Genomic DNA, 72,089 nt, shown 5'->3' with positions numbered 1-72,089 from the left:
GTTCCTGCTGAATTGTGCTTAGTACAGGGAATACCTATGCTGCCATAGTTTTATGGGATCTCTCTGTACAGACTATGAGCAAACTTAGGGACTGTTCCTGCTGAATTGTGCTTAGTACAGGGAATACCTATGCTGCCATAGTTTTATGGGATCTCTCTGTACAGACTATGAGCAAACTTAGGGGACTGTTCCTGCTGAATTGTGCTTAGTACAGGGAATACCTATGCTGCCATAGTTTTATGGGATCTCTCTGTACAGACTATGAGCAAACTTAGGGGACTGTTCCTGCTGAATTGTGCTTAGTACAGGGAATACCTATGCTGCCATAGTTTTATGGGATCTCTCTGTACAGACTATGAGCAAACTTAGGGGACTGTTCCTGCTGAATTGTGCTTAGTACAGGGAATACCTATGCTGCCATAGTTTTATGGGATCTCTCTGTACAGACTATGAGCAAACTTAGGGGACTGTTCCTGCTGAATTGTGCTTAGTACAGGGAATACCTATGCTGCCATAGTTTTATGGGATCTCTCTGTACAGACTATGAGCAAACTTAGGGGACTGTTCCTGCTGAATTGTGCTTAGTACAGGGAATACCTATGCTGCCATAGTTTTATGGGATCTCTCTGTACAGACTATGAGCAAACTTAGGGGACTGTTCCTGCTGAATTGTGCTTAGTACAGGGAATACCTATGCTGCCATAGTTTTATGGGATCTCTCTGTACAGACTATGAGCAAACTTAGGGACTGTTCCTGCTGAATTGTGCTTAGTACAGGGAATACCTATGCTGCCATAGTTTTATGGGATCTCTCTGTACAGACTATGAGCAAACTTAGGGACTGTTCCTGCTGAATTGTGCTTAGTACAGGGAATACCTATGCTGCCATAGTTTTATGGGATCTCTCTGTACAGACTATGAGCAAACTTAGGGACTGTTCCTGCTGAATTGTGCTTAGTACAGGGAATACCTATGCTGCCATAGTTTTATGGGATCTCTCTGTACAGACTATGAGCAAACTTAGGGGACTGTTCCTGCTGAATTGTGCTTAGTACAGGGAATACCTATGCTGCCATAGTTTTATGGGATCTCTCTGTACAGACTATGAGCAAACTTAGGGACTGTTCCTGCTGAATTGTGCTTAGTACAGGGAATACCTATGCTGCCATAGTTTTATGGGATCTCTCTGTACAGACTATGAGCAAACTTAGGGACTGTTCCTGCTGAATTGTGCTTAGTACAGGGAATACCTATGCTGCCATAGTTTTATGGGATCTCTCTGTACAGACTATGAGCAAACTTAGGGGACTGTTCCTGCTGAATTGTGCTTAGTACAGGGAATACCTATGCTGCCATAGTTTTATGGGATCTCTCTGTACAGACTATGAGCAAACTTAGGGGACTGTTCCTGCTGAATTGTGCTTAGTACAGGGAATACCTATGCTGCCATAGTTTTATGGGATCTCTCTGTACAGACTATGAGCAAACTTAGGGACTGTTCCTGCTGAATTGTGCTTAGTACAGGGAATACCTATGCTGCCATAGTTTTATGGGATCTCTCTGTACAGACTATGAGCAAACTTAGGGACTGTTCCTGCTGAATTGTGCTTAGTACAGGGAATACCTATGCTGCCATAGTTTTATGGGATCTCTCTGTACAGACTATGAGCAAACTTAGGGGACTGTTCCTGCTGAATTGTGCTTAGTACAGGGAATACCTATGCTGCCATAGTTTTATGGGATCTCTCTGTACAGACTATGAGCAAACTTAGGGGACTGTTCCTGCTGAATTGTGCTTAGTACAGGGAATACCTATGCTGCCATAGTTTTATGGGATCTCTCTGTACAGACTATGAGCAAACTTAGGGGACTGTTCCTGCTGAATTGTGCTTAGTACAGGGAATACCTATGCTGCCATAGTTTTATGGGATCTCTCTGTACAGACTATGAGCAAACTTAGGGACTGTTCCTGCTGAATTGTGCTTAGTACAGGGAATACCTATGCTGCCATAGTTTTATGGGATCTCTCTGTACAGACTATGAGCAAACTTAGGGACTGTTCCTGCTGAATTGTGCTTAGTACAGGGAATACCTATGCTGCCATAGTTTTATGGGATCTCTCTGTACAGACTATGAGCAAACTTAGGGACTGTTCCTGCTGAATTGTGCTTAGTACAGGGAATACCTATGCTGCCATAGTTTTATGGGATCTCTCTGTACAGACTATGAGCAAACTTAGGGGACTGTTCCTGCTGAATTGTGCTTAGTACAGGGAATACCTATGCTGCCATAGTTTTATGGGATCTCTCTGTACAGACTATGAGCAAACTTAGGGGACTGTTCCTGCTGAATTGTGCTTAGTACAGGGAATACCTATGCTGCCATAGTTTTATGGGATCTCTCTGTACAGACTATGAGCAAACTTAGGGGACTGTTCCTGCTGAATTGTGCTTAGTACAGGGAATACCTATGCTGCCATAGTTTTATGGGATCTCTCTGTACAGACTATGAGCAAACTTAGGGGACTGTTCCTGCTGAATTGTGCTTAGTACAGGGAATACCTATGCTGCCATAGTTTTATGGGATCTCTCTGTACAGACTATGAGCAAACTTAGGGGACTGTTCCTGCTGAATTGTGCTTAGTACAGGGAATACCTATGCTGCCATAGTTTTATGGGATCTCTCTGTACAGACTATGAGCAAACTTAGGGGACTGTTCCTGCTGAATTGTGCTTAGTACAGGGAATACCTATGCTGCCATAGTTTTATGGGATCTCTCTGTACAGACTATGAGCAAACTTAGGGGACTGTTCCTGCTGAATTGTGCTTAGTACAGGGAATACCTATGCTGCCATAGTTTTATGGGATCTCTCTGTACAGACTATGAGCAAACTTAGGGACTGTTCCTGCTGAATTGTGCTTAGTACAGGGAATACCTATGCTGCCATAGTTTTATGGGATCTCTCTGTACAGACTATGAGCAAACTTAGGGGACTGTTCCTGCTGAATTGTGCTTAGTACAGGGAATACCTATGCTGCCATAGTTTTATGGGATCTCTCTGTACAGACTATGAGCAAACTTAGGGGACTGTTCCTGCTGAATTGTGCTTAGTACAGGGAATACCTATGCTGCCATAGTTTTATGGGATCTCTCTGTACAGACTATGAGCAAACTTAGGGGACTGTTCCTGCTGAATTGTGCTTAGTACAGGGAATACCTATGCTGCCATAGTTTTATGGGATCTCTCTGTACAGACTATGAGCAAACTTAGGGGACTGTTCCTGCTGAATTGTGCTTAGTACAGGGAATACCTATGCTGCCATAGTTTTATGGGATCTCTCTGTACAGACTATGAGCAAACTTAGGGACTGTTCCTGCTGAATTGTGCTTAGTACAGGGAATACCTATGCTGCCATAGTTTTATGGGATCTCTCTGTACAGACTATGAGCAAACTTAGGGACTGTTCCTGCTGAATTGTGCTTAGTACAGGGAATACCTATGCTGCCATAGTTTTATGGGATCTCTCTGTACAGACTATGAGCAAACTTAGGGGACTGTTCCTGCTGAATTGTGCTTAGTACAGGGAATACCTATGCTGCCATAGTTTTATGGGATCTCTCTGTACAGACTATGAGCAAACTTAGGGGACTGTTCCTGCTGAATTGTGCTTAGTACAGGGAATACCTATGCTGCCATAGTTTTATGGGATCTCTCTGTACAGACTATGAGCAAACTTAGGGGACTGTTCCTGCTGAATTGTGCTTAGTACAGGGAATACCTATGCTGCCATAGTTTTATGGGATCTCTCTGTACAGACTATGAGCAAACTTAGGGGACTGTTCCTGCTGAATTGTGCTTAGTACAGGGAATACCTATGCTGCCATAGTTTTATGGGATCTCTCTGTACAGACTATGAGCAAACTTAGGGGACTGTTCCTGCTGAATTGTGCTTAGTACAGGGAATACCTATGCTGCCATAGTTTTATGGGATCTCTCTGTACAGACTATGAGCAAACTTAGGGACTGTTCCTGCTGAATTGTGCTTAGTACAGGGAATACCTATGCTGCCATAGTTTTATGGGATCTCTCTGTACAGACTATGAGCAAACTTAGGGGACTGTTCCTGCTGAATTGTGCTTAGTACAGGGAATACCTATGCTGCCATAGTTTTATGGGATCTCTCTGTACAGACTATGAGCAAACTTAGGGGACTGTTCCTGCTGAATTGTGCTTAGTACAGGGAATACCTATGCTGCCATAGTTTTATGGGATCTCTCTGTACAGACTATGAGCAAACTTAGGGACTGTTCCTGCTGAATTGTGCTTAGTACAGGGAATACCTATGCTGCCATAGTTTTATGGGATCTCTCTGTACAGACTATGAGCAAACTTAGGGGACTGTTCCTGCTGAATTGTGCTTAGTACAGGGAATACCTATGCTGCCATAGTTTTATGGGATCTCTCTGTACAGACTATGAGCAAACTTAGGGGACTGTTCCTGCTGAATTGTGCTTAGTACAGGGAATACCTATGCTGCCATAGTTTTATGGGATCTCTCTGTACAGACTATGAGCAAACTTAGGGACTGTTCCTGCTGAATTGTGCTTAGTACAGGGAATACCTATGCTGCCATAGTTTTATGGGATCTCTCTGTACAGACTATGAGCAAACTTAGGGGACTGTTCCTGCTGAATTGTGCTTAGTACAGGGAATACCTATGCTGCCATAGTTTTATGGGATCTCTCTGTACAGACTATGAGCAAACTTAGGGGACTGTTCCTGCTGAATTGTGCTTAGTACAGGGAATACCTATGCTGCCATAGTTTTATGGGATCTCTCTGTACAGACTATGAGCAAACTTAGGGGACTGTTCCTGCTGAATTGTGCTTAGTACAGGGAATACCTATGCTGCCATAGTTTTATGGGATCTCTCTGTACAGACTATGAGCAAACTTAGGGGACTGTTCCTGCTGAATTGTGCTTAGTACAGGGAATACCTATGCTGCCATAGTTTTATGGGATCTCTCTGTACAGACTATGAGCAAACTTAGGGACTGTTCCTGCTGAATTGTGCTTAGTACAGGGAATACCTATGCTGCCATAGTTTTATGGGATCTCTCTGTACAGACTATGAGCAAACTTAGGGGACTGTTCCTGCTGAATTGTGCTTAGTACAGGGAATACCTATGCTGCCATAGTTTTATGGGATCTCTCTGTACAGACTATGAGCAAACTTAGGGACTGTTCCTGCTGAATTGTGCTTAGTACAGGGAATACCTATGCTGCCATAGTTTTATGGGATCTCTCTGTACAGACTATGAGCAAACTTAGGGGACTGTTCCTGCTGAATTGTGCTTAGTACAGGGAATACCTATGCTGCCATAGTTTTATGGGATCTCTCTGTACAGACTATGAGCAAACTTAGGGGACTGTTCCTGCTGAATTGTGCTTAGTACAGGGAATACCTATGCTGCCATAGTTTTATGGGATCTCTCTGTACAGACTATGAGCAAACTTAGGGGACTGTTCCTGCTGAATTGTGCTTAGTACAGGGAATACCTATGCTGCCATAGTTTTATGGGATCTCTCTGTACAGACTATGAGCAAACTTAGGGACTGTTCCTGCTGAATTGTGCTTAGTACAGGGAATACCTATGCTGCCATAGTTTTATGGGATCTCTCTGTACAGACTATGAGCAAACTTAGGGGACTGTTCCTGCTGAATTGTGCTTAGTACAGGGAATACCTATGCTGCCATAGTTTTATGGGATCTCTCTGTACAGACTATGAGCAAACTTAGGGGACTGTTCCTGCTGAATTGTGCTTAGTACAGGGAATACCTATGCTGCCATAGTTTTATGGGATCTCTCTGTACAGACTATGAGCAAACTTAGGGGACTGTTCCTGCTGAATTGTGCTTAGTACAGGGAATACCTATGCTGCCATAGTTTTATGGGATCTCTCTGTACAGACTATGAGCAAACTTAGGGGACTGTTCCTGCTGAATTGTGCTTAGTACAGGGAATACCTATGCTGCCATAGTTTTATGGGATCTCTCTGTACAGACTATGAGCAAACTTAGGGGACTGTTCCTGCTGAATTGTGCTTAGTACAGGGAATACCTATGCTGCCATAGTTTTATGGGATCTCTCTGTACAGACTATGAGCAAACTTAGGGGACTGTTCCTGCTGAATTGTGCTTAGTACAGGGAATACCTATGCTGCCATAGTTTTATGGGATCTCTCTGTACAGACTATGAGCAAACTTAGGGGACTGTTCCTGCTGAATTGTGCTTAGTACAGGGAATACCTATGCTGCCATAGTTTTATGGGATCTCTCTGTACAGACTATGAGCAAACTTAGGGACTGTTCCTGCTGAATTGTGCTTAGTACAGGGAATACCTATGCTGCCATAGTTTTATGGGATCTCTCTGTACAGACTATGAGCAAACTTAGGGACTGTTCCTGCTGAATTGTGCTTAGTACAGGGAATACCTATGCTGCCATAGTTTTATGGGATCTCTCTGTACAGACTATGAGCAAACTTAGGGGACTGTTCCTGCTGAATTGTGCTTAGTACAGGGAATACCTATGCTGCCATAGTTTTATGGGATCTCTCTGTACAGACTATGAGCAAACTTAGGGGACTGTTCCTGCTGAATTGTGCTTAGTACAGGGAATACCTATGCTGCCATAGTTTTATGGGATCTCTCTGTACAGACTATGAGCAAACTTAGGGGACTGTTCCTGCTGAATTGTGCTTAGTACAGGGAATACCTATGCTGCCATAGTTTTATGGGATCTCTCTGTACAGACTATGAGCAAACTTAGGGGACTGTTCCTGCTGAATTGTGCTTAGTACAGGGAATACCTATGCTGCCATAGTTTTATGGGATCTCTCTGTACAGACTATGAGCAAACTTAGGGACTGTTCCTGCTGAATTGTGCTTAGTACAGGGAATACCTATGCTGCCATAGTTTTATGGGATCTCTCTGTACAGACTATGAGCAAACTTAGGGACTGTTCCTGCTGAATTGTGCTTAGTACAGGGAATACCTATGCTGCCATAGTTTTATGGGATCTCTCTGTACAGACTATGAGCAAACTTAGGGACTGTTCCTGCTGAATTGTGCTTAGTACAGGGAATACCTATGCTGCCATAGTTTTATGGGATCTCTCTGTACAGACTATGAGCAAACTTAGGGGACTGTTCCTGCTGAATTGTGCTTAGTACAGGGAATACCTATGCTGCCATAGTTTTATGGGATCTCTCTGTACAGACTATGAGCAAACTTAGGGGACTGTTCCTGCTGAATTGTGCTTAGTACAGGGAATACCTATGCTGCCATAGTTTTATGGGATCTCTCTGTACAGACTATGAGCAAACTTAGGGGACTGTTCCTGCTGAATTGTGCTTAGTACAGGGAATACCTATGCTGCCATAGTTTTATGGGATCTCTCTGTACAGACTATGAGCAAACTTAGGGGACTGTTCCTGCTGAATTGTGCTTAGTACAGGGAATACCTATGCTGCCATAGTTTTATGGGATCTCTCTGTACAGACTATGAGCAAACTTAGGGACTGTTCCTGCTGAATTGTGCTTAGTACAGGGAATACCTATGCTGCCATAGTTTTATGGGATCTCTCTGTACAGACTATGAGCAAACTTAGGGGACTGTTCCTGCTGAATTGTGCTTAGTACAGGGAATACCTATGCTGCCATAGTTTTATGGGATCTCTCTGTACAGACTATGAGCAAACTTAGGGACTGTTCCTGCTGAATTGTGCTTAGTACAGGGAATACCTATGCTGCCATAGTTTTATGGGATCTCTCTGTACAGACTATGAGCAAACTTAGGGACTGTTCCTGCTGAATTGTGCTTAGTACAGGGAATACCTATGCTGCCATAGTTTTATGGGATCTCTCTGTACAGACTATGAGCAAACTTAGGGGACTGTTCCTGCTGAATTGTGCTTAGTACAGGGAATACCTATGCTGCCATAGTTTTATGGGATCTCTCTGTACAGACTATGAGCAAACTTAGGGACTGTTCCTGCTGAATTGTGCTTAGTACAGGGAATACCTATGCTGCCATAGTTTTATGGGATCTCTCTGTACAGACTATGAGCAAACTTAGGGGACTGTTCCTGCTGAATTGTGCTTAGTACAGGGAATACCTATGCTGCCATAGTTTTATGGGATCTCTCTGTACAGACTATGAGCAAACTTAGGGACTGTTCCTGCTGAATTGTGCTTAGTACAGGGAATACCTATGCTGCCATAGTTTTATGGGATCTCTCTGTACAGACTATGAGCAAACTTAGGGGACTGTTCCTGCTGAATTGTGCTTAGTACAGGGAATACCTATGCTGCCATAGTTTTATGGGATCTCTCTGTACAGACTATGAGCAAACTTAGGGGACTGTTCCTGCTGAATTGTGCTTAGTACAGGGAATACCTATGCTGCCATAGTTTTATGGGATCTCTCTGTACAGACTATGAGCAAACTTAGGGGACTGTTCCTGCTGAATTGTGCTTAGTACAGGGAATACCTATGCTGCCATAGTTTTATGGGATCTCTCTGTACAGACTATGAGCAAACTTAGGGGACTGTTCCTGCTGAATTGTGCTTAGTACAGGGAATACCTATGCTGCCATAGTTTTATGGGATCTCTCTGTACAGACTATGAGCAAACTTAGGGGACTGTTCCTGCTGAATTGTGCTTAGTACAGGGAATACCTATGCTGCCATAGTTTTATGGGATCTCTCTGTACAGACTATGAGCAAACTTAGGGGACTGTTCCTGCTGAATTGTGCTTAGTACAGGGAATACCTATGCTGCCATAGTTTTATGGGATCTCTCTGTACAGACTATGAGCAAACTTAGGGGACTGTTCCTGCTGAATTGTGCTTAGTACAGGGAATACCTATGCTGCCATAGTTTTATGGGATCTCTCTGTACAGACTATGAGCAAACTTAGGGACTGTTCCTGCTGAATTGTGCTTAGTACAGGGAATACCTATGCTGCCATAGTTTTATGGGATCTCTCTGTACAGACTATGAGCAAACTTAGGGGACTGTTCCTGCTGAATTGTGCTTAGTACAGGGAATACCTATGCTGCCATAGTTTTATGGGATCTCTCTGTACAGACTATGAGCAAACTTAGGGGACTGTTCCTGCTGAATTGTGCTTAGTACAGGGAATACCTATGCTGCCATAGTTTTATGGGATCTCTCTGTACAGACTATGAGCAAACTTAGGGACTGTTCCTGCTGAATTGTGCTTAGTACAGGGAATACCTATGCTGCCATAGTTTTATGGGATCTCTCTGTACAGACTATGAGCAAACTTAGGGGACTGTTCCTGCTGAATTGTGCTTAGTACAGGGAATACCTATGCTGCCATAGTTTTATGGGATCTCTCTGTACAGACTATGAGCAAACTTAGGGGACTGTTCCTGCTGAATTGTGCTTAGTACAGGGAATACCTATGCTGCCATAGTTTTATGGGATCTCTCTGTACAGACTATGAGCAAACTTAGGGGACTGTTCCTGCTGAATTGTGCTTAGTACAGGGAATACCTATGCTGCCATAGTTTTATGGGATCTCTCTGTACAGACTATGAGCAAACTTAGGGGACTGTTCCTGCTGAATTGTGCTTAGTACAGGGAATACCTATGCTGCCATAGTTTTATGGGATCTCTCTGTACAGACTATGAGCAAACTTAGGGACTGTTCCTGCTGAATTGTGCTTAGTACAGGGAATACCTATGCTGCCATAGTTTTATGGGATCTCTCTGTACAGACTATGAGCAAACTTAGGGACTGTTCCTGCTGAATTGTGCTTAGTACAGGGAATACCTATGCTGCCATAGTTTTATGGGATCTCTCTGTACAGACTATGAGCAAACTTAGGGGACTGTTCCTGCTGAATTGTGCTTAGTACAGGGAATACCTATGCTGCCATAGTTTTATGGGATCTCTCTGTACAGACTATGAGCAAACTTAGGGGACTGTTCCTGCTGAATTGTGCTTAGTACAGGGAATACCTATGCTGCCATAGTTTTATGGGATCTCTCTGTACAGACTATGAGCAAACTTAGGGGACTGTTCCTGCTGAATTGTGCTTAGTACAGGGAATACCTATGCTGCCATAGTTTTATGGGATCTCTCTGTACAGACTATGAGCAAACTTAGGGGACTGTTCCTGCTGAATTGTGCTTAGTACAGGGAATACCTATGCTGCCATAGTTTTATGGGATCTCTCTGTACAGACTATGAGCAAACTTAGGGGACTGTTCCTGCTGAATTGTGCTTAGTACAGGGAATACCTATGCTGCCATAGTTTTATGGGATCTCTCTGTACAGACTATGAGCAAACTTAGGGACTGTTCCTGCTGAATTGTGCTTAGTACAGGGAATACCTATGCTGCCATAGTTTTATGGGATCTCTCTGTACAGACTATGAGCAAACTTAGGGGACTGTTCCTGCTGAATTGTGCTTAGTACAGGGAATACCTATGCTGCCATAGTTTTATGGGATCTCTCTGTACAGACTATGAGCAAACTTAGGGGACTGTTCCTGCTGAATTGTGCTTAGTACAGGGAATACCTATGCTGCCATAGTTTTATGGGATCTCTCTGTACAGACTATGAGCAAACTTAGGGGACTGTTCCTGCTGAATTGTGCTTAGTACAGGGAATACCTATGCTGCCATAGTTTTATGGGATCTCTCTGTACAGACTATGAGCAAACTTAGGGGACTGTTCCTGCTGAATTGTGCTTAGTACAGGGAATACCTATGCTGCCATAGTTTTATGGGATCTCTCTGTACAGACTATGAGCAAACTTAGGGGACTGTTCCTGCTGAATTGTGCTTAGTACAGGGAATACCTATGCTGCCATAGTTTTATGGGATCTCTCTGTACAGACTATGAGCAAACTTAGGGGACTGTTCCTGCTGAATTGTGCTTAGTACAGGGAATACCTATGCTGCCATAGTTTTATGGGATCTCTCTGTACAGACTATGAGCAAACTTAGGGACTGTTCCTGCTGAATTGTGCTTAGTACAGGGAATACCTATGCTGCCATAGTTTTATGGGATCTCTCTGTACAGACTATGAGCAAACTTAGGGGACTGTTCCTGCTGAATTGTGCTTAGTACAGGGAATACCTATGCTGCCATAGTTTTATGGGATCTCTCTGTACAGACTATGAGCAAACTTAGGGGACTGTTCCTGCTGAATTGTGCTTAGTACAGGGAATACCTATGCTGCCATAGTTTTATGGGATCTCTCTGTACAGACTATGAGCAAACTTAGGGACTGTTCCTGCTGAATTGTGCTTAGTACAGGGAATACCTATGCTGCCATAGTTTTATGGGATCTCTCTGTACAGACTATGAGCAAACTTAGGGGACTGTTCCTGCTGAATTGTGCTTAGTACAGGGAATACCTATGCTGCCATAGTTTTATGGGATCTCTCTGTACAGACTATGAGCAAACTTAGGGGACTGTTCCTGCTGAATTGTGCTTAGTACAGGGAATACCTATGCTGCCATAGTTTTATGGGATCTCTCTGTACAGACTATGAGCAAACTTAGGGGACTGTTCCTGCTGAATTGTGCTTAGTACAGGGAATACCTATGCTGCCATAGTTTTATGGGATCTCTCTGTACAGACTATGAGCAAACTTAGGGACTGTTCCTGCTGAATTGTGCTTAGTACAGGGAATACCTATGCTGCCATAGTTTTATGGGATCTCTCTGTACAGACTATGAGCAAACTTAGGGGACTGTTCCTGCTGAATTGTGCTTAGTACAGGGAATACCTATGCTGCCATAGTTTTATGGGATCTCTCTGTACAGACTATGAGCAAACTTAGGGGACTGTTCCTGCTGAATTGTGCTTAGTACAGGGAATACCTATGCTGCCATAGTTTTATGGGATCTCTCTGTACAGACTATGAGCAAACTTAGGGGACTGTTCCTGCTGAATTGTGCTTAGTACAGGGAATACCTATGCTGCCATAGTTTTATGGGATCTCTCTGTACAGACTATGAGCAAACTTAGGGGACTGTTCCTGCTGAATTGTGCTTAGTACAGGGAATACCTATGCTGCCATAGTTTTATGGGATCTCTCTGTACAGACTATGAGCAAACTTAGGGGACTGTTCCTGCTGAATTGTGCTTAGTACAGGGAATACCTATGCTGCCATAGTTTTATGGGATCTCTCTGTACAGACTATGAGCAAACTTAGGGACTGTTCCTGCTGAATTGTGCTTAGTACAGGGAATACCTATGCTGCCATAGTTTTATGGGATCTCTCTGTACAGACTATGAGCAAACTTAGGGGACTGTTCCTGCTGAATTGTGCTTAGTACAGGGAATACCTATGCTGCCATAGTTTTATGGGATCTCTCTGTACAGACTATGAGCAAACTTAGGGGACTGTTCCTGCTGAATTGTGCTTAGTACAGGGAATACCTATGCTGCCATAGTTTTATGGGATCTCTCTGTACAGACTATGAGCAAACTTAGGGGACTGTTCCTGCTGAATTGTGCTTAGTACAGGGAATACCTATGCTGCCATAGTTTTATGGGATCTCTCTGTACAGACTATGAGCAAACTTAGGGGACTGTTCCTGCTGAATTGTGCTTAGTACAGGGAATACCTATGCTGCCATAGTTTTATGGGATCTCTCTGTACAGACTATGAGCAAACTTAGGGGACTGTTCCTGCTGAATTGTGCTTAGTACAGGGAATACCTATGCTGCCATAGTTTTATGGGATCTCTCTGTACAGACTATGAGCAAACTTAGGGGACTGTTCCTGCTGAATTGTGCTTAGTACAGGGAATACCTATGCTGCCATAGTTTTATGGGATCTCTCTGTACAGACTATGAGCAAACTTAGGGGACTGTTCCTGCTGAATTGTGCTTAGTACAGGGAATACCTATGCTGCCATAGTTTTATGGGATCTCTCTGTACAGACTATGAGCAAACTTAGGGGACTGTTCCTGCTGAATTGTGCTTAGTACAGGGAATACCTATGCTGCCATAGTTTTATGGGATCTCTCTGTACAGACTATGAGCAAACTTAGGGGACTGTTCCTGCTGAATTGTGCTTAGTACAGGGAATACCTATGCTGCCATAGTTTTATGGGATCTCTCTGTACAGACTATGAGCAAACTTAGGGGACTGTTCCTGCTGAATTGTGCTTAGTACAGGGAATACCTATGCTGCCATAGTTTTATGGGATCTCTCTGTACAGACTATGAGCAAACTTAGGGGACTGTTCCTGCTGAATTGTGCTTAGTACAGGGAATACCTATGCTGCCATAGTTTTATGGGATCTCTCTGTACAGACTATGAGCAAACTTAGGGACTGTTCCTGCTGAATTGTGCTTAGTACAGGGAATACCTATGCTGCCATAGTTTTATGGGATCTCTCTGTACAGACTATGAGCAAACTTAGGGGACTGTTCCTGCTGAATTGTGCTTAGTACAGGGAATACCTATGCTGCCATAGTTTTATGGGATCTCTCTGTACAGACTATGAGCAAACTTAGGGACTGTTCCTGCTGAATTGTGCTTAGTACAGGGAATACCTATGCTGCCATAGTTTTATGGGATCTCTCTGTACAGACTATGAGCAAACTTAGGGGACTGTTCCTGCTGAATTGTGCTTAGTACAGGGAATACCTATGCTGCCATAGTTTTATGGGATCTCTCTGTACAGACTATGAGCAAACTTAGGGGACTGTTCCTGCTGAATTGTGCTTAGTACAGGGAATACCTATGCTGCCATAGTTTTATGGGATCTCTCTGTACAGACTATGAGCAAACTTAGGGACTGTTCCTGCTGAATTGTGCTTAGTACAGGGAATACCTATGCTGCCATAGTTTTATGGGATCTCTCTGTACAGACTATGAGCAAACTTAGGGACTGTTCCTGCTGAATTGTGCTTAGTACAGGGAATACCTATGCTGCCATAGTTTTATGGGATCTCTCTGTACAGACTATGAGCAAACTTAGGGACTGTTCCTGCTGAATTGTGCTTAGTACAGGGAATACCTATGCTGCCATAGTTTTATGGGATCTCTCTGTACAGACTATGAGCAAACTTAGGGGACTGTTCCTGCTGAATTGTGCTTAGTACAGGGAATACCTATGCTGCCATAGTTTTATGGGATCTCTCTGTACAGACTATGAGCAAACTTAGGGGACTGTTCCTGCTGAATTGTGCTTAGTACAGGGAATACCTATGCTGCCATAGTTTTATGGGATCTCTCTGTACAGACTATGAGCAAACTTAGGGGACTGTTCCTGCTGAATTGTGCTTAGTACAGGGAATACCTATGCTGCCATAGTTTTATGGGATCTCTCTGTACAGACTATGAGCAAACTTAGGGGACTGTTCCTGCTGAATTGTGCTTAGTACAGGGAATACCTATGCTGCCATAGTTTTATGGGATCTCTCTGTACAGACTATGAGCAAACTTAGGGGACTGTTCCTGCTGAATTGTGCTTAGTACAGGGAATACCTATGCTGCCATAGTTTTATGGGATCTCTCTGTACAGACTATGAGCAAACTTAGGGGACTGTTCCTGCTGAATTGTGCTTAGTACAGGGAATACCTATGCTGCCATAGTTTTATGGGATCTCTCTGTACAGACTATGAGCAAACTTAGGGGACTGTTCCTGCTGAATTGTGCTTAGTACAGGGAATACCTATGCTGCCATAGTTTTATGGGATCTCTCTGTACAGACTATGAGCAAACTTAGGGGACTGTTCCTGCTGAATTGTGCTTAGTACAGGGAATACCTATGCTGCCATAGTTTTATGGGATCTCTCTGTACAGACTATGAGCAAACTTAGGGGACTGTTCCTGCTGAATTGTGCTTAGTACAGGGAATACCTATGCTGCCATAGTTTTATGGGATCTCTCTGTACAGACTATGAGCAAACTTAGGGGACTGTTCCTGCTGAATTGTGCTTAGTACAGGGAATACCTATGCTGCCATAGTTTTATGGGATCTCTCTGTACAGACTATGAGCAAACTTAGGGGACTGTTCCTGCTGAATTGTGCTTAGTACAGGGAATACCTATGCTGCCATAGTTTTATGGGATCTCTCTGTACAGACTATGAGCAAACTTAGGGACTGTTCCTGCTGAATTGTGCTTAGTACAGGGAATACCTATGCTGCCATAGTTTTATGGGATCTCTCTGTACAGACTATGAGCAAACTTAGGGACTGTTCCTGCTGAATTGTGCTTAGTACAGGGAATACCTATGCTGCCATAGTTTTATGGGATCTCTCTGTACAGACTATGAGCAAACTTAGGGGACTGTTCCTGCTGAATTGTGCTTAGTACAGGGAATACCTATGCTGCCATAGTTTTATGGGATCTCTCTGTACAGACTATGAGCAAACTTAGGGGACTGTTCCTGCTGAATTGTGCTTAGTACAGGGAATACCTATGCTGCCATAGTTTTATGGGATCTCTCTGTACAGACTATGAGCAAACTTAGGGGACTGTTCCTGCTGAATTGTGCTTAGTACAGGGAATACCTATGCTGCCATAGTTTTATGGGATCTCTCTGTACAGACTATGAGCAAACTTAGGGGACTGTTCCTGCTGAATTGTGCTTAGTACAGGGAATACCTATGCTGCCATAGTTTTATGGGATCTCTCTGTACAGACTATGAGCAAACTTAGGGGACTGTTCCTGCTGAATTGTGCTTAGTACAGGGAATACCTATGCTGCCATAGTTTTATGGGATCTCTCTGTACAGACTATGAGCAAACTTAGGGGACTGTTCCTGCTGAATTGTGCTTAGTACAGGGAATACCTATGCTGCCATAGTTTTATGGGATCTCTCTGTACAGACTATGAGCAAACTTAGGGGACTGTTCCTGCTGAATTGTGCTTAGTACAGGGAATACCTATGCTGCCATAGTTTTATGGGATCTCTCTGTACAGACTATGAGCAAACTTAGGGGACTGTTCCTGCTGAATTGTGCTTAGTACAGGGAATACCTATGCTGCCATAGTTTTATGGGATCTCTCTGTACAGACTATGAGCAAACTTAGGGGACTGTTCCTGCTGAATTGTGCTTAGTACAGGGAATACCTATGCTGCCATAGTTTTATGGGATCTCTCTGTACAGACTATGAGCAAACTTAGGGGACTGTTCCTGCTGAATTGTGCTTAGTACAGGGAATACCTATGCTGCCATAGTTTTATGGGATCTCTCTGTACAGACTATGAGCAAACTTAGGGGACTGTTCCTGCTGAATTGTGCTTAGTACAGGGAATACCTATGCTGCCATAGTTTTATGGGATCTCTCTGTACAGACTATGAGCAAACTTAGGGGACTGTTCCTGCTGAATTGTGCTTAGTACAGGGAATACCTATGCTGCCATAGTTTTATGGGATCTCTCTGTACAGACTATGAGCAAACTTAGGGACTGTTCCTGCTGAATTGTGCTTAGTACAGGGAATACCTATGCTGCCATAGTTTTATGGGATCTCTCTGTACAGACTATGAGCAAACTTAGGGGACTGTTCCTGCTGAATTGTGCTTAGTACAGGGAATACCTATGCTGCCATAGTTTTATGGGATCTCTCTGTACAGACTATGAGCAAACTTAGGGGACTGTTCCTGCTGAATTGTGCTTAGTACAGGGAATACCTATGCTGCCATAGTTTTATGGGATCTCTCTGTACAGACTATGAGCAAACTTAGGGGACTGTTCCTGCTGAATTGTGCTTAGTACAGGGAATACCTATGCTGCCATAGTTTTATGGGATCTCTCTGTACAGACTATGAGCAAACTTAGGGGACTGTTCCTGCTGAATTGTGCTTAGTACAGGGAATACCTATGCTGCCATAGTTTTATGGGATCTCTCTGTACAGACTATGAGCAAACTTAGGGACTGTTCCTGCTGAATTGTGCTTAGTACAGGGAATACCTATGCTGCCATAGTTTTATGGGATCTCTCTGTACAGACTATGAGCAAACTTAGGGGACTGTTCCTGCTGAATTGTGCTTAGTACAGGGAATACCTATGCTGCCATAGTTTTATGGGATCTCTCTGTACAGACTATGAGCAAACTTAGGGACTGTTCCTGCTGAATTGTGCTTAGTACAGGGAATACCTATGCTGCCATAGTTTTATGGGATCTCTCTGTACAGACTATGAGCAAACTTAGGGACTGTTCCTGCTGAATTGTGCTTAGTACAGGGAATACCTATGCTGCCATAGTTTTATGGGATCTCTCTGTACAGACTATGAGCAAACTTAGGGACTGTTCCTGCTGAATTGTGCTTAGTACAGGGAATACCTATGCTGCCATAGTTTTATGGGATCTCTCTGTACAGACTATGAGCAAACTTAGGGGACTGTTCCTGCTGAATTGTGCTTAGTACAGGGAATACCTATGCTGCCATAGTTTTATGGGATCTCTCTGTACAGACTATGAGCAAACTTAGGGGACTGTTCCTGCTGAATTGTGCTTAGTACAGGGAATACCTATGCTGCCATAGTTTTATGGGATCTCTCTGTACAGACTATGAGCAAACTTAGGGACTGTTCCTGCTGAATTGTGCTTAGTACAGGGAATACCTATGCTGCCATAGTTTTATGGGATCTCTCTGTACAGACTATGAGCAAACTTAGGGGACTGTTCCTGCTGAATTGTGCTTAGTACAGGGAATACCTATGCTGCCATAGTTTTATGGGATCTCTCTGTACAGACTATGAGCAAACTTAGGGACTGTTCCTGCTGAATTGTGCTTAGTACAGGGAATACCTATGCTGCCATAGTTTTATGGGATCTCTCTGTACAGACTATGAGCAAACTTAGGGACTGTTCCTGCTGAATTGTGCTTAGTACAGGGAATACCTATGCTGCCATAGTTTTATGGGATCTCTCTGTACAGACTATGAGCAAACTTAGGGGACTGTTCCTGCTGAATTGTGCTTAGTACAGGGAATACCTTATGCTGCCATAGTTTTATGGGATCTCTCTGTACAGACATGAGTGATACTCAGAGTTCCCTGTATAACTCAGCCTGCAGCCTTGTGCCTTTATATGGTCACAGAACAACCCCTCAGTGACTTCTAATATCCTTATCATTTACAGTAGGGGTACATTATCCCTTATAATACATGAGTGATACTCAGAGTTCCCTGTATAACTCAGCCTGCAGCCTTGTGCCTTTATATGGTCACAGAACAACCCCTCAGTGACTTCTAATATCCTTATCATTTACAGTAGGGGGTACATTATCCCTTATAATACATAAGTGATACTCAGAGTTCCCTGTATAACTCAGCCTGCAGCCTTTGTCTTTATATGGTCACAGGAAAACCCCTCAGTGACTTCTAATATCCTTATCATTTACAGTAGGGGTACATTATCCCTTATAATACACGAAGTGATACTCAGAGTTCCCTGATATAACTCAGCCTGCAGCCTTGTGCCTTTATATGGTCACAGAACAACCCCTCAGTGACTTCTAATATCCTTATCATTTACATAGGGGTACATTATCCTTATAATACAGGATGTTACTGGCCTTCATATATATTTTTTATGCATTTCCCTATTATTCACTTGACAGGTAACATTGTTTTACTGACCATACAAGTATTTACCTGGTGAGAAGATCCTCTAACCTCCTCCATTTACTTTTCAGTCTGACAGGCTTCAGTGCAGCCAGCTCCAACACTGACATATCCTGCACAATTAATGTCCGACTGGGTGGGGGCAGGGTCCACCAGGGCTGCCACATTTAGGCCCACAAGGCCCCCTCCGTCGCAGGGCCCCTCTGTAATCCTCCCCCACCTCTCCTCAGTTACAGGGCCCCCTCTGTAACCCTCCCCCACCCTGCTGCTCGCACATACTGTACTTACTTTGCACATGTGATCAGGAAGGTAGGTGAGAGCTTCTGTTATACCTCCCAACTGTCCCTTTTTCAGAGGACAGTCCCTCTTTTGACAGCTCAACCTGAGGTCCCTCATTTGTACTGAAAGTCCCTCTTTTCTCTTGCACTGAACAGCCAGAAAAAGAAACAAAGTTTCTAACTTAATTGGCTTTTGGCAGAGAAGCCAGTACAGCTAACAGGTGCAACTAAGATACTTTGTAACAATTTTGAGATAAGAAAATAAGTAATTTTAAACAGTTTAGATAAGGAGAATGTTTTCAAATTTTTATAATGAACATGTAATTACGGAGTTGGCCACTAAATGGGTGTGTCAAAAAGATTGCCGCACTACATGCAGAAAACATTTTTGTCCCTCCTTTTACTTCCAAAATTTGGGAGGTATGGCTTCTTTCTGTGCAGTGGGTCTGAGCCGCACGGCCCACCCATGCTGCTGCACATCCTCTAGATGTCGCCACCATGTTTTAACTTCTTTCCAGCCGTTAGTGTATTTCCTGGGCAGCTGGGAATACTGATGTTGCTGCTGGTTTCAGCAGAGAAGCACAAGGGGCGTGTTCACATGGCTCCGGAAACAGCAAGGGCGTGTCACATGGCTCCGGAAACAGCAGAGACACTGCAGCGCAGTTTCTGATTAGGAGCGAGAGAGCGGCCGGCCCACTTGAATGAAATTTAAACGGCCCTTCGGGCAATTACCTGAATCCACAGATTGTCAGTCCGGGCCTTATTATCCCTATCTATTATCTTCCCCAATTGACCCCTTTAACCCTGTTGTAGCCCTGTCGACTATATTCCCCATTTGACCCTTATTGTCTCTATCTACTATATCCCATTTAACCCTGTATTATCCCTATCTACTATATCCCCTCTTTAACCCTGTATTATCCCTATCTGCTGTATCCCCCTTAACCCTGTATTATCCCTATCTACTGTATTCCCCTTTAACCCTGTATTATCCCTATCCACTATTGCCCCCTTTAACCCTGTATTATCCCTATCTACTATTTCCCCTCTTTAAACCTGTATTATCCCTAACTACTATATTCCCCTTAACCCTGTATTATCCCTATCTATTTCTTCCCCAATTGACCCCTTTAACCCTGTTGTAGCCCTGTCGACTATATTCCCCATTTAACCCTTATTATCTCTATCTAGTGTATCCCCTTAACCCTGTATTATCCCTATCTACTATATCCCCCTTTAACCCTGTATTATCTCTATCTACCATATCCCCTTTAACCCTGTTTATCCCTATCTGCTATATCCCATTGAACCCTGTAGTATCCCTATCTACTATATTCCCCCTTTAACCCTGTATTATCCATATCACATGTATTATGACACAAAGAACAGTTTTTAACTATTTCAAATCTCGTGTGCATCTATACTTGAATTTTTTTATTTTTATGAAATGCACATTTAGATAGAACCTGTGTGTGTGGTGTATGTGTGTGTGTGTGGTGTATATATATATATATATATATATATATATATATATATAATATATATATATATATATATATTATTTTTTAATTCATTTTGATTGGTCAGTTTTTTGGGGAGTTGATGGGGAGTTTTTAGAAACTGTTTAGAAAAATTTGACCCTTGATAAACTCTGCCCTGAAGACTTGTACTTGAAGTACTATCAAAATGTGCATTTCATAACCAAATTATTTAGAGTATAGAAAATAGTTAAAAAATGTAGCTTTTATTTAATACATCATTAAAACATAGTACAGGTCAACGTTTCGGTCTCCACCTAAAGACCATTGTCAAGACCTAATGTGTGTGTATGCAAAGAGAGTTCTTTATAGATATAAATACTCCCGCCCACAAGTGGTTACCCTGGTCAATTATAAACCACACTAGGGTAGTCTACCCCGTCATACACATTGCAGATTATTCGCTTATCCATGCTCTTCAGTGTAATACAGGAGAAAGGGTTAACATTGGAGGAAAATATAGATAAAAACAAGCATAATCCAACAGAAAATTCAGCAAACGTAACATAGTTAATGTGACAACTCAAATGTTGTAACTGGTGCTGGAACACCAAGTCCTGGTTTGGGGTCATAAACCAGGACTGGTGTTCAAGTACCAGGGTACCATTCCGGAACTAAGATCTTGGGTGAGACAGTCAGAGACATTGGAATATAATATGTGCCGATATGGATTTGTCTCATATTTTGCCTGAACCACCCATGATTAGCTATAGTCGAGGGACCACCTTTGAGATTGTTGGTCAAAACTGATTGCTGTAGATTGTTATGCAAGCTTAAAGGGGGAAACCCCTGGCTATCAGAGTTGAAGTCAGGAGGCTTCCACTGTCCAAGCTGCAACCTTTGCCGCTACATGACAGCCTGGGACATCTTTTCTACACCCCACATGGGTAAATGGTTTGTGATTTGCCAGCATATCACCGTATCACCCGCACATCTAGTCTATCTGATAACTTGTCCGTGCGGATTATGTTTATTATGCAGATTTGTTAAGGGTTGAATTGCCAAATTCAAAGTAAAAAAAATAAAAAAATCTAATTTTGAGCTATTTTTGTGTACTTTGACTATGGAATAGCCCAAAATGAGATTTGAATAAGAAAAAAATTAGACTATTTGAATATTGAAACTTATCATGTACTGTCCCTGTTAAAACTTTGACCATTCGCTATTTAAAACCTGCGTGAATTGCTGTTTTAGCCTATGGCGAGACCTCCTAGAACTTATTTAGCAGTCAATTGGCGGACTTTGAAAAATCACAGTTTTTTGGGGGCAAATGGGGCCAATGGGGCCCTGTACTTACTACCTGAGCCCCAGTCCATAGATAGTATAGGATAGCATAGTGATGATTCAGGAATGATCCTATTTCTAATGAGTTCCGCACAGTTACAAATAGGAAAACAATTCTGTAAATGTTTGTGGGTAAATGGAATAAACTATTCTATTAACAGAAGCAAAAAAGAATCACCTGATTATGAACTGGACTTATAGTCACATTGTTACACCTATTATTTGGTGAGTCTCTAAGCACAAAAACTAAATGACTTTTTATAACTCTATAGATTTCAAATTGACTTTTAATTCCAGAAATATTTTTAAGCATTCAAGTATGGGATCCGTTATTCAGAAATCTTATTATCCAGAAAGCTCCAACTACGGAGACGTAAGGTATGGAAGATCCAAATTACCAGAAAGATCCTTTATCCAGAATAACCTACGGTTCTGAGCATTCTGGATAACAGGTCCTGTAAAAAATATGCAAAATACTTTAACTTTTTCATTAGCGTATCATATTTGTGGGAACCCCCCATCCAGAGTGGAGCTGTATTAGCCACAGCTGTGGGGTGGAAGCCATTTTTGGCTGATAGAGCCATATCCATATTATAGGAGAGATAGAAGAGAGGAGAATGGAGATTAGATCAGTTACTAAAGCTCCATTATTACTACTCCATGGGGAATCCCTTTTACACTGGGAAAAGTCACATTTGTTAAATTTTCAGCAAAACCCCAAATTTCCTACAACACTGGCAATGTAGTAAAATGCTGGGACAACAAGTTGTAACAATAAAGTGTTGATATCAAATTGAAAGTCAGTTATTATCAAGTATTTCTGAATTTACTTCTATAGCGACACAATTTGTACTCAGTGATTTACAAGGTATAAACATACACAGGCTACAGTTCTATTGAGTTATACAGTAACAGTAGAGACATCTGTGCTGTCTAATAGCTTAGTGGGATGAAGAGCTTTACACTTTATTGGGTTATGTCAAATACATCATTTCTTTATGGCATTAATTCACCAGTGTATTTTATAACTCCGCCCACCAATCATTATGTACTTTCTGTTGACTTTGTGCCTGGGGTGATGTCATTGTGATCGGTCACTGTGTGTCAATAAGGACAGAATGAAGGTGTCCAGCTGCAGCCCAGATTGGCTCATTCTTTGTCAGGAGACTGAGGTGAGTACAAGTCGGGATCGTTGGGTACAAATATGAGCAAAAGGAATGTTATTAATACTGTTACTGTGGGGCTTAGAGACTGCTGGTGCTACTGGGAATCATTTAGAATTTGTTAGTAGGATTTTGAAGGAGGCTGTTGCGCTTGATCACTGTATATTAGAAACACAAAATCTGGGCTGGAAACTAGGGGTGGGCAGAAGAGGCAGATATTTAGGTTAGGGGTGCAATGGTGGGGGGTACGAGGCATGTGATGTACCTCTTATGTCTGCCTAATGTTGGCCCTTCTGTAGCTCTGGCCCACTCAACCCCCCCCCAACTCATCAACTGCTGTCTGGCTGTGGGGGGATTTGGTGCACAAGTTGCAGGTGGATGCTGGGGATGAGCGGGGGTTGGGGCAAGTGGGGGTCTCTCTTGGGTGCCATCACCTTGGGGCTCAGCGCTACAGACAATATTGCCACATCCCCTACTTTTATTTTTAGGTGGGGGCTTGTGGATAATGAAATCCATTAAAACATTTATTACACTCTATTACTTCACTTGGAATCCACTCAACCCACCAACCTTTATCTACATCACTGACCTACATTTCCCACCTCGGGTTCACGTGTGATGTCACAATGGGTGGGAATCTCACACGTGTAATATGATCCCGCCCACACCTGGCTGCCTTTGTGATGTCACAATGCACAGTGTGATGTCATAATAGGGCAGAGTTAAGGTCTCAAGCAGCCAGCTCAGAATATTTCTCATTTCTTTTTTCAGACGACTGAGGTGAGTACAACTCCTGATATTAGAAGGAAAACAATATTTCAAAACTATTTTAACGACTGGTAACTATGTGGAATATTAAAGACTTTCAAAGATAGAATCTATGTGAATTTTTTTACTGTAATAAATTCAAATATGCGCAATAAGCTCAAATGGGAGTTTTTTTAAGAAAACAATTGAACGTCTAGGGGCAGATTTATCAAGGGTCAAATTGAGAATTTAAGGGGCAGATTTATCTTGGGTCGAATTTTGAATCTGCAAAACTTCAAATTCAAAAAGATCAACCAAATTAAGTTGTATTTTTTTGGAGCAAATAGGTCAGTTTTTAATAGAATAGGTCTGTATTCAGCTGGATTTCAAATTGTATGAATCTAATTAAAATCACATTCGATTACAAATCCAAGTTCAAAGTTTTTCCCCAAAAAAAACTATAACTCCTAGAAATGAACTCCCAAATAGGTTCCCAGGAGGTCCCCCATAGGCTAAAACAGCAATTTGGAAGGTTTTAGATGGCTAATGGTTTGAAGTCAAATTTTTAAAGAGACAGTACATGATAAATTTCTATATTTGAATTTTTGATTTTTTTTTCAAAATCAAATCAAATTTGACTATCCCTAGTGGAGAGTACATGAAAAATAGCTTGAAATTTTTCATTCAAAAATCACCTCGACCTTGATAAATCTGCCCCTTAGTGGTCGTCTTGAGTAAGTTAGAATTACAGAAATCGGATTTTGAACTGTGGTGTTGTACGTGGTCCAGCCCTACCATCATTTGCTGCTGAGTATTTTATCCATTCTATATATATATATATATGTGTATAGGTATTGTGCATGGAAGAGATGACTGATGTGATGTTTTTGTTTTGTCTCCATAGAAAGAAATTTCTACATTCAAAATGTGGAAGAGAATCAAATCTTGTTTTCTTGCTTTCGCAAGGTAAGGACTCGCTTCTTTCTACTGTATCCATTTTCATTTGTGACCTTCATGGAGGGAAGGTAGCCAGACCAAAAATGTCATGGCCAGACTGGCAATCTATAGCTTGTGGCAAATGCCAGAGGGCTACTGTAAGATGCCATAGTCTAATCTTAACAGGGGCCCACAGCCACCCCACCTGCTCGCAGCTTTTGTCAGTCCCCCAGCTCTCAATTAGGAAAGTCGCTGGGGGGAGGGGAGATTTCTCCTTAAAGGAGACCCCCGGGTCGGGGAAAGTGGGGATTCTTCCTCTATATATACAGTAGTTTACGCCATGGTTGAGCTTGAGACAATCTCTAAAACTGAAAAATTTTAATTCTATTAATAGGCTTCTAACACGTAGGGGGCAGATTTATCAGTTAAATAGGGAGTAATTGGGAGATTTTTTCAATTCAGCTTTGGACTATTCCCTAGTCTAGTACGCAAAAATAGCTCAAGATTTGAACTTTTTTTTACTTTGAATTTTTACTTTGACTCTTGATTAAATTTGGCCTTTAAAGGCATAGTTATTCTGTTCAGAAAATATAAATGTATTGTAATTTTTAGGTTCAGATTTATCAAGCTTCGAATTAAAAATAAGAATTTTTAAATTAGAATTTCGAGTTTATTTAGTGTAAGTTGACTATAGAATAGTCCAAATTAGAATTTTGAAATTTATCATGTACTGTCCCTTTGAGAATTCAAATTTGAATATTCAACCTGCCACATTGGTGTTTTAGCCCATGTGGCTTCTTACAATCAATTTGGAGCCATTTAGGTGGAATTTTATTTTAAATGATTCTTTTTTTATTTTTTCAAAACCCTTGATAAATATGTCCCTTAATGTAGAGTTTTACCCTACTTGCCTAGCAGTATAATTAAGTACATTTGAAATGTGGTTATATTCATTATATATACATATATATGATTTCTTTTTTTCCTGGAGTATTGTCTAAACTAAATTTTTTTAAGGCCGAGGTTCTTTGGGCAAAAACTTAAATTTTAGAGAGAAAAACTCATTTGAATTTATTAAACCCTACCATCATTAAATCTGGTATCTCAAACTAATCGAGATCATGCAGAAGTCAATGTGAAATGTCCATTTTACAATTTGAAGATATTGTGATCTGCATTGGGTTTGTCCAATAATCTGGAAAATTTTGGGGTTGTTTGGTGATAACCCCAAATAATCGAGAGTCAAATCCAAAATATTCTTACGATTCAGGTTTTTGGCTCAATTTTATTTAGTTTATTTCAGAGTCTAATTGATAAATAAGATAAAATCAGGATGGAGTTTGGTCCGAACTTGGCTTAATAAAATACGAGATACATTTGAGTTTTAGTAAATAACCCCCCTATATCTCTAGTGAATTCTTGTTGCCTATTTGCAGATTCATTTTTGTGATACAAACTTTTTTTTCATTTCTTCAACCAGAAAAAACCCATCAAATCAACTGAATCTTGTGGATCAGAATGAAATCGTTGTGGTAAGCAGAGAAGAATTGTAGAAGAGAAATAGAAATAAGACAATTTGCCATTATTTAGAGCATGTTATTTACTTACCTATAGATTATATTCAGCTTCATTAAGAAACACTTGATAAAGCCGCACCAGATACATTTCCACTTCCTACTGAACCTAAAGAAAACGATACTGACGGTTTGGTCGGGTTCTTCTCAAACTCCACATTTCTCCTTTATTTCTCCTTTCTCTCCTGGCAAAGTAGAGTAGCCCCTTAGCCTCCTGCACACACCCTGATATTATTTTATCCTTTATTATTATGGTTCGGCTTTGAAGAAGCTTGTGCTCTGAAAATGCTTGTGCTCTGTTAAGCGATCCCACCCCTCCGTGCCCTGTGGCGGCCCCCAAAGACCCCATTTTTTCCCATAGACTTTCATTGGAAAAATTTGAAACTTTTTGCCACTCGTACAGCATTAAAGTTACACTCACCAAACTTGGGTCACTTAGTCATGGGGTCAAACTGAAAAGTTCTGTCACATTTTGGGGACTTCCAAAAAGTGGGCAGAGCAACAAACAGCCAATCAGATTTTCCCCTATTGACTTCAATGAGAAAATGTCAAACACTGTCATTCCCACAGTGTTAAAAGCCAGAGACCCTAAACTTGGCACCAATGGGTCACTGGGGTTAAAATTCTGAAAAGTGGGCGGAGTCTACCACAGCCAATCAAATATTAGCCATTTGTTTCAATGGGAAAAGTTAAAACTGTCGCCGCTCTTAGATTGTTCATGGGAGGGTCCTCAAACTTGGCAGCAGTTGGGTCACTGGAGGACCGGGATCAAAATCTGGAAAAGTGGGTGGAGCCAAAAACAACCAATCAGAATTCTTTGATGATTTTAATGGGAAAAATGAAAATTGCTGCCATTTGCACGTAATTGATGTCATGGACCCTCGAATATCACAAATGTGCTCACTGGGTGTTTGCACTTCAAAGTTAGGAAAAGTGGGTGGAGCCACCAACAACCAATCAAAATGTCATTCATTGATTTTCAATAGAAAAACATAAAATTGCTGCCATTTTTAACATGTTAAAATGTCATGATTCCGGAAACCTTAAAGTGTTAGTCACTTGGTGACTCTGGTTCAGAATTAGGAAAAAAAGGGGGCGGGGCAACAACAGCCAATCGGATTTCAGCCATTGACCTTAATAAAAAACGCCAATTGCTGCTATTATACGGCGTAAAATGCCAAGTGTCCCAAACTCAGCACAACTACTCACTGGGTGACTGTGGTCAAAATTTAGGAAAAGTGGGCGGAGTCAATAACAGCCAATCAGATTTTACCTATTGACTTCAATGTAAAAGTTTCAAATACTGCCATTCTCACAGTTTTAAAGCCAGAGGCCCCAAACTTGGTACAGACCATGACTGGGTGACTGGGGTTAAAATTCGGAAAACTGGGTGGAGCTTAAAACAGCCAATCAAATGTTACCTATTGCTAATCAATGTCAATATATAAGTTGCTGCCATTCTTTCACAGTTAATGGCAGGGACATCAAACTTGGCACAGTCGGTCACAGGGGGACTGGGATTCAAATTTTAAAAGTGGGTGGAGCCAAAAACAGCCCAATCAGGTTTTTTGGATTGATTTTAATGGTACAATTTGATTGATTTGCTTCAATTTTCACAGTTTTAAAACAGATTCTACCAACTTTGTGTACTCTCTATGCACCAGGGGCGACTGGCCCAACACCCTCTTGTGTTTCAAAGCCAACATCTTGTGGTTTCTTCAGAAACGACACCATCTAGTTATTATTACTATTAATAACATGTATTTATAAAACAACATATTCTGCAGCATTGTACAATATATTGGTGTATTCTTTAATCATAGAGAAAAGATACAACCAATACCCAACACAAGAGGTAAAGAGGGGCCTGTCCAAAAGAACTTACCATCCAAAATCAATTATATCTACTCAAAAGCACTTTTTTCCAAAGACTAAACATGCACTCACCTTTAGTGATAACTTGCCTTGGGTGCTAGGACTTTAATTTTATAAACTAATGCCTTTTTATTCCTTAAACAGGCTCAGACACAAGAAGAAGAAGAGCCAACAGAAAGCTTCTGCCTGGTAAGCAGTAAAGGAGTTGGTATCATACAGTCCTTTTTTTGAAGGGGTGGTTCATCTTTAAACAATTAGTTGTTTTCAGATAGATTACCAGAAATAACGACTTATTCCAATGACTTTCTATTTTCTTTGTGTGACGGTTTTTCTAATATTGAAGTGTAAAGTGTCAGTTTTTCACCTTCAGAAGCAGCCCTGGGGGGGGGTCGCCGACCCTGTAAGCTGTTCTAAATGGATACATTTAGTTGATACATTTCTTGCTTTGTCCCTGCTGAGCAGAATCTCTGAGTTTCATTACAGGCAGCTGTTAGACTTGATACAATAGTTGCTAATACTCCAGAGATGCTGCTGAGAAATGTATCAATGAAATGTTGTAAAATTGTAACAGTTTAGCGTCTGCACCTGAATTACTGAGCTGCCAGACTCAAACACCAGAGACAGTGACGCTCAACTTTAAACTTAGATTTTGGAAAAACAGTAAAAAATAAAAATAACAGTAAAAAATAAATAATGGAAAGTAATTGAAAAAAGTATTTATTTCTGGGGAACAATCTAAAAACAACTTAATTGAAAAAAGTGTTTTGAAGGTGAACCACCCCTTTAAAGGGATACTGTTATCGGAAAACATGTTTTTTCAAAACACATCAGTTAATAGAGCTACTCCAGCAGACTTCTGCACTGAAATCCATTTCTCAAAAGAGCAAACAGATTTTTTTATATTAAATTTGGAAATCTAACATGGGGCTAGATATTTTGTCAATTTCCCAGCTGCCCCTGGTCATGTGACTTGTGCCTGCACTTTAGGAGAGAAATGCTTTCTGGCTGGCTGCTGTTTTTCCTTCTCAATGTAACTGAATGTGTCTCAGTGGGACATGGGTTTTTACTATTGAGTGTTGTTCTTAGATCTACCAGGCAGCTGTTATCTTGTGTTAGGGAGCTGTTATCTGGTTACCTTCCCATTGTTCTTTTGTTTGGCTGCTGGGGGGGAAGGGAGGGGATGTTATTACTCCAACTTGCAGTACAGCAGTAAAGAGTGATTGAAGTTTATCAGAGTGCAAGTCACATGACTTGGGGCAGCTGGGAAATTGACAAAATGTCTAGCCTGATATCCAGATTTCAAAATTGAATATAAAAAAATCTGTTTGCTCTTTTGAGAAATGGATTTCAGTGCAGAATTCTGCTGGAGCAGCTCTATTAACTGATTCATATACTGACTTTATAAAAGGCACATTTGTCTTCTAGTTAGTTTATCCAATGACTAACTTTATCTTTCTTACTCAGGAGGAACCAGTGCAAGAAGAACAAACTGGCACCAACACCAGCCAGGAAAGCCCAGAGGAAGAGGATCTGGGAAATGAGGAGGAGCCGGAGGAAAGTGCTCAGGTTTGAGCTCATTTATATCTTTAATCCATTTAAACTTATTTTGGCCCCAACACAGGCCCCTATCCAATCAAATCACACAAACTCCTCTGTAGGCCCCTGTTCCCCCATAACTAAATTCCAAATACACAGGGGCTCTAAATGAAGCACAATTGTGCCCTTAGTTATGATCATGTGCAATTGCAGCAGATGCAACTTGGAGTGCAGCCACAATTGTGCTGGAATTATGAAAATAGTAAATATTTGTTCCTGATCTTTATTTTCTGTGTTAAACAGGAAGAACAAGTGATTGAGCACGAGGGGGAGAATTCCATCAACTCCCCCCAACCACCAACCCAATCCATCAACTTCCTCCACTGTCAGGTAAGCAGAAAATAATCAAAGAGTAAAAAACTATAATGGAAGAAATGAGATGGATTTCATCATATTCTCTACTCGGCTGAGTTGATCTCACAAACCAATATTTTCTCTCTTAAAAGGGCGGTTCACCCTCATGTAAATTTTTAGTTTGTTAAAGAAATTCATTTTAGCAGCCTCCCTAAGGTGCTGATGTGAAAATACATGTTTTTATTGATATCGTTAAGCACCTCACCTGGATGTTACACAAGTGGTGTCTCTCTATTTACCAGGAGTCAATAGTGGAGCCTGACGATATCATCAGCCATAACTTCCCACATAAATTCCAAACAACTTCTTTAGTGGAGCCAAATGCTTCTGATAATAAATATCTTTAATGATACTTTTAATCACGTCACCTTGATAGATGCCTCACTAATTGTTTCTATTTACCAGGAATCATTTGGCACCAACAACTGCCAGGAAAGCCCAGAGGAAGAGGATCTGGGAAATGAGGAGGAGGAGCCGGAGGAAAGTGCTCAGGTTTGAGCTCATTTATAATATTAATCCATTTAAACTTATTTTGGTCCCAACTCAGGCCCCTATCCAATCAAATCACACAAACTACACCATAGGCCCCTTTTCCCCCATAATTCCAAACAACTTCTTTAGGGCTCTTACAGATGAGTGTTTTTAGCTGCACTTCACAGACACATGTAAGCACAGAATGCAGGAAAAATGCAACATGCTGTGTCCCAACATGCGCTCCTCACTTACATGTGTCTGTGTGAGTACAGCCCCAGTGAAAAGAATTCAGTGCATCTACTCCTGCGCTCCCCTGCAGCTGAAAGCATGAAACCAGAATGCAGGGAAGCGCAGCTAAAAATGCTCATCTCTAAGAGCCCTTAGGGAAGTTAATTCATGTGATAATAAATGTCCTTAATTATACTTTTAAACTGAAATGCCCCAACTCAGGCCCCTCATCCAATCAAATCACACAAACGACTCTGTAGGCCCCTGTTCCCCCATAAATTCCAAACAACTTCTTTAGGCTCTTACAGATGAGCATTTTTGGCTGCACTTCCCTGAGTTCCAGTTTCATGTGTTCAGCCTCAGGGGAGCGCAGGAGTAGATGCACTGAATTCTTTTCAATGGGGCTGTACTCACACAGACACATGTACGTGCCAAACGCAGGAAAAATACAACATGCTGTGTCCCAACCTGCTCTCCTCGCTTACATGTGTCTGTGTGAGTACAGCCCCATTGAAAAGAATTCAGTGCATCTACTCCTGCGCTCCCCTGAGGCTGAACACATGAAACTGGAGCACAGGGAAGTGCAGCTAAAAAACGCTCGTCTCTAAAGAGCCCATAGGGGCAGGCCCAGATTTGCGGCAAGGACGCATAGGCCCGGGCCTAGGGCGGCATCAATTAAGGGGCGGCATGCCGCCCAGCCGCACAAGCAGTTTTATGTCGGAACACTAGCGACGATCGGCTAGTGTTCCGAAACCAAGAGGATGAGGATGCGCCGGCCCTGGGCTTCTTATCCGGTTGCCCGTTTTCTATAGGCCCGTTGTTGGTTGTCATGTCTGTAGAGGCGCTAATTCAGTGCAATCCCTAAGCAATCGAATCGATACTCTCCGGCCAATCTCCCTCCTCGTTCTGGGGTTTCCCTGACTGGTCTGACAGCGCTGCGCTTCTGCCTTTAATTTAGAATCAACTAGGGGGAGGCGCTGATTGGCTGCTTACAGGGATCCCCCCCTCACTCACTCACACTAACATACACCCACTTGTCACATTGGTCTAAGGGTGAAATCGGCTACTAAAATTCGTAGGACACAGACACAAACTCCTAAAAACATTTCAAATGTTCCCTCTATGGAATGTGCACGCGCACACAACTGTCTGCAGTGAAGCCACATAGAGAAAAACTTACACGTTAGTTGGGCTTGATGGTCAGACTCCCCCCTCCCGGCCCGTCCATTGGTGATGTAATCTGCCAATTATCCAGTGCCCGCGCAGCATATCCAATTGAGAACTTTGTGGGCGGTGCATCAGGAAGGGTGGGCGGGGAGACAGGATGCAGATTCCCTCCCTAATACACAGAGAGTGTTAGTATTCTGTCAGTATTCTGTAGTGTTCTGTCAGGACCAGCGTTACTTGCCCACAGGAGCCTGTACTTGCAGTTTGCCACCCACCACTGCTACATATGCTTGTAGGCTGCACTAAGTCACTTTTATTCCATTTCACAAGTACACATCTGACTTTGCCCCTGCCACTGCCGAACTGGCCGTAAAAAGCAGCCCTGGCATATAAATCAAAGCAGCCCACATGTAAATGTGCGTCATTGCACAAGTTAATGGAGAATTCAACCCTAAACTTAAAAAAACCCTACCCTACATAGACCCCCCTCCCTACTCCCCCAGCCTAAAGCTGGCCATAGATGCAAAGATCTGATCGTTTGAATCCTCAGGCCCAGATTTGTGGAAATGCCACCTAGGCCCAGGCCTAGGGCAGCAGGATTTTAGGGGGCAGCAGGATTTTAGGGGGGCAGCATGCTGCCCAACCACACCCACATTGGTTCAAAATCACTGGGAATGCGCTGGAGATCATTTTTTTAATTTTTCTATGCGCCAGTCCCCATTGATTATGAAAATTTGCACAAATAAAGGGGAGGGGACAGGGGTGACGAACGGCAGTGGGCCTAGGGGCGCCCACTATGTAAATCCAGCCCTGCTTAGGGGAGCTAAATGCATGTGTTAATAATTGTCTTTAATGATTCTTTTTATCACGTCACCTTGATAGATGCCTCACTAATTGTTTCTATTTACCAGGAATCATCTGGCACCAACACCAGCCAGGAAAGCCCAGAGGAAGAGGATCTGGGAAATGAGGAGGAGCCGGAGGAAAATGCTCAGGTTTGAGCTCATTTATAATATTAATCCATTTAAACTTATTTTAGTCCCAACTCAGGCCCCTATCCAATCAAATCACACAAACTACACCATAGGCCCCTTTTCCCCCATAATTCCAAACAACTTCTTTAGGCCACTTACGGATGAGCATTTTTGGCTGCACTTCCCTGAGTTCCGGTTTCATGTGTTCAGCCACAGGGGAGCGCAGGAGTAGATATAGTGAATTCTTTTCAATGGGGCTGTACTCACACAGACACATGTAAGTGCCAAACTCAGGAAAAAGGCAACATGCTGTGTCCCAACCTGCTCTCCTCCCACACATGTGTCTGTGTGAGTACAGCCCCATTGAAAAGAATTCAGTGCATCTACTCCTGCGCTCCCCTGCGGCTGAACACATGAAACTGGAGCACAGGGAAGCGCAGCTAAAAACGCTTGTCTCTAAGAGCCCTTAGAGGAGCTAAATGCACATGATAATATTTGTCTTTAATGATACTTTTAATCACTTCACCTTGATAGATGCCTCACTAATTGTTTCTATTTACCAGGAATCATCTGGCACCAACACCAGCCAGGAAAGCCCAGAGGAAGAGGATCTGGGAAAAGAGGAGGAGCCGGAGGAAAGTGCTCAGGTTTGAGCTCATTTATAACTTTAATCCATTTAAACTTATTTTGGTCCAAACACAGGCCCCTATTCAATCAAATCACACAAACTCCTCTATAGGCCCCTGTTCCCCCATAACTAAATTCCAAATACACAGGGGCTCTAAATGAAGCTCAGTTGTACCTGTAGTTATGATCATGTGCAATTGCAGCAGATGCAACTTGGGGGCAAATTCAGTAACCGGTGAAAATTCGCCAGCTCTGGCTTTGCGCACATCACAACACTTCGCCAGGTGTAGATTTGCCTGGAAACTGCTAATTTATGAAGATCTGAAGTTGCGCACAGTGTAACGACCGCTGTAAAAATGACCCCAGCAAAATTACGTTCATCAGTTTCAATTTGCGCTAATGTTGGCTAATGAGCATACGGTGTGCAGTTAAAGTACAATGGGCGTATATGCTGCAGCAAATACATTACACTACACAAGGACAGGGAACCTTAATAAAATTATATAAAGTGTCAAAATATCATCACACTGGTGAATTTACGCAGCATTAGCCACTTCACTCTTTAGTAAATGTCCCCCTTGGAGTGCAGCCACAATTGTGCTGGAATTATGAGAAAAATAACAAATATCTTTTCCTGATCTTTATTTTCTGTGTTAAACAGGAAGAACAAGTGATTGAGCATGAGGGGGAGAATTCCATCAACTCCCCCCAATCACCAACCCAATCCATCAACTTCCTCCACTGTCAGGTAAGCAGAAAATAATCAAATAGTAAAAAACTATAATGGAAGAAATGAGATGGATTTCATCATATTCTCTACTCAGCTGAGTTGATCTCACAAAACCAATAAAATATTAATATTAGTAGTTTCCCCAGGGAGCTGAATAGATGTGATAAAACATGTTTTTAATAGGGATGCACTGAATTCACCATTTTGGATTCGGTAGAACCCCCGAATTCTGTGCGAAAAACTCTGCAGAGAACTGTATCCTAATTTGGATATGCAAATTAGGTATGAAAAGGGGAACAAATTTACTTCCTTGTTTTGTGACAAAAAGTCATGATATTTCCCTCCCTGACTGTAATTTGCATATGCAAATTAGGATTTTGATTCGGTTCCGCCGAGCATAAGGATTCGGCCAAATCCAAATCATGCTGTAAAAAGCCAAATCCTGGCCGAATCCCGAACCAAATCCTGGATTCGGCGCATCCTTAGTTTTTAATAATACTTGTAAGCACCTCACCTGGATGTTACACAAGTGGTGTCTCTCTATTTACCAGGAGTCAATAGTGGAGCCTGGCAATATCATCAGCCATAACTTCCCCCATAAATTCCAAACAACTTCTTTAGTGGAGCCAAATGCTTCTGATAATAAATATCTTTAATGATACTTTTAATCACTTCACCTTGATAGATGCCTCACTAATTGTTTCTATTTACCAGGAATCATCTGGCACCAACACCAGCCAGGAAAGCCCAGAGGAAGAGGATCTGGGAAATGAGGAGGAGCCGGAGGAAAGTTCTCAGGTTTGAGCTCATTTATAACTTTAATCCATTTAAACTTATTTTGGTCCCAACTCAGGCCCCTATTCAATAAAATCACACAAATTACTCTGTAGGCCCCTGATCCTCTGAAACTAAATTCCAAATACACAGGGGCTCTAAATGAAGCTCAGTTGTACCTGTAGTTATGATCATGTGCAATTGCAGCAGATGCAACTTGGGGGCAAATTCACTAACCGGTGAATATTCGCCAGCTCCGGCTTTGCGCACATCAAAACACTTCGCCAGGTATAGATTTGCCTGGAAACTGCTAATTCATGAAGATCCAAAGTTGCGCACAGGGTAACGACCGCTGTAAAAATGACCCCAGCAAAATTACGCTCAGCAGTTTGAATTTGCGCTAATGTTGGCTAATTAGCATACGGTGTGCAGTTAAAGTACAATGGGCGTATATGCTGCAGCAAATACATTACACTACACAAGGCCAGGGAACCTTAATAAAATTATATAAAGTTGTTATATTGCCCTACACATGTGCCCACTGTATAGTTTAGGTGCCATATGTTAGTAAATGTAGGGGGAATGAGGGTACCCCAAAAAAATTTGATCTTATTCAGTCTTTCACTCTTTAAAAAAGAAAAAATGCCATCATTTTTGAGACTTTTTTTCGGAATTTCCAACTAATTTTTGAGGAAGTCCTATCTACTCTATTGCACTTTGCCTGGTCTGAGGTGGGAAGGCAAGTCTGGCGATAGAGTTAACGTTCAGTAATATCAAAAACTTTAGTAGTAACACTACCAAAAATTCACCTGGCGTTAGAGGCCGAAGTTGCACCAGAGTCTATCTCTCTGCCGAAATTACGCCAGTGAAGTGCCAAAATGACATCACACTGGTGAATTTACGCAGCATTAGCCACTTCACCTTTAGTAAATGTCCCCCTTGGAGTGCAGCCACAATTGTGCTGGAATTATGAGAAAAATAACAAATATTTTTTCCTGATCTTTTTTTCTGTGTTAAACAGGAAGAACAAATGATTGAGCACGAGGGGGAGAATTCCATCAACTCCCCCCAATCACCAACCCAATCCATCAACTTCCTCCACTGTCAGGTAAGCAGAAAATAATCAAATAGTAAAAAACTATAATGGAAGAAATGAGATGGATTTCATCATATTCTCTACTCAGCTGAGTTGATCTCACAAAACCAATAAAATATTAATATTAGTAGTTTCCCCAGGGAGCTGAATAGATGTGATAAAACATGTTTTTAATAGGGATGCACTGAATTCACTATTTTGGATTCGGTAAAACCCCCGAATCCTGTGCGAAAAATATCCCAATTTGGATAAGCAAATTAGGTATGAATAGGGGAAAAATATTTTACTTCTGTGTTTTGTGACAAAAAGTCGCAATATTTCCCTCCCTGCCCCTAATTTACATATGCAAATTAGGAGTTGGATTCGGTTCCGCCGAGCATAAGGATTCAGCCAAATCCGAATCATGCTGAAAAAGGCCAAATCCTTGGCGAATCCCAAATCCTGGACTCGGAGCATCTGTAGTTTTTAATAATACTTGTAAGCACCTCACCTAGATGGTACACGAGTGGTCTCTCTCCAGGGGAGCTTCACCAATGAGGCCAGTTAAGGCTGTCGCCTCAGGCAGCAGTGCCCCACTAGGTACCAGGGGCAGCAAAAATGCTTCTCCTGGTTCTTTAAGAGATGAATTTCTGAGTGAGGGGGGCGGCAGCAACTTCAGCTGCATCAGGCAGCGGAGGGACCATGATCGCCCCTGTCTCTCTCTCTATTTACCAGGAGTCAATAGTGGAGAAATAGACCACTAGTAGAGGAGCTGAGCAATACCATAGCCAGGTGGAGCTCAATAAGAGTTGACTAATGCATTTTTAGGATAACTTTAAACCATTTAAACTTATTTTGGCCTCAACTCAGGCCCCTATCCAATCAGATCTCACAAACATCTCTATAGGGTCCTGTTCCCCCATAAATTCCAGACCACTTCTTTAGGGGAGCTAAATGCATGTGATAATAATTGTCTTTAATGATACTTTTAATCATTTCACCTTGATAGATGTTTCACTAATTGTTTCTATTTACCAGGAATCATCTGGCACCAACACCAGCCAGGAAAGCCCAGAGGAAGAGGATCTGGGAAATGAGGAGGAGCCAGAGGAAAGTGCTCAGGTTTGAGCTCATTTATAACTTTAATCCATTTAAACTTATTTTGGTCCCAACTCAGGCCCCTATTCAATCAAATCACACAAACTAATCTATAGGCCCCTGTTCCCCCATAAATTCCAAACAACTTCTTTAGGACTCTTACAGGTGAGCATTTTTGGCTGCGCTTCCCTGAGTTCCAGATTCATGTGTTCAGACTCAGGGGAGCGCAGGAGTAGATGCACTGAATTCTTTTCAATAGGGCTGTTCTTACACCTACACATGTAAGCACCGGATGCAGGAAAAATACAACATGCTGTGTCCCAACTTGCTCTCCTCACTTACATGTGTCTGTGTGAGTACAGCCCCATTGAAAAGAATTCAGTGCATCTACTCCTGCGCTCCCCTGCGGCTGAACACATGAAACTGGAGCACAGGGAAGCGCAGCTAAAAACGCTTGTCTCTAGGAGCCCTTAGTGGAGCTAAATGCACATGATAATATTTGTCTTTAATGATACTTTTAATCTCGTCACCGTGATAGATGTTTCACTAATTGTTTCTATTTACCAGGAATCATCTGGCACCAACACCAGCCAGGAAAGCCCAGAGGAAGAGGATCTGGGAAATGAGGAGGAGCCGGAGGAAAGTGCTCAGGTTTGAGCTCATTTATAATATTAATCCATTTAAACTTATTTTGGTCCCAACTCAGGCCCCTATCCAATCAAATCACACAAATTACTCTGTAGGCCCCTGTTCCCCCATAACTAAATTCCAAATACACAGGGGCTCTAAATGAAGCTCAGTTGTACCTGTAGTTATGATCATGTGCAATTGCAGCAGATGCAACTTGTTAAAATTCGCCAGCTCCAGCTTTGCGCACATCACAACACTTCGCCAGGTGTAGATTTGCCTGGAAACTGCTTATTTATGAAGATCCAAAGTTGCGCACAGGGTAATGAAGCTTGAAAAAGTTACGACAACAAAATTACGCTCAGCAGTTTGAATTTGCGCTAGTGTTGGCTAATTAGCATACGGTGTGCAGTTAAAGTACAATGGGCGTATATGCTGCAGCAAATACATTACACTACACAAGGCCAGGGAACCTTAATAAAATGATATAAAGTTGTTATAATGCCCTACACATGTGCCCACTGTATAGTTTAGTTGCCATATGTTAGTAAATGTAGGGGGAATGAGGGTACCCCCCCAAAAAAATTCAATCTTTATCACCCTTTAAATAGAAAAAAACGGCAGCATTTTTTGGGACTTAGAAAATGTTTCAACTATTTTTTGAGGAAGTCCTATCTACTCTATTGCACTTTGCCTGGTCTGAGGTGGGAAGGCAAGTCTGGCGATAGAGTTAACGTTCAGTAATATCAATAACTTAGTGAATTTGCGTAGTAACACTACCAAAAATTCACCTGGCGTTAGAGGGCGAAGTTGCACCAGAGTCTATCTCTCTGCCGAAATTACGCCAGTGAAGTGCCAAAATGACATCACACTGGTGAATTTACGCAGCATTAGCCACTTCACCTTTAGTAAATGTCCCCCTTGGAGTGCAGCCACAATTGTGTTGGAATTATGAGAAAAATAGCAAATATTTTTTCCTGATCTTTATTTTCTGTGTTAAACAGGAAGAACAAGTGATTGAGCACGAGGGGGAGAATTCCATCAACTCCCCCCAACCACCAACCCAATCCATCAACTTCCTCCACTGTCAGGTAAGCAGAAAATAATCAAAGAGTAAAAAACTATAATGGAAGAAATGAGATGGATTTCATCATATTCTCTACTCAGCTGAGTTGATCTCACAAAACCAATAAAATATTAATATTAGTAGTTTCCCCAGGGAGCTGAATAGATGTGATAAAACATGTTTTTAATAGGGATGCACTGAATTCACTATTTTGGATTCGGTAGAACCCCCAAATTCTGTGCGAAAAACTCTGCCGAGAACCGTAGCCTAATTTGGATATGCAAATTAGGTATGAAAAGGAGAAAAAATTTACTTCCTTGTTTTGTGACAAAAAGTCACGATATTTCCCTCCCTGCCCTTAATTTGCACATGCAAATTAGCATTTGGATTCAGTTCCGCCGAGCATAAGGATTCGGCCAAATCCAAATCATGGCGAAAAAAGCCAAATCATGGCCGAATCCCAAACTGAATCCTGGATTCGGCGCATCCCTAGTTTTTAATAATTCTTTTTAAGCACCTCACCTGGATGTTACACAAGTGGTGTCTCTCTATTTACCAGGAGTCAATAGTGGAGCCTGGCAATATCATCAGCCATAACTTCCCCCATAAATTCCAAACAACTTCTTTAGTGGAGCCAAATGCTTCTGATAATAAATATCTTTAATGATACTTTTAATCACGTCACCTTGATAGATGCCTCACTAATTGTTTCTATTTACCAGGAATCATCTGGCACCAACAACTGCCAGGAAAGCCCAGAGGAAGAGGATCTGGGAAATGAGGAGGAGCCGGAGGAAAGTGCTCAGGTTTGAGCTCATTTATAACTTTATTCCCTTTAAACTTATTTTGGTCCCAACTCAGGCCCCTATCCAATCAAATCACACAAACTACTCTGTAGGCCCCTTTTCCCCTATAAATTCCAAACAACTTCTTTAGGGCTCTTACAGATGAGTGTTTTTAGCTGCACTTCAAAGATGCATGTAAGCACAGAATGCAGGAAAAATACAACATGCTGCATCCCAACATGCGCTCCTCACTTACATGTGTCTGTGTGAGTACAGCCCCAGTGAAAAGAATTCAGTGCATCTACTCCTGCGCTCCCCTGCAGCTGAAAGCATGAAACCAGAATGCAGGGAAGCGCAGCTAAAAATGCTCATCTCTAAGAGCCCTTAGGGAAGTTAATTCATGTGATAATAAATGTCCTTAATTATACTTTTAAACTGAAATGCCCCAACTCAGGCCCCTCATCCAATCAAATCACACAAACTACTCTGTAGGCCCCTGTTCCCCCATAAATTCCAAACAAATTCTTTAGGGCTCTTACAGATGAGCATTTTGGGCTGCACTTCCCTGAGTTCCAGTTTCATGTGTTCAGCCACAGGGGAGCGCAGGAGTAGATGCACTGAATTCTTTTCAATGGGGCTGTACTCACACAGACGCATGTAAGTGCCAAACGCAGGAAAAATGCAACATGCTGTGTCCCAACCTGCTCTCCTCACTTACATGTGTCTGTGTGAGTACAGCCCCATTGAAAAGAATTCAGTGCATCTACTCCTGCGCTCCCCTGCGGCTGAACACATGAAACTGGAGCACAGGGAAGTGCAGCTAAAAACGCTTGTCTCTAAGAGCCTTAGAGGAGCTAAATGCACATGATAATATTTGTCTTTAATGATACTTTAATCACGTCACCTTGATAGATGTTTCACTAATTGTTTCTATTTACCAGGAATCATCTGGCACCAACAACTGCCAGGAAAGCCCAGAGGAAGAGGATCTGGGAAATGAGGAGGAGCCGGAGGAAAGTGCTCAGGTTTGAGCTCATTTATAACTTTAATCCATTTAAACTTATTTTGGTCCCAACTCAGGCCCCTATTCAATCAAATCACACAATCTACTCTGTAGGCCCCTGTTCCCCCATAACTAAATTCCAAATACACAGGGGCTCTAAATGAAGCTCAGTTGTACCTGTAGTTATGATCATGTGCAATTGCAGCAGATGCAAATTGGGGGCAAATTCACTAACCAGTGAAAATTCTCCAGCTCCGGCTTTGCGCACATCACAACACTTGGCCAGGTATAAATTTGCCTGGAAACTGCTAATTTATGAAGATCCGAAGTTGCGCACAGGGTAACGACCGCTGTAAAAATGACCCCAACAAAATTACGCTCAGCAGTTTGAATTTGCGCTAATGTTGGCTAATTAGCATACGGTGTGCAGTTAAAGTACAATGGGCGTATATGCTGCAGCAAATACATTACACTACACAAGGCCAGGGAACCTTAATAAAATTATATAAAGTTGTTATAATGTCCTACACATGTGCCCACTGTATAGTTTAGGTGCCATATGTTAGTAAATGTAGGGGGAATGAGGGTACCCCAAAAATTTTTTATCTTTTTCAGTCTCTCACCCTTTATATAGGAAAAAACGCCATCATTTTTTGAGACTTTTTTTGGGAATTTTCAACTAATTTTTGAGGAAGTCCTATCTACTCTATTGCACTTTGCCTGGTCTGAGGTGGGAAGGCAAGTCTGGCGATAGAGTTAACGTTCAGTAATATCAAAAACTTAGTGAATTTGCGTAGTAACACTACCAAAAATTCACCTGGCGTTAGAGGGCGAAGTTGCACCAGAGTCTATCTCTCTGCCAGTGAAGTGCCAAAATGACATCACGGTGGTGAATTTACGCAGCATTAGCCACTTCACCTTTTAGTAAATGTCCCCCTTGGAGTGCAGCCACAATTGTGTTGGAATTATGAGAAAAATAACAAATATTTATTCCTGATCTTTATTTTCTGTGTTAAACAGGAAGAACAAATGATTGAGCACGAGGGGGAGAATTCCATCAACTCCCCCCAATCACCAACCCAATCCATCAACTTCCTCCACTGTCAGGTAAGCAGAAAATAATCAAAGAGTAAAAAACTATAATGAAAGAAATGAGATGGATTTCATCATATTCTCTACTCAGCTGAGTTGATCTCACAAAACCAATAAAATACTAATATTAGTAGTTTCCCCAGGGAGCTGAATAGATGTGATAAAACATGTTTTTAATAGGGATGCACTGAATTCACTATTTTGGATTCGGTAGAACCCCCGAATCCTGTGCGAAAAATATCCCAATTTGGATATGCAAATTAGGTATGAAAAGGGGAAAAAAATGTTTACTTCTGTGTTTTGTGACAAAAAGTCACGATATTTCCCTCCCTGCCCCTAATTTACATATGCAAATTAGGAGTGGGATTCGGTTCCTCCGAGCATAAGGATTCAGCCAAATCCGAATCATGCTGAAAAAGGCCAAATCCTGGACTCGGTGCATCCCTAGTTTTTAATAATACTTGTAAGCACCTCACCTGGATGTTACACAAGTGGTGTCTCTCTATTTACCAGGAGTCAATAGTGGAACCTGGCAATATCATCATCAAGGAGAAATAGACCACTAGTAGAGGAGCTGAGCAATACCATCAGCCAGGTGGAGCTCAATAAGAGCTGACTAATGCATTTTTAGGATAACTTTAAACCATTTAAACTTATTTTGGTCTCAACTCAGGCCCCTATCCAATCAGATCTCACAAACGTCTCTATAGGGTCCTGTTCCCCCATAAATTCCAAACCACTTCTTAAGGGGAGCTAAATGCTTGTGATAATAATTGTCTTTAATGATACTTTTAATCACGTCACCTTGATGTTTCACTAATTGTTTCTATTTATCAGGAATCATCTGGCACCAACACCAGCCAGGAAAGCCCAGAGGAAGAGGATCTGGGAAATGAGGAGGAGCCGGAGGAAAGTGCTCAGGTTTGAGCTCATTTATAATATTAATCCATTTAAACTTATTTTGGTCCCAACTCAGGCCCCTATCCAATCAAATCACACAAACTACTCTGTAGGCCCCTTTTCCCCCATAATTCCAAACAACTTCTTTACAGATGAGTGTTTTTAGCTGCGCTTCCCTGAGTTCCAGATTCATGTGTTCAGACTCAGGGGAGCGCAGGAGTAGATGCACTGAATTCTTTTCAATAGGGCTGTTCTTACACCTACACATGTAAGCACCGGATGCAGGAAAAATGCAACATGCTGTGTCCCAACCTGCTCTCCTCACTTACATGTGTCTGTGTGAGTACAGCCCCATTGAAAAGAATTCAGTGCATCTACTCCTGCGCTCCCCTGCGACTGAACACATGAAACTGGAGCACAGGGAAGCGCAGCTAAAAACGCTTGTCTCTAAGAGCCTTAGAGGAGCTAAATGCACATGATAATATTTATCTTTAATGATACTTTTAATCACTTCACCTTGATAGATGTTTCACTAATTGTTTCTATTTACCAGGAATCATCTGGCACCAACAACTGCCAGGAAAGCCCAGAGGAAGAGGATCTGGGAAATGAGGAGGAGCCGGAGGAAAGTGCTCAGGTTTGAGCTCATTTATAATATTAATCCATTTAAACTTATTTTGGCCCCCAACACAGGCCCCTATTCAATCAAATCACATAAACTCCTCTGTAGGCCCCTGTTCCCCATAACTAAATTCCAAATACACAGGGGCTCTAAATGAAGCTCAGTTGTACCTGTAGTTATGATCATGTGCAATTGCAGCAGATGCAACTTGTTAAAATTGGCCAGCGCCGGCTTCGTGCACATCACAACACTTCGCCAGGTGTAAATTTGCGTAATTCACAGAGATCCGACGTTACGCACAGGGTTATGAACACTGGCAAAATTACGCCATTGAAATTACGCTCAGCAGTTGGAAGTTACTCTAGCGTTGGCTAATGAGCATACGGTGTGCAGTTAAAGTACAATGGGCGTATATGCTGCAGCAAATACATTACACTACACAAGGCCAGGGAACCTTAATGAAATAAAGTTGTTATAATGTCCTGCACATGTGCCCACTGTATAGTTTAGGTGCCATATGTTAGTAAATGTAATGGGAAGGGGAAACATTTACGATCTTTTTCAGTCAATCACCCTTTAAATAGGGAAAAAACGCCAGCGTTTTATGGGACTTAGAAACATTTCCAACTATTTTTTTGAGGAAGTCCTATCTACTCTATTACATTCAGTAATATCAAAAACTTTGAAAAAATAAATTTGCATAGTAACACTGCCGAAAATTTGCCTGGCGTTAGAGGGCGAAGTTGCACCAGAGTCTATCTCCTTGGCGAAATTACACCAACTACCATTAGTAAATCGCCAAAGTGCCGAAATGACATCACGCTGGCGAATTTATGCCACTTTGCCCTTTAGTAAATGTCCCCCTTGGAGTGCAGCCACAATTGTGCTGGAATTATGAGGATATAGCAAATATTTGTTCCTGATCTTTATTTTCTGTGTTAAACAGGAAGAACAAGTGATTGAGCACGAGGGGGAGAATTCCATCAACTCCCCCCAACCACCAACCCAATCCATCAACTTCCTCCACTGTCAGGTAAGCAGAAAATAATCAAAGAGTAAAAAACTATAATGGAAGAAATGAGATGGATTTCATCATATTCTTACAAAACCAATATTTTCTCATTTTCTCTCTTAAAGGGGTCGTTCAGTTTCATGTTAACTTTTAGTTTGTTACATAATGGCCAGTTTTACGCAGTTTTTCGAATTAGTCTTCATTGTTTATATTTTAACCATTTCTGAATTATTTGCCTTCTTCTTCTGGCTCTTTCCAGCTCTGAAATGGGGGTCACTGACCCATCTAAAAACAAATGCTCTGTAAGGCTACACATTACGGGGGTTAATTATTATAGTCTGAATGGTAAAAACGTGACAAATTCAAGTTTTTTTTACTATATAATTCAATCCTGAGCATTGAAGACCAAGAATCAGGTCAGTTTATTTAGCAAATTCCTGCTCAGTGATCAATGACAGTTTAAACAGAAATGACTTGGCACAAAATAACAACCAACCAGCCTGCTCTTTAGCTCTGTTTGATTAGGGGCACAAATATAGTCGTTTGGATAATGTGCTTCTTCTTTAAATGGGTTGTTCACCTGTGAATCAACTGTTCATATGATGTAGAGAGGGATATTCTGAGACCATTTGCCTTTAGTTTTAATTTTTTGTTATTTGTGGTTTTTGACTTATTTAGCTTTTTATTCAGCAGCTCTCCTGTTTGCAATTTTATCAAATGAGTTGCTAGGGTGCAAATTCACCTAGCAACCATGCATTGATTTGAATAAGAGACTGGAATATGAATAGGAGAGGCCTGAATATAAAACTGAGGAATAAAAAGTAGCAATAATAATACATTTGTAGCCTTACAGAGCATTTGTTTGTAGATGAGGTCAGTGACCCCCCCCTCCATTTGAAAGCTGGAAAGAGAAGAAAAAGGCAAATAATTAAAAAAAACTAGAAAATAAATGACGAGGACCAAGTGAAAAGTTGGTTAGAATTAGCCATTCTTTAATATAGTAAAAGTTAACTTACAGGTGAATCTCCCCTTTAAGCTAGAGGTTTTAGGTAATTGAAGCACAAATGGCTTAACTAGGAGATATCACGGGTGTCCGGCATTAATACCTGCCTTTCACTAATCATTTTCTTTATAATAAACTGAGCTCATCTGATAAAAACCTTTTTTTCTTTCCCCAGGAGGAAAACAAAACTCCGCTCTCAAAGATACTCCCGGTAAGCAAAAGTTATTAATATTGGAGTCCAAATGCTAAAAACTGGAGAAACTGGAATTTTTCTAGATTTATTATCCCCCAAGGCTGCTAATTGTCTGAATCTGAAAATACGTCATCTCCAAGCTGCCGGGTCCTGTACAAGTCAATGGCAAAAGTCCCATTTCAAATTTGAATTTTATGGTCTGTGCTGAGTGTTTTGCGCATAAATCCCAGAAAATTCTTTTTTTTGTCCACAATAACCCAAATTTTTCTAGTTTTTTCCAAAACAGTTTTATCGAGTTTGTTCAATGATAAATAAGGTCAAATTGTAGATTGTAATTTGGTTGGACTTTTTTTACTCAGAAAAAACTCAGAAAAGAAGCTGAACCTAAAAGCTTAACTTAAACCCCTTCCAGTTTCTCCCTATCCCACCCGTGCTCCTCATATAAATGTATTACAGTATTTTAATATTGTTATTTATAATGTCACCTTTTAGAAAACCGAGAAACATTTAAAAATCGGAAGAGTCATCGGAGAGGGTCCATTTTGTCGAGTTCATCTGGTGAGATATTTTATTCAATATCACGTATTTTAGTGATTCTATAATTCTTCCAATTGGTCTTACTCTCTACAATATTGTCCTTTGTGTATTTGTCGAGTGTCTGTGAGTCTGACACTAAGGTGCAGATTTACTAAGCTCTGGTGAAGGATTCGAATGCAAAAATTCGAATTTCGAAGTAATTTTTTGGGTACTTTGTCTATTGAATAGGCTAAATTCCATCAATTCGAATGATTTGAATGATTCGAAGTAAAAATTGTTTGACTATTCGACCATTCGATAATCAATGTACTGTCTCTTTAAAAAATCCTTCGACTTCATACTTCTCCAGATTAAACCAACCGAATTGCTATGTTGGCCTATGGGGACCTTCCAGAGCACTTTTACAAGTTTTTTTGATGGAATAAAAATCGTTCCATTGATGATCGATCCAACGAATGCTCAACTTTTTGAAAAAATCCAAATTAGATAATGGAATTCAAATTTGTTGCATTCGATGGTCGAATTTTGAGGTATTTAATATCTCGAAATTTGACCCTTTATAAATCTGCCCCTAAACCTTACCCTAGTCCCACGCTATATCTGTTGCTTTACCAAACTGTTATGTTCATAATCATGATGGAGCTTCTTTCTCTGCTTCTGTTCCAGGGATGGCATATTGACCTACAAAAAGAAGTGACCATAAAGATCATCAATGACCCGGAGGTAATGACTTCACACTCTTACTGTTATTAGATACTAATAAGCCTTTGGTTCCACCAATGTTATGATTATCAGTAGAAGTAGAACATGCTGACCAAATACTGGCAAGTTCCCAGGCAGGGTCAGACTGGGGGGCCCAAGTGGCCTTTCTCCTTAGGGGCCCCTACACCACCCCTGGGCCCCGCAGTCACAAGCACTTTCTTCCCCCCAAGCCAGGGCCCACTGAGTTTTTTCCCAGTGCCCTGTTGGCCCAGTCTGACCCTGTTCCCAGGTCTGTGGGTTTAGCAGATGCAGAAATTTTACCAGTATTTCAGAATGGCGGCAATAACCTGATGGTTGTGCATTTTGTTCTCAAACTCAATATGGGTCTTTTACATCATGAAAGTCTGCAGGGTACAAATTGTTCTTTATACTCTGCCTTCCATGGAAAATAAATTGGCACAGGCCCCTGTACTCCAAAACAGAGCTGCCCTAATGCTTTTGGCAGGTGGGGTACAGAGTGAAGCGAGACCCCAAAGCTCTCCCTGACCAATCACTAAGGGTCCTGCTTGTTGTGCTCCTTAGTGCTTGTGCACTTCTCTTTGGCTCTTTATAAATGACCCCTAATCACCCTGTAACTATACAAATAAGTGGATCATTTTCTCTGTTCTTAGAAGCGGTAATTCTTCATAACTAGGTGGGGTATTTTATATGGTAAGTGTATTCATTTTATTTAACTTTATTTGAATTTAGAATGAAAAATACCAGGAAGAAGAACTAGAAATTCTCCGGAAGGTCACCGGCCACCACAATGTCATCAAGTTTTACGGGGCATTTTATCACCGGGCCCCGCGCAGGAGCACGCCAAATAAAGGTCTATCGGTAAGACAATGTTTATTCACATACATACTCCTTTGTGCCCCAATATTCCAATTAAGAGCATTAATAGAAGCTTTGGTGTTACATGGAGATAGGAATAGCTTGGTAAAAAAGAGCACAATGTGTGTAACCACAGCCCAATTGCAAGTCTCATAAGGTACAACAAGTAGAAGCTAAAACCACTGCATGTAGAGTATTTTATAGTAAACTATAGCATGGAAGGCTCTTACACACCCGTATTGCCTAATGCAAAGCTTAACCATATCCGGCAATGAGCACCGATTATTATATATTTTGTTTCTCACAGTGTAATGTTATGTGCACTCAATACTTCTATATATATATATATATTAACATTTGCACAAATACATAGGTACATTGTTACAGTTGCATATTGTAAGGAGAGAGAGCTGTGACCCCATGATTCCCAATAAAATTGTAGCTGATATGTACTTTATGTTCTTTATTTGTCTTCTAGATCTCTATGGAACTGTGCACTGGTGGGACCATCCGTGACCTCATGAGCGGAAGGAAAAACAATTCTTTGGGCGAGAAGTGGACGGCTTATATCTGTAAAGAGGTGATAAAGGTATGTCACACGTAAACCTCCTCCATACTATTCACAATATATTCAATATGCTACGAAAGCATGAAAATATTTCTATTTTTACTTTTATTTCCAGGGTCTGTGCCACCTAGAGACAGTGGAAGTCATCCATCATGACATCAAGCCCATCAATCTAATGCTGACATCATCCGGCAATGTTAAGATTGGTAAGTGATACTTGGGGGTTATTTATCAAAGTCTGCTTTCATCTCAACATGTTCTGCTGCAAACACTGATCAAATCTTATTGGCTTTATTGCGCTTATTTATTATTACATTTTCCCAAAATTAGCTTTGGGGGAAAAATCAAATTTTTTGGGACTTTTCACCTGAAAATTCTGATTTTTTTTTCGATTTTTCACCTGAAAACTCCTAACTCCTATGTTTTTTTGCCCAAAAGCTCCAAAAACTTTGGGGTATTGCACAAAACCTAACGCACATCAAAAGATCATTGGGACTTCTGCCATTGACTTATATGTAACCTTGACAGGTCTGAAATGCTGAATTTTCTGATGTGGACTTTTCCATCCTTAGTTTTTAATAAATTCTGAAAAATGTGTGATTTTTTTAAAAGTCCAAAAATGTCCGTGATTTTTGCATTCGGAGTTTAGTAAGTAACCCTTTTATTTAATCGGATAGCAGAAAAACTCGATAAAATCGAGAGAATGTCTGAATCACTCAATTTCTTTGGGCTTTTATCCAGAATCACTCAAAACCCATAAATAAGTCTTATTTTCAATCTAAACCCAGTAGAGATGCACAAAATCCACTTTTTTGGATTTGGCTGAACCCCCAAATCGCTTGTCAAAAGTTTTTTTCTTCCTTAGTTTGTGATGAAAAGTCACATGATGTTAAGGATTGGGATTCAGTTTGGCCAGGTACAAGGATTCGGCCGAATCTGAACCCTGCTGAAAATGGCAGAATACTGAACTGAATCCTGGATTCGGTACTTCCCTAAAACCCAGCACTGACCACGAAAACTTTTAAGTTGAGATATGTGCCTCTCCCATTGACTTGTCTGAAATGGCAAATTTAGATTTTATGTTTTGTAACATGGGTGGGATTATTAATCTAAAAAAAAATCTATAATTTTCATGAAAAATTCTAAGTAAAAAAAATTATTTTCCCCCTTAGAATGTGAATAAAGGGAGGATGTTGTAAAGCTTTAATGAATGTGGAGTGAGGGTGTTTTATTGTTCAATCTGCTCTGTCAGTTTTATCTCGCTCTGTCTCACAAGAGTAGAAATGATCAAATAGACCTTTGAGAAGCCTTAATCTGGGAAGAAACAATAATCCCAGCGCTAAGGCTTTCCACGAAATAGATGATCTAATATTCTCATGTTACCATCATGTTTATTGTTGGGCTGTATCTTCAGCATTAGAATTCATGCTTTTGTCGTACAATTCCAGGTGATTTCTCATGCGCCACCATGGAAGGAAGAGTTCGAGCACGGAAGGAACTCTAACATATATGGCACCGGAGGCACTTGCCTGTATGAGAAAGAAGAACCTTGACTATGACCACAAGGTATTGTTGCCTTTAGTTAAATCTATATGGGCTACTCATGGTGAAGTGCAGCCAATGTTTTGCTCACTCATTTCACAGAACTCTCTCATAAGAGCGAAATCAGAGTTGTAAAGTGGTTCCCCTGCTATGAGAGGGGAGAAGTGAGTGAGGGGAATGGATTCTAAGTGCAGGGAACAGGAATGTTAGGAACCAGCCTCATGCAATTACTGATGCTTTTTGGAGTTAGTTACAGTTCCACTCTGCAGTGTTGGGTTGGGATACCAGGGGCCCACCAGAAAACCTGAGGTTTAGGGCCCACTTTCCAAAATATTATACTCCTCTCCTCTCTCACCCTCTTTATTCTCCTAGTCTAGGGAGTCTAGGGAATGAGCATGAAATAGGCCAAATGGTTAGAAGCGAGAGGCTCCACAAACACCTGGGCCCACGGGGAGTTTTCCTGGTCTCCCAATGGGCCAGTCCAACACTGCGAGTCAAATAAAAATTCTCTCTGTTTAGTGCAGTTATTTAGCAATACAAGCTTCAGTCATTTTCCCTTGAAATGTATTTTTATATGAGTACAGAGAGACATGATTATAATGAATATGTTATTCAGTTACACATAGTACCACTGTCAGGGGGATTAATAACAGAAACATCGGAATAATCGCTTGATGGAATTCGTTTAATATTCCCTGTGCAGAATCGACTCTAATATTTTTCTTTTCCCCCCATATTTTAACATCTAGGCGGACATCTGGTCATTGGGAGTGTCAGCCCTGGAAATGGTAGAAGGTTATCTCCGTAAGTAACTCTTGTGTCTGTAGCGTAATCCAAAAACAATTGTTACCCGCAAGGTCAGAGAGTATTTATGTGATGTCACATAGAATAGTGATAACTCGAACCCTTTATACACAGACTATAGATATGAAATAAATGGTGGGATTGTCAGCATGTTCTTATATATTGTTTTCTTACATCCTTTAGCATACAGACAGCTCAGTAAACATCAGCTGATGAACCAGATTCTTTTTGGTCCTGCTTTAAGACCAACCTGGGACAAATGGTGAGTGATTTCCCCTCAAATAGGAAAAGGGAGTGAGGGAGAGGGTGGGAAATTGACATGGGAGTAAGGGAGTGGGCAAAAGAGAGAGTCAGGGTGAAAGAGGAGGGGAAATAGGGAAGGGAGAAGTTATGGTAAAGGAGACTTACTGAAGATTAACCAAAGGACTGTCAGCAAGTTACTATAAATAGGGAGACATAAAGTGTTGGACTGGGGGGCCGGGGCCTCCCACCACCCCCCTGGGCCCCCCACCCCAGATGCAAAGTATAATCTGGCCCCCTCCCTAAATTGCAACATCCCCATGGGGGGGGGCAGTTGAAAGCAGATTCCGACTTCTGTGCTAGGACTGGAGACATATGGGATATTCAGGGCTCAGTCTTTTAATAAGAAGAGGGGTTGTGGGTGCCCACCTATGGCTGATTTTTAAGAGTTTTATACCAGTTATAAATAAGTTAAATAAATACATTTAAATTTAAAATTTTAAAAGAACAGGGTTTTTTGTTCTAAAATCATGATCATAAGATTAGTTAAGCCACCATACCACATCGAGGTAACCCCACATGGTGGTCCCTAACTTGCTCAAGTCAACTTAATAATAAAAAGGGATCTTACCTGTTTAATAGTAATTCTTTACGTTGACTTCTTCCTGTGCCCTGGTTTCTAAATTGTGCTAAATCCTCCCCGCCGACTACTTTTAAAAGGGAGGGTCTGCCAAACAGACGCCCACAAACCAGGGGCACTTTCAATGGAGTCAATGGGGCCACCATAAAGTAAATAAGGGGGGTATCAGTCTTTTAATGGCATGAACTTTTCATAAAATGTTATATTTATAGTATGAGTAATTATAACGTTGCCTCAATTTCATTTTCCAGGAGTGAAGAATTCAATTTCTTCATCCAAGAATGCGTGCAGAAAAACCCAGCAAAAAGACCAAGCGCACGGCAGCTTCTCCATCACCCCTTTATCAGCAACCTGTGTGATGAAGCAGCTGTGAAGAGGAGCATTGCAAAACAACTGCAAAGAGGTAAGGACATTGCTCATTATTATTATAGTTGGCTTTATGGAGAGAAGCCCAGGAGAAAATGTTCTTATAGATATAGTTGTCCTTTAAATTAGCACCAAAAAAAATCATGTAACAAAATATGATATTGATAAAATTGTAAATGGAAATGAATTTCAGAATTCTTATACACATACCTGCTCCATGTCTAACACTGAACTCTCTTTCCTTAGGCTGGAAGAACTGAAGACCTGAGGCAGCCATCGGGGGGAGGGACGGGGGCACCGGGGCCCATTTGTCATCTTTGGGCCCCACTATAACATCTTGGTCCCCGATGGCAGCCGACATGAAAGAAATCAGATCACAACATCGATCTGTTTGTAAATGACTAATAAACATTTGGCAATTTGGTTGATTTTGTTGGTTTATTGAGTAGTGACCCATCTATACAAGGACTGTTCTTGAATGACATTCAATGCTGTATTTTCTTATTAGGGGGGCAGTCGTAATATATGGGAGACAGGGCTGGTTTTTCCTTGGGGTACAATCTCTATAGCTGTGTTGGATTGGGCCTCAATGGAAGGGGGTCTCTGCTAGGGGAAAGAATGGCTGGATGAGTGTTTAATGTAGACAAGGAGGAGAACATGAGTTGGGACATTATGGAGAAGCTGGTGTAGACAGGGCTCTGGTATAATGGGGTTATGGGGGAGGGGCGGGGTGCATAGTTAAGGATATCCCACTGTTACACAGAGAAATATCTAACAGTAACTATAGGTCTAACTCTCCAATGAATAATGTAAATACTAGACTGAAAACTAGTGACCTCCTCTGCTTGCAAATGCTCACAGCTTGTCCCTCCCTGCCCCAAACTGCCCCTCCACTTCCCCTTTGTTGCACCTCTGTTATGTGCGCCTCGCATGTAATCACGCATGTGGGGGGCGGGGTTAGCTGACCGGGTGCCCTTGGCCTGGCCCTGTTGTCGGGTAAATGATAAGTGAGTAGAAAGTTGCCCAGATACTGTGACTAATGGACGAGACTTCATAACTAGGTCAAGTTGTTATTATGGGTGACCTCAGTTATCCCGACACTGACTGGTGTAATGGGGGAGTGAGGTTAGTAATAGCTAATAGGTTATTTTTAGCTAATTTTAGGTTGGAACGATAAAATTCTTTGAATCGGATAATTCGAACGATTTTAAGCGATCGATCGAAGGATTTTTATTCGATCAAAAAAAGCTTAGAAAAGTGCTGGGGAAGGTCCCCATAGGCTAACATTGCAGCTCGGTAGGTTTAAAGTGGCGAAGTATGAAGTTTAAAGAGACAATACTTCGATTATCGAATCGTCGAATAGTTGAGAACAATTTTTACTTAGAATCGTTCGAATCATTAGATTCAATCAAATTCGATCGAATTTGACCAATTCGATGGTCGAAGTACAGCGTTAAAGGAGAATACAGTAGATAGGGATACTAGTGGTTTAAAGGGGATACAGCAGATAGGGATGATACAGGGTTAAAGAGGGGATATAGTAGATAGGGATAATACAGGGTTAAAGGGGATATAGTAGATAGAGATAATAAGGGTTAAATGGGGAATATAGTCAACAGGGCTACAACAGGGTTAAAGGGGTCAATTGGGGAAGATAATAGATAGGGATAATACAGGGTTAAAGGGGATATAGTAGATAGGGATAATACAGAGTTAAAGAGGGGATATAGTAGATAGGGATAAAACAGGGTTAAAGAGGGATATAGTAGATAAGGATAGTACAGGGTTAAAGAGGGATATAGTAGCTAGCGACAATACAGGGTTAAAGAGGGATATAGTAGATAAGGATAGTACAGGGTTAAAGAGGGATATAGTAGATAAGGATAGTACAGGGTTAAAGAGGGATATAGTAGATAAGGATAGTACAGGGTTAAAGAGGGATATAGTAGATAAGGATAGTACAGGGTTAAAGAGGGATATAGTAGATAAGGATAGTACAGGGTTAAAGAGGGATATAGTTGGGAGTATCAGATGATTCGGGTTAAATCCATGTTTTAGTCTGATCCAGTGGCAGGTACAGTAACTGTTTCACTGCTGGAGTTGGGTTCTCGGTACAGTCCTGGGTTCAGGGGGGGACAAGTCCAGTCAGAATGTTCTTCCAAAGATCCTCAGAATTATCTCTGGATTTAGAGAAATAATAGTCCATTTCTGTCCCAACAGCCCAGAAACACTGGGAAGGGAAGAGCGTGATAATGAGGTGCAGGGACAGGGCTATTCACTAATGATCCCCCTAATCTTTGCCTCATTACTACTTGTGTCTCCCCCATCAGCTGCTCAATCCCCGGGGTGTAGGGGAGACTTTAGTGAGAGGAAAATCAGAGAAGTTGCAGCAACAGGCCCGGACTGGCAATCTTCGGGTTCCTCAAGGAAGGGTTAAATGCCTTTTTAGCAACCATTGCTGATATTAATATTTAGGGACAAATTTATCAATGGTCGAAGTGATAATTCGAATTTAAAAAAAAATAAAAGTATCTATTCGATCAAAAACTGACCTATTTGGCCAAAAAGAAACTTTGATTTAATTTCGGTTGGTCTTTTTAAATTCAAATTTCAAAGTTTTTCAAATTCGACGCTTGATAAATTTGCCCCTTATAGTATAAAGTGGATCCAGGGACTGATCTGATTCTCCTTTTTTTGGAGTGAGGAAATCATTTTTACTCTAAGGCAATCCATAGATTAAGAAGAGGCGCTTTGGGGGGGCAATTCATACATCATGGGGTTGGGGGGGGATTGCTGCTTTTTGGGCAATCCCATTGGTTGGACAATAGTCAGAATTACACTAGTGGTCGGCAGGAGAGGCACAGCCCTGGGCACAACAGAAGGGGTGGGGTTACTCCTACTTTAGCTGAACTGAAGCTGCTCATTACCATCGTGTATCCCCACTTGTTTGATGACCGGGGGTGAGATCCAGATTGGGGGGTGCCACATAAGCTGGGCCTGGCACTGACACATGTAAAACAGGGTGAACCCAACAAGGTCTGTCACAAATGAGCCCCAATCTATTGATGATACAAAGACTGCCAGCGTCATTCCACCAAACTGCCGCCTATTACTGGCCACTGCAATTAAATTACCCATAATTCCCAAATACCCGGTGTTACACACATGCAGTGATGGAGACTGGGGCTCCTTTATAAATGATGGGCAAATTTGCACCTGGGCTGTAACCCATAGCAACCAGTGATAAGCCTTATTCTGCCGGCCGAAGTTGAACACTGAGAGCAATTGTCTGCTTAGTTGTCATGGGTTACTGCCCATGTCAGAATTTGCTCAGGGTTTATAAATAATCCCCCTCATCTGTCTATGAAATTCTTTATGGAAAAGAAGCACATTCTCCATGCCCCGCCCCTCAAGGGTCCTGCCTCCTGGAACAACAACAGGCAGTGACAGGGTCGGACTGGGAGGCACGGGGCCCACCGGGGCTACTGCCCCAGGGCCCCCTCCAGCCGCCACTGCCGCTCCGGAGTGCTGCAGGGGGGCTAGTGCGCATGCGCACAAACGCGGTGCCGCGTTTGTGCGCATGCGTGCGGCGGCGCGTTTGTGCGCCGCGTTTGTGCGCATGCGCAGCCATTGTATTCTACCGCGACCCCAAACAAAGTGGGGTCGCGCCGCCCCACTAAGTAGCGGATCTGGGCCGGCGGGGCCCACAAGAGCCCGGGGCCCACCGGGGTTTTTCCCGGTGTCCCGCCGGCCCAGTCCGACACTGGGCAGTGACGCATTTTGCTCTCTGGGTATCGGGGTCCTAGTGACCCCCTTTATATTATAGTTTTATGTACAAAGGAAACCAGCCCAAGGCTCCATATTAGTGGGTTGTTGGGATGGAGGGACACACAGATGAGTTGACAGTTTGGGTTTTGGTGCCTCATCACCTGATCAGTTGGGAATTGATTGAAGAGACACGGGAGCCCCCAAGATGACAGTCGGCAGTGGCAGTTCTCATGTCAAGGCCCAGTTCTACTAAGGATGGGTCACACACTGAGGGGTAAAGTGACCAATAGGGAGTTTGTGACCCCTTTAATTTAGTCCCACTGGAAAGTAATGGACTGATCCTACGAGAGGTTCTGATGTGCGAGTGAGAAGATCAAGGGGAAGGGGGTGCTGGGGGCACAAGGGACTCTGGACAAACTTAGGGCAAATGTCACTGACCCCAATGAATTAAGTCACAGATACAAGAGCTAAAACACGAAATAAATCACTTTTGGCCAAATGATTATTGAGCCTGACACCACGTAAGATCCTCCATGCAGGTTCCTAGTCGAACCAAAATTGCATTTAGTCTTAGAATTTCCATTGCTAATGTACAAATAAAAGCCGTTCGGGTTGATCCCCCGGTAAAGAAACAAACGGTCCTTATAAATGGGAGACAGAATTGTGGCTCGTTCTGAAACTCTGCACTAATGGTCCTCAGCAATTCTCCCACAAACACCGGCCCCATTGGGAGGACATTAATGTTCAGTGGAACTTACCTCTAATGTTCCCCATAGTCTGCCTCCTCCTTATTCTTCATTCTCCTCAGTGGTCTCCTTCTTGGGTGGTGTCTTCTTCTTCTTCCTCCTCTTCTTCTTCTTCTCCTTCTTTCTATTCTTCTCTTTCTTCTTCCTCTTGTTCTTCTTCTTCCTCTTCTTTGTATGCACATGACCAACCAACTGGATTAGCCACTGGTCAACAATGAATTCTATCCCGGCTAATAGTGAGGACAGCCTAGGGCTATTATTGGATTGGGTAAAGGTCCCAACTCATATGGAAAGTGCAGCACGGGACAGAACCCCCCTTAAAATTTGGCCCTTTGATGACAGCCCTGCCCCAATAAACTGACTGACTTATGGCAACATTAAAGGGCAAGCCAACCCCAAAAAGAAAACGTAATTCTAAGCAACTTTCCAATAAACATTTGGGGACCCTAACTTTGTAACAAGACATTTCCATTAACATATTAGTCTCATTGGACCCCCAGCAATTGCAGTTTCTTGTATCTTAGCAGCCTTTTGTCCCAACAAATCCTCCCTAACTGTTTGTACCCGCTTGTAGGGGCACGACAAAAATGTTGGTACTGCCCACTTGTGTACATGGGGGGCCGGATATAAATAAATTGTATTTTGATCCATGACTTCTTCCAGCTTTCAAACGGGCGTCGATGACCCCATCTAAAAAACAAATGCTCTGTAAGGCTAAAAATGTATTGTTATTGCTACTTTTTATTCCTCATCATTCTATTCAGGCCTCTCCTATTCATATTCCAGTCTCTTATTCAAATCAGTGCATGGTTTCTAGGGGAATTTGGACCTTAGCAACCAGATGGCTGAAATTGCAAACTGGAGAGCTGCTGAATAAAAAGCTCAAAAAACCACAAATAATAAAAAATGAAAACCAATTGCAAATTGTCTGAGACTATCCCTCTCTACATCATACTAACAGTTAATTTAAAGGTGAACACCCCCTTTACAGGATGAAGAAAGGCAAAAACAAAGCATTCTGCAAAGCAATAAATAAGAAAGAGCAGGCCCGGATTTGTGGAAAGGCCACCTAGGTCCGGGCCTAGGGCGGCAGAATTTTAGGGGGACGGCATGCTGCCCAACCACACCCACATTGGTGTAAAAACACTGGGGATGCACTGGAGATACAATCATTTTTTACATTTCCCCTGCACCAATCCCGATTGCTCCTGTCCACCTGGAGGGGACGGGGCGGCGAATGGCAGTGGGCCTAGGGGTGCCCACTATGTAAATCCGGCCCTGAGAAAGAGTGAAATGAGTGGAATTATATGAGGACTGGAATAGCTTTATGTACCCAAATGTACCCAAAGTGTAAGAGATGTTTGGTTTTTCTGCCAGTATTGGGGAACACTACAAGACAATGCAAATTCCCCATTGACTTACACTTTATGGCCAAAAGTATGGGGACCCCTCCCCCCACCATCTCATTCTCAGAAGTTGCCCCAACCTTTGCTGCTGTAACTGCCCCTACTCTTCTGGGAAGGTCCCACTAGATGTTGGAACATTGTTGCTGGGAGTTGTTGCTGGGAGTTGCTTCCATTCAGCCACAAGAGCATTAGTGCGGTTGGTACAGATGTCGGGGATCAGGCTCACAATAGGGGTTCCAATTCATCCTATAGGGGTTCAGTTGAGATGAGGGGGCAGATTCGCTAAAGGACGAATTGTTGCCAGGGACCGCTCCGCACAGTTCACGTCACTTAACTAAGCGCAAATTCGCTACCAATACGTTAATTCACTAAAATGTCAAGTTGTGTCCTGGGCGGCGAATGATGTTGACTTTTCCCCAGCGCTACTTCGGCAGTGTGAGCATTTCATAGTGAAGACGCGCCGGCGTTCGTTTGTGCCTATTGAAATATTCGCTAGTGATCTTGCGCTTCGATCAATTTGCATACGACGGGCAATTTAAAGTTATATGGACGTCTTTATTATAAATGTTGGTGCAAACGCCTGAAGTTACCACTTTTTATTACACTTGTCCACGGAACCTTAAAAGGGATTCAGTTCAATTGAAATAAAGACTTTTTTCAATTATTAGTTATTTCTGGTGATCTGAAAGCAACTAGTTGTTTGAAGGTGAACAAGCCCTTTAATAAAGACAAGAGAGTTAATATAATGCGCTACACATGAGCCCACTGTAAAATCAATGTTCCATATGTGATGAAATGTCTGGAGAAAACCCGTTACCCAACAAAAGGAAAAGTTGACATTTTTGTAACTTTAATGCATTTGCGGCTCACAGGATCTGATGTAAGTGACAGAAGATTGAGGAAGATCTCGCTTTTTTTTAGCACTTCTCCTGGTCTGAGGTGGCCAAGTCAACTTTGGCGAAAGAGAAAACGTAACGTTCAGTAAAATCCACATTTTAGTGAATTTGTGGAGTAACAATTGTTTGCCAGAGTGAAAAGTCGCCTGGCGATAGAGTGCGAATGAACGCTAGCGATGGTCCCGTTTGCTAACAAATTAGCGCCTGTGCCTGTTAATGAATTGGTGATGTCCCTGTGGATGGCAACAATGGTGAAAAGTCACTAGCCTTAGCCACTTCACTCTCTAGTGAATCTGCCCCGAGGTTGGGTCTGTCCCATCTCAGCAAACCCAGTCTGTAGGGACCTGGGACATGGGACATTATTGTGCTGAAATGGGACACGGCCTTCCCCAAATTGTTCCCCAAAGTGGGAAACACGGAATTGTCAGGAATGTCATTGTACCCTGAAGCCTTGAAGGATAAGAAAATGTCTGTATTAATGAATGTAAAATTGATGAGGGGGTGATTCTAAGCACTTTTGTACATTCATTATTTATTTATATTAATTCCAAGATATTAAAGGCTACATGTACTGTTACTATTAGGGGCAGAACTACTGTGAGTGCGGTGGGTGCAATTGTACCAGGACCTGCACCCCCTCAAGGCCAGGCAGACGCTCGTGCAAATCCGCCCTGAAAAATGCGTCCAGAGGGAGGTAGGGGGCCCTGGTGCACAGCCTTCCTATGCTGATGGTGATATCTCCTTTCCTCCCCACCAATGAATCACTCTTTCCCCCTCTCTTGGTAGGGAATCCCATAACCTGACTGCCCTTATAGTAAAGAACCCCCTTCTTTGCTGATGGTGAAATCTCCTTTCCTCTCTTTATTTGGTATCAGGTAGTGGAGGTCTCACCCTGGATGATATTAGAATGTCAATCACATGTTTCTATTGGGATCTATTTACTGAATGATACGAGTCTCTCCTACATGAACTTTCCAGCAGTGGGAATGACTGGTAATTATAGAGTCACATGTTTCTATTGGGATCTATTTACTGAATGATACGAGTCTCTCCTACATGAATTTTCCAGCAGTGGGAATGACTGGTTATTATAGAGTCACATGTTTCTATTGGGATCTATTTACTGAATAATACAAGTCTCTCCTACAAGAACTTTCCAGCAGTGGGAATAACTGGTTATTACAGAGTCCCATCAGCTGTTTCTACTGGGAAATGAGTAGTTACTGGGCCCCACAGCAAAATCATTGAACCCATAAAGTCTGGGATCACAACATTTTCCATAAATATATATTGCTGGTGCTTATTGGTCCCATGGGGCTCCCTACAGTTCCTGCCCCCAGCAGGTTTTTTGTGTTCTCTATAGTCACACCCCTGCTTTTCAGCACAATGAGCCCCTGACCACTGCTCCAGGCCCCTCCATAGGAGGAGCCACTGCTCTAAGATCCAAGGATTTCCCCACCTTGAAAAAGAGATGTTCATTGCAATGAAGAGAAGAAACCTCCTTTCATGCCCAATGCTTGTAACATTTCTGTTGACTGTGGAACCTTCTCAAGCCAAGAATGATGGTGGTACTCATGTGACTAGTTTTCAGTATAGGAAGGTACAAAAGGAGTCAGGGTTCCACAGAAACATTTGGTATCTTTATATAGATATGTCAGTGGTAGAAAGGCTGTACATATGGAACAACAGAGTGCTAGAGAACACAGGCACATATAGAAATGCACTCGCACGTCACTCCCTTCCACTTCTTTTTGTGCATTCGCTTCAACTGTCCTTTCACGGAGGGCATAAAACAAAAACAAGTGGGTAGAATTGGCTACGGCACCCTCATGGTGTTTCTGATGGCACTGGGGAAAGATTATACTGGCATTACTTGCACCCAGATTTTAATGTAAAACAGGAGCAAAAAGGCGGAGAGGGGAATTTGTTGATGTTGGATTGGGACACCCCAGGGTCATTGGTCATGTTCTGTTTCTGCAGTAGTCGGACCTGGACAAGCAGAAGACTGGAGCTTTATAAACTTGTATGATTGCTATGTGTATCTGCAATGAGTCCATTTGTCTCCACTTGGTGCTGTATCCTAAACCTTCAGTTCGCTCACAACTAGGCTACAGACACGTGGACACAGCAAATAAATGTGCAACCTTAATATCACCCTGACCTTCAAGATGCACTTCTGGGAGTATCTAGTAGAACATGTAACCAGTCTATCCTAACTGAGCTTCTGCACCTCTCTCTTGGTGAAGTCCATGTGCTTCAGCCCTTGTACAAAGTAGGGAATGGTATAGCCACTAGTATAGCGGTTACCAAACTGATGGGTTGGCTCAAGTTTTGGAATCAAACAGTTCTAGTGGAGATACTGACTCATACTGACTATTAGGGGAATAGCACATGGACTGTATTCATCAGCAGAAAAGCACCCAAATCCAGCACTACATGACCAAAATGCCGGCTAGTAGGTAAATCACTTGGCAAACTCCAAAAATGTTAGGGATGTCCCTTTCCAAGCCTGCTAATCTGTCAGTGTGAGACGTTTTGGCATTGATACATCAGTCATTGAGAATAATATCACTATTTACACATACAATAAATTATTTCTGTTCACCCCAGAGCCCAGTGTCTCTGAGGAGCAGCTTTGATATCAGTATAAAAATAAGTCATTACACAACTTTGCAGTGGTTCCTCCTATTACAGAGTTTAGTAGCATCCACAGGACTAGAGCCAGTCACGAGGAGAGGGCCACAATGCTGTAGGCTGAACCAACCCTTCCCCTGAACCAACAATGTCCAGCCTCTAGCATGGTGTCTCTGCTTTTGGCAAGAAAGACCTCCCTTCTTCTGTCTTCTTCATGCCCATGATAAAATGCAAAGAGAAATTAAAACCCACAAAAAAATAGGCTAGAAAGGATCCAATTAGCTTACTGTACCAGCCTAGAGGCCCTCTCTACTCCTCAAATGTTGACCCACATCTTCTCTGGGTCATTGTATGGACCTGCTGTTGACATGATTGAGACTGTGGATGCCCATTGAGAATTGTGCAAGAATAAACTAAATAGAAAGGCCCCCTTTGAATGAGATGCACTCCTGGTTTTCCCTTATTAGTTCTCCCCTTGATGTTAAATTATCTTGGGGTTTTTAGGGTACAGTTGACATTATTTAAAGTTTTATTTGAGTGTAACGTCTATTCAAAGAGAGCGTGAATGAATTCATGCCACCAGAGATGTACATGGTTGGGGTGCACCAATACACCACTTTTCTCACAAGTCCTTAGAACAGGTCAGAGCTCACTGAGCATGTGCAGTGTCCCAGACACCAGTCAAAGGGCCAAACAATATCCGAAAGATGCAACAGAGCCAAATTTAGCAATGTGGATATTCACTCATATGGCTTCTGTACCCCTGGGTTGGACGCTGAGCCGTAACTTTCATGGTACATTATTTCTCAAGAAGAACAGACGCATGGGCAGTGCCTAAATGGATTGATTCATGGGGGAAATATGGGTTTCTTAATGCAACACATTTAGGGTAAACCCAAACCAAAAATAAGCAGTTCTCTAATGAATCCAATGAACTTTCTCAGGGGTAGAGTAGATATATCAGTGCTTTGGCAAGGAGGAAACTTGGAGGGGGCAGATTACAATAGAGAAGGTAGATGATTGTGTTGGGTGGGGTAGTAGCAAAAACCATTAATGCTTCCCCAAACTGGCAACTCGCCAACGTCCCTGATGGACAGCCAATCCCATCATAATTAACAGAACCCTTACAAGTCTGAACCTATTAGAATGTCCCTTTCCTGAACGTTCTGTGCTCTTCACACTGAGGCTATAAAGAGTTGTATAAGAAAATGAGGGTGAAATGGTCTCACTGTCCCTCCCATTAGTCGCCCACAACAGATTCCTTCGACTCCACACAACCGTTCATCTTCAGTTCATCGTGCAAACCCTCCTGTATGTCATATCCCTCATCCAAGAAGTCCAGGGAGTTGTTGCTGGGCAATCCTCTAATGGTAAATTTGTGAGAGACGCATGTCCACTTTTCTCTGTTGGCCGCGACCCTCTCGTACAACTCGGCAGATTGCGGGAAGAGATCCTTGAGCAACCTGATAGGACAGAAGGGACAATGTGTCAGTCATTATGTACCTTAACCACAAAAGCCTATACCACAACTGTGTAGGAACTTTTAGCCTTGGGCCTACAGAGCACAATTATTATTGGTAGGTGCCCAGTAAAATGTCAAGCCTGCCTGCACTTCACTAAATGAGCACCCTACAGAGATGTGCTGGATGCACCTAGTTGACATATGAGGCACAAGTTAACCAGTAAGAAGCTTCAAGTGGGTGTGAGGTCTGCACATAATACAAGATAGACTACACAGATCTGAATTGACTGCAGCCGAAGCTTTAGGAGAAGTTGTTTCTAGGCCACTGTGGGACTCACTTGTATATGGGCATGGCAATGTGCTCCATGAAGCTGATCTGGAGCTCAGGGATGTAAGCCTTCTCTCTGTCCATCATCTCAACCGGTCTGTTTCCCATTGCTTTCTCCTGCACGGGGAACAAGGCAAAGCATCACTATCCACACTCACCAAAAAACATAAGGGAAAGCCAGAACCCGATCCCACCCAAAGCACAAAGACTACTCACCAGGTCTCCCTGAGAGAAGAATTCCTTGTAGATCAGTTCCTGTGGGAAAAAGAGGGTTCACATTACACTGGAATACCTTTTGGCTGGACATGATTCCACCAGAGGAGCACTTCCTAAACTGCGCAGGGGACCCCGAGGAACTGTCATGTATGAGACACAGGGACACTGTCATGTATGAGTCATGTTTCATTCAAACACGTGGCACTAACATTGTGGATTAGGTTTTTTAATCCTGCTGTGGAACAGTATGGCAGTTTGTACTGTATGTGCAGCTCCATTATGAACAGAGCAGCAGATTGTGCTGTGCATGGCTATGCTGAGATCTCTGCCCCCAACATAAGGTGCACCCTCTCCCCAACACATGGGGAATACACCGTGTCTGTGTGGCGCCAATACAAACTCACCGCTATCTTCCTGGTGGTCTTCCAGCCTTTGGTTTGGTCGGAGAGGTCACTGGAGGTCATTAGGAGGCAGATCAGGAGATAATGGTGATGTTTATTGTGGGGATCAAACCCATCTACAAGAGAAATACCAGTAATAAGCTCATTCCTATACACTTAGGGTAAAGTCTCATGGGATGGTTTGTTGCCCCTGTGAAATTTCTTCCTACACAGTCAACAAAATGTAAGAAAACCCCTTCACACACCCCAAATGTGTCCCATTGACTTTAATGGGCAGAGTCAACTCTGGGGGTGTCTGCCCTCAGGCGCCTATTAATGCACTCACCTTTCTGGAGAACTGTTCTAGGATGTTACAGCCGTGGGAATTCAGGATGGCGATCGCCTGAGCAAAATGATGTCTCTTTGGGAGGCGAGAGAACATAAATGATTGCACAGATAATGAACAGAATCATTTACAGGCAGCGGCACTGACTGCCATTCATTATTCATTGGCTTCTCCTTTATTAAAGCACCGAGTGCCAGTTCCTTTGCCTACTGATACGTTCTGTAAGGACTTAGTGAAGCACGTGTGGAGGTAAGTACTATTCCTGCCATTACACCCTATTCCCAACAAAGTGATCCCTAGCAATTGGCCAGGGCACCCACTACCCACAAGAACAGACCTGCCCATCTCAGTAAGTGCTACTGGAATTCTCTCTATAATGTTGGAAATCATGAGGTTCGGAACCTTTCCGACTTTCTATGGGACTTATTAGCAGCCCCTCTGGCATTTGCCAGAAGCCGAAGATTGCCAGTCCGGGCCTGGAATGGACTAACACTTATCACTAGGGTCACACTCAATGTTTTCTTTCTATAAATGTTCATTAGAAGACTCAGGAGCAGCTGCAAATGGGATTTTCATGCGACTGTGTCAGTTGATTTGAGCCAATAAATTCCCATCCCCAGACTTGTGTGGAACAGTGACCCCTGGTGTTCGGTTATGAAACTGCTCTGCTGATTCTGAGGTGCAATAAAGTCATTTCTCTTCTAGTCCTGTTGCTGCAACTTCTCTGATTTTCCTCTCACTAAAGTCTCCCCTACACCCTGGGGATTGAGCAGCTGATGGGGGAGACACAAGTAGTAATGAGGCAAAGATTAGGGGGATCATTAGTGAATAGCCCTGTCCCTGCACCTCATTATCACGCTCTTCCCTTCCCAGTGTTTCAGGGCTGTTGGGACAGAAATGGACTATTATTTCTCTAAATCCAGAGATAATTCTGAGGATCTTTGGAAGAACATTCTGACTGGACTTGTCCCCCCCTGAACCCAGGACTGTACCGAGAACCCAACTCCAGCAGTGAAACAGTTACTGTACCTGCCACTGGATCAGACTAAAACATGGATTTAACCCGAATCATCTGATACTCCCAACTATATCCCTCTTTAACCCTGTACTATCCTTATCCACTATATCCCTCTTTAACCCTGTACTATCCTTATCTACTATATCCCTCTTTAACCCTGTACTATCCTTATCTACTATATCCCTCTTTAACCCTGTACTAGAGTCCTGCAGCGGGTCGGGTACCCGCGGGTTACCTGCAAAAACCTGCGGTACCCTGCGGGATGTGTAAAGAAGTTCCAGATGCCGGTATACCTGCGGGTCGGCGGTTCTGCGTGTTTGCGGGACGCAGATCTTCTCAATATCTATATTTGCTCCTTTATTCTGGGCATGTCTACTTCCGATGATGTCACTTCCGGTGTACAATGACAGCACTTCCTGTTTTAAACCTTTCCCCCCAGATCATAGCTACTTCCAATGATGTCACTTTATAATGACAGCACTTCCTGATTCTTGATGGTCAGCAGGTCGCAGGTCTGGGTGGCGGATAAGGTACTTGTAGGTCGGGTAGCGGGTCTAAGCGGGTAAGAATGCGGGTTACGGGTCTTGGTTGTGGATTGGAGGGTGTGGGTCAGGTTCGTGTCCATAAAAATGGACTTGTACAGGACTCTGTATTATCCCTATCTACTATATCCCTCTTTAACCCTGTATTATCCCTATCTACTATATCCCTCTTTAACACTTTACTATCCCTATCTACTATATCCCCTCTTTAACCCTGTATTATCCCTATCTACTATATCCCTCTTTAACCCTGTATTATCCCTATCTACTATATCCCTCTTTAACCCTGTACTATCCTTATCTACTATATCCCTCTTTAACCCTGTACTAGAGTCCTGCAGCGGGTCGGGTACCCGCAGGTTACGGTTGCGGGATGTGTAAAGAAGTTCCAGATGCAGGTATACCCACAAGTCGGCAGTTCTGCGTGTTTGCGGGACGCAGATCTTCTCAATATCAATATTTGCTACTTTATTCGGGGCACGTCTACTTCCGATGATGTCACTTCCGGTGTACAATGACAGCACTTCCTGTTTTACGCCTTTTCCCCCAGATCATAGCTACGTCCGATGATGTCACTTCCGGTTTATAATGACAGCACTTCCTGATTCTTGATGGTCAGCTGGTCGCAGGTCTGGGTGGCGGATAAGGTACTTACGGGTTGGGTAGCGGGTCCAAGAAGGTAAGAATGTGGGTTACGGGTCTTGGTTGCAGATTGGAGGGTGCGGGTCGGGTTCGGGACCCAAAAAATGGACTTGTGCAGGACTCTGTACTATCCCTATCTACTATATCCCTCTTTAACCCTGCATTATCCCTATCTACTATATCCCTCTTTAACTCTGTATTATCCCTATCTACTATATACCTCTTTAACCCTGTACTATCCCTATCTACTATATCCTTCTTTAACTCTGTATTATCCCTATCTACTATATCCCTCTTTAACCCTGCATTATCCCTATCTACTATATCCCTCTTTAACTCTGTATTATCCCTATCTACTATATCCCTCTTTAACCCTGCATTATCCCTATCTACTATATCCCTCTTTAACTCTGTATTATCCTTATCTACTATATCCCTCTTTAACCCTGTATTATCCTTATCTACTATATCCCTCTTTAACCCTGTATTATCCCTATCTACTATATCCCTCTTTAACCCTGCATTATCCCTATCTACTATATCCCTCTTTAACTCTGTATTATCCCTATCTACTATATCCCTCTTTAACTCTGTATTATCCCTATCTACTATATCCCTCTTTAACCCTGTACTATCCCTATCTACTATATCCCTCTTTAACCCTGCATTATCCCTATCTACTATATCCCTCTTTAACTCTGTATTATCCCTATCTACTATATCCCTCTTTAACCCTGCATTATCCCTATCTACTATATCCCTCTTTAACTCTGTATTATCCTTATCTACTATATCCCCTCTTTAACCTTGTATTATCCCTATCTACTATATCCCTCTTTAACTCTGTATTATCCCTATCTACTATATCCCTCTTTAACCCTGCATTATCCCTATCTACTATATCCCTCTTTAACTCTGTATTATCCTTATCTACTATATCCCCTCTTTAACCTTGTATTATCCTTATCTACTATATCCCTCTTTAACCCTGTATTATCCTTATCTACTATATCCCTCTTTAACCCTGTACTATCCTTATCTACTATATCCCTCTTTAACCCTGTAGTAGAGTCCTGCAGCGGGTCAAAACCTGTGGTACCCTGCGGTTTGTGTGAAGACGTTCCAGATGCGGATATACCCGCGGGTCAGCGGTTCTACGTGTTTACGTAACGAGGGCTGGGATGCTGGTCTTCTCAATATCAATATTTGCTCCTTTATTCTGGGCACGACTACTTCCGATGATGTCACTTCCGGTTTATAATGACAGCACTTCCTGTTTTACGTCTTTCCCCCCCAGATCATAGCTACTTCCGATGACGTCACTTCCGGTTTATAATGACAGCACTTCCTGATTCTTGATGGTCAGCAGGTCGCAGGTCTGGGTGGCGGATAAGGTACTTGCAGGTCGGGTAGCGGGTCTAAGCGGGTAAGAATGCAGGTTACGGTCTTGGTTGTGGATTGCAATGTGCGAGTCGGGTTCGGGTCCCTAAAAATGGACCTGTGCAGGACTCTGTACTATACCTATCTACTATATCCCTCTTTAACCCTGTATTATCCCTATCTACTATATCCCTCTTTAACCCTGTATTATCCCTATCTATTATCTTCCCCAATTGACCCCTTTAACCCTGTTGTAGCCCTGTCGACTATATTCCCACTTTAACCCTTATTATCTCTATCTACTATATCCCCTATTTAACCCTGTATTATCCCTATCTGCTGTATCCCCCTTAACCCTGTATTATCCCTATCTACTATATCCCCTTTAAACTAGTAGTATCCCTATCTACTGTATTCCCCTTTAGCACTGTATTATCCCTATCTACTATATCCCCTTTAACACTGTATTATCCCTATCTACTATATCCCCTTTAATCCTGTGTTATCCCAATCTACTATATCCCTTTTTAACCCTGTATTATCCCAATTTACTATATTCCCCATTTAACCCTGTATTATCCCTATCTACTATCTTCCCCAAATTGACCACTTTAACCCTGTTGTAGCCCTATCTCCTATATTCCCCATTTAACCCTTATTATCTCTATCTACTATATCCCCTTTAACCCTGTATTATCCCTATCTACTATATCCCCTTTAACCCTGTATCATCCCTAACTACTATATCCCCTCTTTAACCCTGTACTATCCTTATCTACTATTTCCCTCTTTAACATTTTACTATCCTTATCTACTATATCCCTCTTTAACCCTGTACTATCCTTATCTACTATATCCCTCTTTAACCCTGTACTAGAGTCCTGCAGTGGTTCGGGTACCCGAGGGTTACACGCAAAAACCTGCGGTACCTTGCGGGTTCTGTGAAGAAATTCCAGATGCGGGTTTCCCTGCGGGTCGGCGGTTCTGCATGTTTGCGGGATGCAGGCCAGGACGCAGGTCTTCTCAATATCAATATTTGCTCCTTTATTCTGGGCACGTCTACTTCCAATGATGTCACTTCCGGTGTACAATGACAGCACTTCCTGTTTTATGTCTTTTTTTCCAGTACAAAAAGAGGTAGCCGGAGAGCACTTATTTCTTTAGTTTAAAAGATCATTTCTTTATTTTGCAGGCATTTACTGCACAACATGTTTCGGCTTCAGGCCTTCATCAGGTGCATAAAATCAATTAACACAGCAAGCTATTTAACCCCTCACCTCACCAACAACTGTATACCGGCTCCACAGAGTGGCCAGGTTACTATAGACATATTCGAAACAATAGTACTGCCATCTTGTGGCCTACTAGTAATTAGCACCAACAAAAGTTGCAAATGTTTTGTAGCGATGGTAATACATATTGACACAATATATGCAGAAGTTTGAAACAGTAACAAGGTATTGTCCTACCAGTGTCAAGCCATTTTCAGTATTACAATGTATATTATTCCAAAGTGTATCTGTAAGAAAAATGGAAATTCAATTATACATAACCATTATAGAAAGCATTTATAGCTCATAGCTTCGTTCATTCCCCTTGGTTCAACTGTATTCATTCTGTCTATCCATCTTGCCTCAGTTTGTAACAATAAACGTTTTCTATCTCCCCCTCTTTGGGGTAACTGAACTTTCTCTAAAACCAGCCACCTTAATGTTGCTGAATTGTGTTTATGCAAATAAAAATGTTTTCCGACTGGTGTATGAGTTTTTTTGTTCTCTGGATCATAATTGGAAATAGAATACTTATGTTCCCTGATCCTAATTTTTATTTGTCTCGATGTCTGCCCAATGTACATTTTCCCACAAGGGCACTTAAGGGCATAAATCACAGAATCCGTATTACAAGTATAATAAGCTTTTATCGGGATCTTATAACCCTTCAAAGGGTGCGTTATACTGTCACCCTTGATTATGGAACTACAGCACCCACAGCCCAGGCAGGGGAATGTGCCAAACTTAGGAGTGCTTAAAAATTGGTCCATTTTACAAAGGGATCCTGTGGTTGGCAAACACTGTAAAGCAGTCCCATTATTTTCCTATAAGAAAGGGAGAAATTTGGCGGACAAGTTGGTAAAGACTGATATCCATGGGACAGAGAATAAAACAAGATTTTTAAGCACTCCTAAGTTTGGCACATTCCCCTGCCTGGGCTGTGGGTGCTGTAGTTCCATAATCAAGGGTGACAGTATAACGCACCCTTTGAAGGGTTATAAGATCCCGATAAAAGCTTATTATACTTGTAATACGGATTCTGTGATTTATGCCCTTAAGTGCCCTTGTGGGAAATGTACATTGGGCAGACATCGAGACAAATAAAAATTAGGATCAGGGAACATAAGTATTCTATTTCCAATTATGATCCAGAGAACAAAAAACTCATACACCAGTCGGAAAAACATTTTTATTTGCATAAACACAATTCAGCAACATTAAGGTGGCTGGTTTTTAGAGAAAGTTCAGTTACCCCAAAGAGGGGGAGATAGAAAACGTTTATTGTTACAAACTGAGGCAAGATGGATAGACAGAATGAATACAGTTGAACCAAGGGGAATGAACGAAGCTATGAGCTATAAATGCTTTCTATAATGGTTATGTATAATTGAATTTCCATTTTTCTTACAGATACACTTTGGAATAATATACATTGTAATACTGAAAATGGCTTGACACTGGTAGGACAATACCTTGTTACTGTTTCAAACTTCTGCATATATTGTGTCAATATGTATTACCATCGCTACAAAACATTTGCAACTTTTGTTGGTGCTAATTACTAGTAGGCCACAAGATGGCAGTACTATTGTTTCGAATATGTCTATAGTAACCTGGCCACTCTGTGGAGCCGGTATACAGTTGTTGGTGAGGTGAGGGGTTAAATAGCTTGCTGTGTTAATTGATTTTATGCACCTGATGAAGGCCTGAAGCCGAAACATGTTGTGCAGTAAATGCCTGCAAAATAAAGAAATGATCTTTTAAACTAAAGAAATAAGTGCTCTCCGGCTACCTCTTTTTGTATTAGTAACCTTGGCATTCCAACACGGGGATTGCAGCACGTAGAGAAGCACACCCATACGGATGGATACATAAAGGACTCTTGTTATAGTTGAATGTCTTTTTTTCCAGATCATAGCTACTTCCGATGATGTCACTTCCGGTGTACAATGACAGCACTTCTTGTTTTATGTCTTTTTTTCCAGATCATAGCTACTTCCGATGATGTCACTTCCGGTTTATAATGACAGCACTTCCTGATTCTTGATGTTCAGCTGGTCGCAGGTCTGGGTGGCGGATAAGGTACTTACGGGTTGGGTAGCAGGTCCAAGAGGGTAAGAATGTGGGTTACGGGTCTTGGTTGTGGATTGGAGGGTGCGGGTCGGGTTCGGGACCCAAAAAATGGACTTGTGCAGGACTCTGTACTATCCCTATCTACTATATCCCTCTTTAACCCTGCATTATACCTATCTACTATATCCCTCTTTAACCCCGTATTATCCTTATCTACTATATCCCTCTTTAACCCTGTTCTATCCCTATCTACTATATCCCTCTTTAACCCTGTTCTATCCCTATCTACTATATCCCTCTTTAACCCTGTATTATCCCTATCTACTATATCTCCTCTTTAACCCTGTTCTATCCCTATCCACTATCTTCCCCAATTCACCCCTTCAACCCTGTATTATCTCTATCTACTATATCCCCTTTAACCCTGTATTATCCCTATCTACTATGTTCAATTTAACCCTGTTGTAGCCCTACCTACTATATCCCCCCTTTAACCCTGTATTATCCCTGTCTACTGTCTTCCCCAATTCACCCATTTAACCCTTTATTTTCCCTATTTACTATATTCCCCCCTTTAACCCTGTATTATCCCCATCTACTGTCTTCCTCAATTCACCCATTTAAACCTGTATTATCCCTATTTACTATATTCCCCCTTTAACCCTGTAGTATCCCTATCTAATGTATTCCCCCTTTAACCATGTATTATCCCTATCTGCTATCTTCCCCAATTGACCCCTAAACCCTGTATTAGCCCTTTCTACTATATTCCCCATTTTTACCATTATTATCTCTATCTACTTTATCCCCCTTTAACCCTGTATTATCCCTATGTACTTTATCTCCTTTTACCCTGTATTATCCCTATGTACTATATCCCCCCTTAACCCTGTATTATCCCTATGTACTATATCCCCCTTTAACCCTGTATTATCTCTATCTACCATATCCCCTTTAACCCTGTTTTATCCCTATCTGCTATATCCCATTGAACCCTGTAGTATCCCTATCTACTATATTCCCCCTTTAACCCTGTATTATCCATATCACATGTATTATGACACAAGAACAGTTTTTAACTATTTTCAAATCTCGGTGTGCACATCTATACTTGAATTTTTTTTTTATGAAATGCACATTTAGATAGAACCTGTGTGTGTGTGTGTGTGTGTGTGTGTGTGTGTGTATATATATATATATATATATAATTTTTTAATTCATTTTAATTGGTCAGTTTTTTGGGGAGTTGATG

General features: G+C 42.0%; 2 protein-coding genes and 2 long non-coding RNA genes across 7 annotated transcripts; 3 read left to right on the top strand and 1 right to left on the bottom strand.

Annotated features, from left to right (window-relative positions):
* The first annotated feature begins 28,198 nt into the window (after positions 1-28,198).
* Positions 28,199-32,843, top strand: LOC108707645. Of its 2 annotated transcripts, none has more exons than XR_005965549.1 (4): positions 28,199-28,243; positions 29,519-29,620; positions 29,894-29,980; positions 32,785-32,843. It is a non-coding gene; the product is annotated as an uncharacterized LOC108707645 (long non-coding RNA). The 2 variants fall into 2 exon arrangements; XR_005965548.1 differs by lacking the exon at positions 32,785-32,843 and adding an exon at positions 30,410-30,484.
* A 4,715-nt stretch (positions 32,844-37,558) lies between these two features.
* Positions 37,559-48,461, top strand: LOC121400089 (mitogen-activated protein kinase kinase kinase 3-like). Of its 2 annotated transcripts, XM_041582804.1 has the most exons (12): positions 37,562-37,802; positions 38,783-38,869; positions 39,567-39,650; positions 41,653-41,739; positions 42,562-42,645; positions 44,193-44,279; positions 45,437-45,472; positions 45,947-46,012; positions 46,658-46,714; positions 47,444-47,572; positions 48,048-48,158; positions 48,253-48,461. In XM_041582804.1, exons 1-12 carry the CDS (start codon positions 37,635-37,637, stop codon positions 48,349-48,351), a joined length of 1,095 nt encoding a protein of 364 aa, XP_041438738.1. In that variant the 5' UTR covers positions 37,562-37,634; the 3' UTR covers positions 48,352-48,461. The 2 variants fall into 2 exon arrangements, with proteins under 2 accessions (XP_041438739.1, XP_041438738.1); XM_041582805.1 differs by lacking the exons at positions 42,562-42,645; positions 44,193-44,279 and having other exon boundaries at positions 37,559-37,802.
* Positions 48,462-49,613: 1,152 nt separating this feature from the next.
* On the top strand, positions 49,614-52,152 carry LOC121399685 (serine/threonine-protein kinase 3/4-like). The gene is made up of 5 exons (XM_041581218.1): positions 49,614-49,703; positions 50,429-50,483; positions 50,667-50,745; positions 51,615-51,766; positions 51,976-52,152. The coding sequence occupies exons 1-5, from the start codon at positions 49,647-49,649 to the stop codon at positions 51,987-51,989; spliced, it is 357 nt and encodes a 118-aa protein (XP_041437152.1). The 5' UTR covers positions 49,614-49,646; the 3' UTR covers positions 51,990-52,152.
* A 10,832-nt stretch (positions 52,153-62,984) lies between these two features.
* On the bottom strand, positions 62,985-65,354 carry LOC121400088. 2 transcript variants are annotated; one of them, XR_005965547.1, is made up of 5 exons: positions 65,223-65,354; positions 63,912-63,986; positions 63,590-63,702; positions 63,186-63,224; positions 62,985-63,086 (listed from the first exon to the last, which is right to left on the bottom strand). It is a non-coding gene; the product is annotated as an uncharacterized LOC121400088 (long non-coding RNA). The 2 variants fall into 2 exon arrangements; XR_005965546.1 differs by lacking the exon at positions 65,223-65,354 and having other exon boundaries at positions 62,986-63,086; positions 63,912-64,297.
* Between the last annotated feature and the right edge of the window lie 6,735 nt (positions 65,355-72,089).

This window comes from Xenopus laevis, chromosome 2L (genome assembly GCF_017654675.1).
Source record: "Xenopus laevis strain J_2021 chromosome 2L, Xenopus_laevis_v10.1, whole genome shotgun sequence".
Taxonomy (NCBI): domain Eukaryota; kingdom Metazoa; phylum Chordata; class Amphibia; order Anura; family Pipidae; genus Xenopus; species Xenopus laevis.
Note: the sequence above shows the minus strand (reverse complement) of the source record. Positions and strands in the feature narration are given on the sequence as shown.

What these genes read in the sequence shown, in the direction of transcription:
- LOC121400089 (XM_041582804.1), top strand. Translation starts at nt 37,635, where the DNA reads ATGCACATGATAATATTTGTCTTTAATGATACTTTTAATCTCGTCACC. An exon ending in AGCCGGAGGAAAGTGCTCAG is followed by an intron (nt 37,803 to 38,782) that starts GTTTGAGCTCAT and finishes TGTGTTAAACAG; the next exon opens with GAAGAACAAGTGATTGAGCA. An exon ending in CGCTCTCAAAGATACTCCCG is followed by an intron (nt 45,473 to 45,946) that starts GTAAGCAAAAGT and finishes GTCACCTTTTAG; the next exon opens with AAAACCGAGAAACATTTAAA.
- LOC121399685 (XM_041581218.1), top strand. Translation starts at nt 49,647, where the DNA reads ATGGCACCGGAGGCACTTGCCTGTATGAGAAAGAAGAACCTTGACTAT. An exon ending in ACCTTGACTATGACCACAAG is followed by an intron (nt 49,704 to 50,428) that starts GTATTGTTGCCT and finishes TTTAACATCTAG; the next exon opens with GCGGACATCTGGTCATTGGG. An exon ending in AGACCAACCTGGGACAAATG is followed by an intron (nt 50,746 to 51,614) that starts GTGAGTGATTTC and finishes TTCATTTTCCAG; the next exon opens with GAGTGAAGAATTCAATTTCT.